This window comes from Lissotriton vulgaris, chromosome 1_1 (assembly GCF_964263255.1).
Source record: "Lissotriton vulgaris chromosome 1_1, aLisVul1.2, whole genome shotgun sequence".
Classification (NCBI taxonomy): Eukaryota; Metazoa; Chordata; class Amphibia; order Caudata; family Salamandridae; genus Lissotriton; species Lissotriton vulgaris.
In genome coordinates this window covers 1,790,702,946-1,790,775,034 of record NC_141685.1, presented here as the reverse complement: position 1 = coordinate 1,790,775,034, position 72,089 = coordinate 1,790,702,946, and positions in this window count along the sequence as shown.

Genomic DNA, 72,089 nt, shown 5'->3' with positions numbered 1-72,089 from the left:
GCCCAAAGTTTGTTGGCAGCAATGATGTTGTCTTCGTCCTCATGGGGATGTAATAGGTTGGTATTAAAATCGCCTGTAAGAATTATCTCCCAACTAGGCTGTTCAAGACGGAATCCTGATATTACATTGTTTATTTTTTTAAAGAGCTCTTGTTTTACCTTGATATTTGGGTGGGCATATACGTTGATCAAGATGATGGTTCTGGCTCCAGCCTGTGGTCCCATTTCGAGTTTAATTATTTGCATGTCTGAAGTAGATATGGATAGCTAGGAAGACTTGATATTTAGTGCTGTAGAGATGTAAACCGACAGACCACCCTTTGCTCGTCCGTAGTGCTGTGTTCGGGTGGCACTGACATGAAAACAAATTCTACCTGGGGCGTCGACTGGAGCTGTTAGCCATGTTTCCTGTAAAGCGATGATTTCATAGATATCCCAGGAATCTGTTTTTCTCTTGTCATTTAGGATATCTTTTGCTCCCGCGATGTTCCAGGATAGAATTTTTAAGGGGCTTTGCTCCTTTTTGCCACCCAGATAGTTATTTCAATTGTATCTTGTTTCACAACTTGATCTGTACTGATGTTCGGGTTTCGGATTTTCCACGCCCCTGGCGCCCTACAGTACTGAATATATGGGTCGTTTTATCAGCGAGCTGTTTTCTCTTTTGACATGCTTCATTAGGAGGGGGGACGGGTAACCTGGGGTTACCTCGGCTTTGAGAGTGATTCCCCACTCTTCAAATTTGATGGTTTTCGTGAAGTATCTCCTTAGCGATTTCTGCGTTCCTCCAGGTTTTTAGGGTGCCCTCCTTTACTAGATTGTTTCCAAGATTAACAAATTCTATTGTTAATAAATCGTCAGATGTTATGTGGTTGAGACTCAGGATTGCCGATGTCAGGAATAAGATGTTACCTCTGTTTAAGTAATCTTGTGGGCCTTGCGTTTTGTAATTTGGAATGAAGAAAATCCTTCCTTCTGAGTTCGATTTGATATGTTTCATTCGCTCGGGGATGGACGATACCTGGTCATGTGTCCAGTGCTTTGTTGTTTTATTTTTCTCTTTATCCTTTGCATCGTTTGGTGGACGTTCCACGTTGTGCTTGTTGTCATCCCTCCCTGTGAGCTCTTGTGTTTTTGCAATTGCCTTTAAGTTTCCTGTTTTGGGACCGTGCAAACCAGGGTTTGGAGAGTGATCGTCAATAGTTGTCACATGGGGTAAACCTGACCTGTTTTCTGTTGCTGGTACACCGATTGGTTGTAGGCCATCTTGTTCAGTAATTATCTTGACTTGTAGTTGCTCTTTCTGACTCTTGTATGCTTTTGCTGTAACTTGTCTATGGTTTTTGGTGACCCTTCTATTAAGCGATGCAATGGGGCTCAGTGTTCTACACAGATTAGGGGATACTTTTTGTTTATTATTGTCAGCTTTGACAGGTATCTCCCTTAGGTATCCCAGCTTCCTCGTTACACTTACGCTGTGCTCCTTGTCCCTTGTGGCCTCTTTACAGTCTGGCTGAGAAATCTGGACTATTTGTGGTGATTTATTCTCATTTTTTTGTATTGGCCCTTTGGGCTCCCTAGTGATCTGTTTGATTGTATAAATTTGTGATCGATACTTTCAAAGCTCCAATTTGCACTGATCTTTTCTATGGAATGGGACCTGATATCGTTGTTACTACATGCTGATGCATTTGAGCTTTGCCTGTGAGCTACCTCAATAAAAAATGCTTTTGTAGTGGATGGCTGGCGCTCTTCCTCATTAGTGGTGAGGATCTTAGAGTTTCTTAGACTCCTGGTTGCCGTGGATAGCTGATGTACTCCTTGTTCTGGTCGGGTTTCAGCTTTCGTTGAGGTTTTGGGAAAATTAAAGATTGGCTAGTTAGCCAGAGCCTGATTATTGGCAGGTCTACTGTTTTATTGTTGGTTTCTGATTTTTCTTGCACGTTTTTTCTGACGTTTGGTTAAAACTTGTTGTTGATTATTAGTAAGTTTTGTCTGCTCCTGCTTGGGTTGTTCATTTACCGTCGGCCCATGGCTGTGAGTAACATGGTCCGGGGGTTTGGCCCCTGGTGGTGTATGATCTTCTGTGGGCTCACTGGTTTTTATTTTTTTGGGCGGTTTATCTTGTTTGGCTATGTCTTCATCAAACATGACTTTGTGATGGTCGGGAGGTATGGGGTCTCTTTCATCAGTTGTGCCATTAGTGCCATGATTTACCCGTTTGCATTTGTGTAAGATGTTTTTCAATATGGTTGGTAGATCCCTTAGCTTTTCAAGTATGGGGCTACATGTAGAGTTTGTGGGCTGTGCCAAGGGTTATTCTGGTCTCATAGGGTTTGAAATGTGTGAGCCATGGCATCCAGTTTTTTGTTTATGTCAGAAATATGCTCAGCGATTATGCTCATGAGGTTAATTTGGACATCAAGTTTGTCGTACTGCATGTTCAACGTGCTGATTGAGGTTTCTAATATTTTCCCTAATGCGCCATGTAGTTTAAATATGGCATCCAGGTTTTGGTTGGGATCATACTTGTGTGTTGACTGGCACCGATCGACTTTATCATTAAGTGAATTTGCTGTGAGGTTTGAATGTTTCCTGGTCTTCTCCACTGCCGTATCAACACCAACATCCACAATTGGCTTGGTCAGATGACCTGTTTTTCCAATCACTTTTGTGGGTACTGAGTCAGATGATTCCAGCACACTTGATATTTCTATTATTGTTGTTTCCTGACGACCTTCGTCGCTTTTTATTTTGACTGTATCCATAGGTGTATGTAGTTCCTGATCTTCCTGTTCCGAGCCACTTGATATTTCAATTGGGTTTTCATTTGCTGGCTCATCATTGGATGTGATTGGGGGCTTGATGGATAATTTTGTCTGCTTGGGGTCGTATTCGCTTTCTCTTGTATTCGTGATATGTTTGATGTCAATAGATGAGGTTATGCTTTGGATTTGTTTGATATCCTTGTTTTCAATAGAAATTAGGGAATCCAGCCAGGTGCTGCTCTCCTCGCCCTTTTTTTGGGTTAAATTTTACTTGAGGTGGTTGTTGTGACTCTTGTCTGGGTGTCGAGTGTTTATTTGGTTGATCTTGGTAGACTGCATCTAGATTGCTAGTATTAGTGCATCCCTGCATATTGCCTATGCCTGTGTCTGGAGGGCTCCTGGCTCCTTTGTGGTCCAGGTTTGTTCCACTTATTGTGCGTGTGAGGGGTGTGATTGACCTTGTCGCTTTGGTTAGGCTTATGTGCCCTGTACTATTGTCTAATAGGTCTTCCGTGAAACTAACCATGATCCTATCAATGGAGCGCTCCAATGTATTGTCTGATGCTTGATCGTGCACCTGGTCAAGGCCTCCAGTTTTCATGTGGACTTGTGCTTGTGTCTGGAGCATATGCTTGTTGTTCCCCTGGCTCGTTGGCCTGTAAACCCCATTGGCTGTTGTCGTACACCCAGCTAGTTCTTCTGTTCCGATGTTAATGTTTGGATGAGGGGGTGAGACTAATGCCACTACCCAGTGTGTGGATTGCAGCGACAGGGTCTTTCAAAAAAGAAAACTTGCCAGTAAGATTCATGGTACCAGATATCGAATAGATTGGTGGTATTAGCGGAGTTGTGGGCAGGTTAGCTGCATTACTCCCGGAGTTACTGATAAGTGATTCATTTTTAGATTTCCGTTTCAGAGGTTGTGGGGGGTTCCTTCGTGTCCTTCCAGACCTCATTATTCCTAAGAGGATTAGTATTGGCGTTGCCGACGCCTTGAGGCTCGGTAGGCTGATGGAAGTGTAGTATGGTTGTTCGGGCTACGTGACCCTTTTTATTTCCCACAGGACCAACCGATCTCAGCCCTGGGCGGAGTGTCTTCTGTTTTGTGCAGTGATTTATGCAGTGTATAATGCTCAACTAACCGATTGATAGGGTCAAGCAGCTTTGCGTTGGTAGTTATTCACAGGGATCTCAGTGGTCTCAGGGGTCTGCTCTAATTGACTTAGTCTCTTCAACCAAAGATGTAATTGTGATATCCATACCTTCCAGACGACGGTTGACCCCAGAAATTTCGTGCAATTTACGTTGCATGGTGTCCGTTAATGCCTGTTCACTATGAGAAGGCGAAGCTGGAGGCAAATTCATTGAAGAGGACGTATTCCCTTTCGTTGGCATAGCAGTAAGTTGTTTCAAAACTTCTGTGAAGAGTGGTTGTTTAGGGATTTTACTGCCGTTCTTATTATTAGACTTTTGAATGTTGAGCTTCATAGATGTTTAGCAGTAACAAATAGATGTTGTAGCGTGATGTGAAGCAATTGTAAAATAGCCGCACAGTTGACAATTAGGCGGAGATTAGCAAAACAGCATGTAGATTAGCAGTGCAAACTAAGCTTGTCATATGTAAATACAGTAGAAAGAGTCATTTATGCAAAATGTTAAAAAGGGTTAACCTTTCTTGTTGCGTTAATTTGGTGGTACAAAAGATTATGACATTGAGGAGACGTTATCCATTTAAGAATAAGGCACAAATGCGTAGAATGATCACAGAGCATTTAGGAACAGCTGCAACATTGGTGAGGAGAATCAGCTGACTGGGCACGCATATAGCAACGAAAACAGAACCTCAATTATAGTTGAGCTTATGCAATAGTGACTTCAGCATGTGAGAGATTTACTGTGCAAGCGAGGGCATAAGACACATTTCCTGACAGACAAAAAGGTGTCAAAGGCGCTATGACAACATTAAAGGGAGAACTGGCCCTGTCAGAAATAGCTCAGATTTGGTCGAGAATGTCTGCCACTACGCTCACGGTTGTAGATCTCTTGATGTCCGGAGCCCCAGGGCCTACTCTTCTTTCCTTTCTGTAGGGTGACACACTACTCACAGTGGCCCTCTCGGTGCCCTGCCCCACTCCCACGAATTCCCCTACCCACCACTCCTAATGAAGACCCCGCAGTAAGGTGCAAGTGATCCTACACCAACTGGGGTCGAAACGTCGACATATTATTTGTTTGTCCTACCCAAATGCAATAGATAATTTTTTGGCTGTGTTGAAACAATTGGGATAGGAGTACATACATATGTTTAGAAGTACTTGATGGTGATATTAGTATGCCCATGTAATGTCAACGTATAAATGTATTCATGTGACCACATGTGATCTCTTTTAAACTTTCTCTATACCAACACAACCCTCACCAATACTATACCCCTTTCGCCCCTTTCCCTCTCACCCACGCCTTCACTGTGGGCAATTATGTGTTTTATGATTCAAAAAATGTATGCGTAATTGGTCTACAACCGAGGATGTGAATAAAAACATCGCTCTTGGAATAATTTGTTATTAGTTTGATTTTGATTATATTTTTGGCTTGTCTTTGTGCTAAAGAGATTCTGCAACTGGGACCCCTTTATATGTAACATTGAATTACCCAGGTCCCAGCGGCGTTGGGTTAACCCTTATTTTGTAACGCTGTCAGAAATAAAGGCACACTCCCATCAATGCTAATCAGTCTGCACGATTTGAAACCTTAAACATAATTTCCCTCAAGCAAGATGCCTGTAGAGGGTCCGGCTATAGGCGAGTAAAGAAGGCACAGCTAAAACAAGAACATGCACATGTTCTCTGTCAGCAGAGGAGGCGCGGCTTCCTGAGGAGCGTGAGGCGGCCTGGGGAGACGCGTCAGGCAAGGCGCGCTGATATTGTATTAACAGTTGTAGAGTAAGTCTCAGTTTAGAATGGTATTATAGTTCTGCTGTTTTTTGGCTATGCGGTTATGTAAAAATAAACTTGTGTTTTGACCGTTATTTTAGCGATGAAACATATTCAGTTATTCTGTACATCCGCTGTTTTGAAATATTTATTTTGCTTGGAAAAATGTGTTGGCAGTTGCTCTATTTGTAGATTGTGTACTGAGGCAGTCAGTCAAGGCGGTTGTAATAGGTAAACAAAACACTGTCTTTAAAGGATTGTAGTCAGTATGTTGTCAATGCAGTTCATGAAAGATGAGAACACCCGGTGATAACATGAATATTATTGGTAGTGCAACGTCGTGAATGCTTCATTTATTTATAAAGAATTGAAGGAATGTGACTGAAGAAAAGCACAAGATATTGTCAGTCTCAGCTCTCCAAGAGGAAATGATACACGTGAAGGTGCACCTCCAGAACAATATGCACGTAAATCAGTATTTCATTAAAGCGCTGGTTATAAGTAGTGTTTTTTTCTTTTTTTTTTGGAGCTGTGGTACACAAAAACATCATAGGGTAAACTTGGCTCTTCAAGAGTTAAATAAACATGTAAAAGTGCACCTCCTTAACAAGACGCTCACAAACTCATAACTCAATGAAGCGTTGATTATGAGGATGATTATTTATCTGTAGGGACGCGGTAATGCGGGCGGACCGACACGTCCCCGCAGGGACACACATAAGAGGGCGGCCCCCTGAGTGCCACAAGATGGCACACGGGGCAGCCCAGTGTTCCATGACCCTAAAGGGTCCTAGACGTCACTTCCGAGGAGGTGGGGAGAGGTATATAGTCCTCCCCCGCCCACCTGGCGGCCTCTTTGTTCCCTCACCCTGAAGCCGTTTGGTATGCTTTCTGGTAGCTCTGCCAGAGGCATGGTCTGGCATCGGATTGCTGTTTCCTCCGGTGGTTTGTCTGGCGGTGAGTCGCCCCTCCTCTGGGAAGGGTGTTTGTCTGATTGTCCGCTTTCGTGAGTGTGGGGGCCCTTATGTTCTTGTCGCCCCAGAGGGGCCGCGAACGGAGGGGGGTTTGGCATGCTTTTTTCGGTCTCTGTCAAAGCACCTTTGATAGTGCATTCGGTAAAGCATGAGGACCTTTGTTTTAAGATGGTGTGTTCGAGCACCATGTTGTGCGCAGCAGTCTGCTTTGCGTATTCACTTTTCCCGGTGGCCACGGACGCTTGGCGCTCGAGCTGGGATGTGACTATGTGAAACCGGAGGCCTGACTTTGCCCCACATGTCCCAGGCCTTGTTTTAACGTTTGAAGGGTGGGTAAGCGACCTTGGTGTGGTGTCGTCATATTAAAAGTGTGGCAAACTTTTGGTAGTGCTCTTTCAGGCTCAGATGTAGGGCCCACTCAGTGCAGAAGAGGGCCAGGCACAATAGGTTTTAGGTGCGGTTACAGTGGGGTTTGCGAGTTAATCAGCAACAGTTTGACTGCCCTACAGCGTTGCAGGGTGGGGTCGACTGGTTCGCCCGGATGAGGTCGGTTTTGGGGCCCGGTGAGTGTGTGGTAATTTTCGCCCCCCAGGTCCTCCCCCGGCGGTTGGTGGCTCCATCTTGTGTAGGAGCTGGTTCGCATGGGGCTTGATGGGCGGTCATTCCGGGCCCGGGATGTCCCTAACCTGTTTTAACTGATGGTGTGTGCTGTGCTGGGGATACAGTGTGTACCAAGGGCCTGTGGCATGGCAGGGCAAGGCCTACTGGCATGGCGCATGGTGGCGGTTGCGGGCAGTGTGTGGTATTGGGTGGCGGGGGCGCCCCCACCCCTCCATAGTTACGGGGTTCCTATATCAATGCGGCTCTTTGATTGCAGCAGCAGTCCTCGATTCGAAGGGGGGACCCAGGGAGAGCCAGGCGCGAGCTGGTCTTTCCCTGGGTGCGTTCGCGCGAGAATCAGGGAAGCAGGTGGGGTTGATTAGGGGACTAGATAAGGGGAAGTCAGGCGGGCGGTTGGGAACTGCGTAGCGGGGGCAAGGGAAGGGAGGTTTTGTTTTGCGTCACGCTGTTTACCTTTCGAGCGTTGGTCCATGGAGGAGGCGGCGGAGGTGCGGAGGGCCGTGCAGACTCTCTGCGAGGCCGGGCGAGAGGACCTGCTTCGGCCCGGAGTGCCGGCGGGAGCGTGGGTCGGGCTGGCCCGCCCCCCTCGCAAGGCTGCGGAGGGTGTGTCCAGGGCGGTGTCGGCGTGCATGTCCCCAGGCTCGGCGGAGGAGGAAGACGGCGATGCGGCCATGCCGGCGGCTGTGCCCCTGCCGGTCCCGATTCCCACAGCAGTGGAGCCCCCGCCGAGTGTCCCGGGCGCCCTCCAGCAGGTATGCTTTTTACCGTTTCAGAGAGCTGGTTTGCGTGGGGCGCCCGGGGGGAGGCAGGGGCGCTCGGTGGGCCGGCAGGCTCAGCGTGTGGGAGGTCTTGCTGCAGGAAAGTCTAGGAAGCCCCCTGCGGGTCCTAGAGCGAAGCGGGGGCGGAGCCTGGATATTAAGGGACACGCCCGGGCTACTTTCCCTGCAGCTGTTTCCGTGGACACCTCCCCTTCAGTGCCTGCTTTGACGGATGGGGTTCCCCCTTATTTATGGGCCAATGGGCAGTGCTACCTCCTCTCCCCTGCCACACAGGTGCCTGGCTCAGCCCCCCCCTTCTCCAAGGTGATTTGGAACAGGGAGGTGCCGACTTTGGGCCCCCCACCACTGCGATGCCTGTGTTTTCCCCCACTGGGGCTCCCACCCCGGCCACTGGCTTGGACACCGCTGGTGCTGTGACCCACACTCCGCCCCCCAGGCCAACAGGTCCATGGCCCCCAGTACGGTTGGCCCCCACTCTGCTCCCCTGCAACCCCCGGCTCCTGGTGGGATGGGTCTGGCCCAATGGGGGGCGCCTTCTGTTCCTAGCCAGACACTGTTCCCGGTTTCGCGGGGGCAGCCCGGTGCCCGTCGGGGTGGGTCTGCGACCGGGTCGGGTGGTGGCTCTGGTTTGGCGTCTGTCGCTCGGTCCTCGAGGGGTGCATCGATTGCCGCTGTGGGGGAGGATGGTTTTGCTGATTCTTCATTGTCTGGCTTGAGCGGCCGCAGTTTTCAGGCTGTGCTTCCGGCTGGACGGCTGTTGGCTGGTTCTACGGGCCCCGGAACTGTCCATATGGCTGTTTCCAGTGGTGGGCTCACGGGGGAGTTATCTGGAGCAGATCTCTCTTCTGCAGTTTTGTGCGAGCGCAGCTTTCAAGAAATTGACTGGCAGTTTTATGATGGGGGAATTGGTGATGGGGCTCTGCCAAGTGGCAGTACACAAGGGTCATTTTCTGAAGAAGCTTTCTATGCGAATTTCAATGATGATGAGTTGGAAGAAGGGGAATTGAGAGATAAAGATGTTGGGCTTTTGGCAGCACGGGCCCAGAGGGGTGGGCTGGGGCAACCCCCTGTTTCTCGTATTTTGCAGGAGTCACGTGCGGACCATGCAGCGGTACGAGAGGCAGTGAGGACTAGACCTTCTCAAGGGGATCGTGTTGATTTTCAACAGCAGTCGGCGCAGTTGCCAAGAGGTAAGGATGGGTGGTGGGCCATGTGGAAACCAAGGGAGAGTCTCCCTGTTAAGAGTACAAGATCGATTGGTAAGGGTGATGGGGTTGTTGGTGAGCGAGTCGCTCTGGCACCGAGGCTTGAGCGGCCGGTGATTTCGAATGTTTCTAGTGTACAATCTTCAAGGGAAATTTCTACAGTGGGGGATGGGGTGGCTGCTACCACACATGTTGCGGAGGATAGTATCCTGCCTAAAAAATTGCCTTATTCTGGGGTGGGGATGCCTTTGGGGTCCCATTTGTCTGAGAAAACAAAAAATCACATCTGGTCTGGTGAATTTGTGGATGTTTTTCGGCTCCTCCATAGAGATGTCCAAGCTAAGGAGGGGTCAAAGGAGGAGGAATTAGAATTGGCTCGGAGGCCTCGAGTCCCGAAGTCAATTGAGAACTGGACTTCGGCCTTTCTAATTAATGCCAGTGTTTATTGCCAACGTCATCCGGGTAAGGCAGTGGACATGTTTAAATATGCTGATGTCATACGTAAAGCCCACAGTTATTTTGGAGGCTTTGCCTGGTTGTCGTACGACGAGGAGTTCCGGGCCCGTATGAGTGTTTTTCCTGAGCGTTCATGGGGTGAGGTTGATGCGGAATTGTGGCTACAGTGGATGGCATCGGCTCACCCGCCCGCTACGACCCACACGGCTAGCGGGCAACCGGTGCACTATTGGCCCTTTCCATTTCGCCCCGCTCTTGCTGGGGCGGGGGTGTGGGGCAGAGGACAGTCATCCTACTCTGGCACGTGCTGGCATTTTAACAGGGGTTCATGTAACCGACCAGCTTGCAGATATAAGCATGAGTGTACGCAGTGTGGGGGGCGACATGCGCTCACCCAGTGTTTTCCCGGACAGCGCTTTGGAGATCAGGGGAGGGGTTCAGGGGGCAGGGGACAACCTCAGCACTTTGTGCATAAGGGCTCCTGCTCCTATTAAGCAGGATGTTCTGGATTTATGGTTGGTGGATTATCCCGATTTTGAGGCTGCTAAGATTTTGTCTTGGGGTTTCAGAGTTGGGTTCCGGATTGGGTATCAGGGTCCCAGGGTGGGTCGGTGGTCTGACAATCTGAAGTCTGCGAAGGAGAGCCCTCAGGTTGTGCGGAAGAAGCTGGATGCCGTACTTGCGGCGGGTCGGATTGCTGGTCCTTTTCTGAGTTGCCCTCTCCCTGACTTGATCATCTCTCCGCTGGGTGTGGTACCAAAAAAGGCGGTGGGGGAGTTTCACCTTATCCATCATCTGTCTTGGCCCGAGGGTGCATCCATTAACGATTTTATTGACCCAGCTGACTCAACTGTCACTTATGCTTCCGTGGATGATGCCTTGCGGCTCGTTCGCACGGCAGGTGTTGGGGCTTTGCTGGCGAAGAGTGACATTCAGTCGGCTTTCCGGCTCCTGCCCATCCATCCTTGGGATTTTGGTCTCTTGGGCATGCATTTTGATGGTTGTTTCTACGTTGATAAGGTATTGCCCATGGGCTGCTCAGTGTCATGTTCCCTCTTTGAGACCTTCAGTACATTTCTGCAGTGGCGCTTCACTTTTGTCAGCGGCCACGTCCTGGTCTGCCATTACCTTGATGACTTTCTTTTCATTGGTGAAGGTCACTCTGGGCAGTGTCAGTCGGCTTTGGCAATCTTTCAGGCTCTGACCGAGGAATTGGGCGTTCCTTTGGCGCCGGATAAGACCGAAGGTCCCTGTACATCACTGACTTTCTTGGGAATCGAAATTGATACCATGACTATGATGGCGAGATTGCCTGCGGCTAAAGTGCGAGAAATGTCTGATTTCATCCGACTGGTGTTGGGGGAGCGGAAAGTAGTTTTGCGGACCGTCCAGAAGCTTTTGGGGTACCTCAATTTTGCTTGCCGGGTTGTTCGGGCGGGTTGGACGTTTTGTAGACGTCTGGGCCTTTCAATGTCCGGCGCCAGCCTTCCTCATCATCGGGTGCGCATTACAACTGCTGTACGTGCCGATTTGACCGTCTGGCTCCGTTTCCTGCAAGATTTCAATGGCGTGTCCTTGTTTTTTGCGGACGAGGACATGGTGTGGCAAGTGCAGTTGTTCACGGATGCGGCGGGAGCTCACGGATTCGGTATATTTTGGGAAGGTCGTTGGTGCGCGGCTGGCTGGCCTGTGCACTGGAAGGAACAGGGTCGCAGCATTGTGTTTTTGGAGCTCTTCCCGCTGCTGGTTGCTTTGTGTATCTGGAGATAGGAATTTCAGAATCGTTCAGTCTTGTTCCATGTGGACAATATGGCAGTAGTTCACCTTGTTAACAACCAAAAGGCTCGTGACTTGCGTGTTTTGAGGCTCCTGCGCGCATTCATGTTGCGGTGTTTACAACTGAATATTGTCTTTAAAGCTTGGCATGTTCCTGGAACCTCTAATTGTATCGCTGATTCTTTGTCTCGCTTTCAGTGGTCCGAATTCCGCAAATTGGCTCCTGGGGCGGACTTGGAACCAACGGCGATCCCACAGTACGTATGGGACTTGGGGGATTGAGGGTCCATCATTTGGTCAAAAATTCAGTGGCTGACTCCACACGGCGGGGTTATGTGAAGGCCTGGCATGAGTTTCTGCAGTTTGGTGAGGAGATGGCGGGGCAGGTCAGGGCCGGGTGTATCTGATGAACAATTTTTATTACAGTTTGTTTTACATTTAGCGGACAAAGGCCTCTCTCACACAACCATTTCTGGCAAGTTGGCTGGGGTTTCTTTTTATGGGCAGCTCTGGTGGGGGAGGGATCCTGTTGGGGGGGTGTTGGTTCGTAGAGTCCTGAAAGGTTTGGGTAGGCTACGGGCTGGTGGTCAGCAGCTTCGGCAGCCTGTGACTTTTGATTTGCTGCAGTTGCTTTTACCACAATTGGAGGTGTGCTGCCATGATGCTTTTGAGTGTTACAAATTTCGTTTGTGCTTTGTCTGGTTATTCTTTGGGGCATTTCGGGCCTCTGAACTGCTGGGTTTGCGGGGTAGAGTGGGTATGAACAGCAATGAGGTGGTGGTGGAACATGACAGGATACGGCTGTGGCTGGGGATGTCCAAAACTGATCAGATGGGGAGGGGTAAGTGGGTGTTTCTGGGTAGGAGTGGTGTCTCTGCATGCTGCCCGGTGGGGGAATGGGAGGGTTTTGTGTCCTCTCCCCATTTTACCCCGGGGACAATTTTTTGTCATGCTGATGGTAGCCCCATAGTTGCACCTCAATTGTTGGCTGTGTTACGCAAGGTTTTGTTGGGCCTGGGGAGGGATCCTTCTCAATTTGGTACCCATTCATTCAGGATTGGGGCGGCGACGGAGGCCGCTAGGTTGGGGTGGGATTGGTCCCAAATTCGACGTATTGGGCGTTGGCGCTCTAAATGTTGTGAAAAATATGTGAGAAAATAGTCCGCCTTTGCTCTGCCTAACATTTCTTTTTCTCCTAGGTCCTTGGCCCTCAGTCGCTGGATTCAAAAGGAGGGTGTGGATACTGGGGCACTCTTTTGTTAAACGGGCTGCTGTAGCCGCTGCAAATCAGCTTTGTGGGAGACACTTGGTTTAAACAGCCTGACGCATGAAGTCTCCTGGCATGGCAAGGGGGGCATGCGCTGCGGTGGTCTTTTTCCCGCCTTGGCTTCTTTGGTTTCGAAGTGTTTGGGGGGCCCTCCGGATCTACTGGTGCTGCATCTTGGGGAAAATGACTTAGTTTCTCTCTCTGGTTTGACTTTGTTAAAATTAATGAAACAAGACCTTGAAGTCATCAAGACCACATGGGTGAGCACCATGCTGATATGGACTGAGTTCGTGCCTCGTTTGCAATGGCGTGGGGCGAGGAGTCATTCCGCCCTGGAAAAGGCACGACGCAAAGTGAAAGGAACAGTGCGACTTTTTTGTCAACATTTATGTATATACAGTTTGGCTCATTATCATTTAACAGTTTCAGAACCGCATTTATTCTGTGAGGACGGTGTCCATCTGTCTTCGTTGGGCACTTCCTTTTACCTTCTGGAGCTCAGGGATTTGATTGCTAAAGTTCTTCAGGTGCAGTTGTGGTGTGCTCCTTCTCTTCCGCTTTTAGGTGGGGCAGGACAACGCTAAAGGTTTTCCTGGGTGGCGGTTTTTGCTAGTGGGGTGGGCAGCCTGGAGCGGGTTGGCCATCCTGAAGGGTAGCTCGTTGGGTAATCCTAGGGGTAGTAGTCAAGAGTTAGTTTCGGGTTTCTGGTAGTTAGGTTGTTTAGGCTTACTGTAGAGTTGAATTTATGAAATAAATAAATAATGAATGTGGTCAAGAAATTTATGATGCACCTGTCTTAAAATAAAGTGGCCTTTCTTGCTCCTTAAAGAAGTGTGGACAGTGATTTCTTGCGCGAGGGGGGACCCAGGGAGAGCCAGGCGCGAGCTGGTCTTTCCCTGGGTGCGTTCGTGCGAGAATCAGGGAAGCAGGTGGGGTTGATTAGGGGACTAGATAAGGGGAAGTCAGGCGGGCGGTTGGGAACTGCGTAGCGGGGGCAAGGGAAGGGAGGTTTTGTTTTGCCCCACCCACCCTCCCTTTATTCCTTTAGTTTGGGTTTTTTATTTTTGCGGTGCTCTAGGTGCTGCTCGGGTATTAGGGCTTTGCCACTGTTAGGACAGGTGTCTGTGTTCTTTTAGGAGGCGGTTTTTGCTAGTGGGGTGGGCAGCCTGGAGCGGGTTGGCCATCCTGAAGGGTAGCTCGTTGGGTAATCCTAGGGGTAGTAGTCAAGAGTTCGTTTCGGGTTTCTGGTAGTTAGGATGTTTAGGCTTACTGTAGAGTTGAATTTATTAAATAAATAAATAATGAATGTGGTCAAGAAATTTATGATGCACCTGTCTTAAAATAAAGTGGCCTTTCTTGCTCCTTAAAGAAGTGTGGACAGTGATTTCTTGCGCGATATGTTACTTTTTAGACAAACTGGAAAGTTTTAGCTGATTTCTCATCAATGGGGGGCATTCTTTTAAGCTTTTCTATCTTGAAGTTTTTTCCCCAGGTAGTCCCTCGCAGAGGCCATTCCGCAGGGTGTGTGAGTTGGCAGACTTTTGGTTATATTGCGTGTGGTTGGCGCTTCGTCCCCTGGTGAGGCCTCGTGCTGGGGGGGATGTGGCGTACCGAGCATTTTAGGTCCACATCTGTTGAAAAGGATAGTGTGTTCAGATAATTTTGGGGACAGGGTTCTTGCGCTCTTTAGTATATAGTCTGTAATATCAATGCTTTTGACTTCCAATGAGAGGTTTCAAGGTTCGGAGCGCTGCTGCTGCAAAATCTGCAGAGTGGCCCGGCGAGGACGTGCGCAGACAAATGAGCTCCTTGTGGAAATATTGCTCAGCGCAGCTATGGATGTTGTGCGTTTTTGGTCCCTTTGTAGTCGGGCTATTTACACCTTACGCGGATTGTGTACAGAACTTTGTGTAGCCGCATCTCTCTTTGCAGCTTGTCTCCCGGGGGGGAGCAGGACTCTTGGATTGCGGCCGCCGCGTGCCAAGACTTTCGGGTCGTTCCCGTGCTTTCATTCTCTATTTTGGAAGCCAATTAGAGGCTTACTCCTTCAAAGAGCGTTAGACTTAGATCGAGAGATTCACGGTTTTATCCTGTTCGGCAGATGCCGTTGATGGTCTAAATATTCACCCCCACCACGCTTAGAAACATAGTAAATAAACATTTTACACTTTTCTCCGTGGCACAAAGCGTAGTTTTCATACCAGTTGGTGAATGGGAGCCGAGTGGCTCGATATACTTGTAGTTGCTTGGCCTCTCTGCGGAAACATTATGCGGATTCAGGAGGGCTTCTGCGGTGCCCGGTGAACTTTTTCGAGCAGTTGGGCGGTGCGTGGTAGTCCCTACAGCCAGGCCGCATATTAGACCGGGCCTGTGTAAGGGAGTTTGGATGTGGCCTAAGAGCTTGTTTCTATGAGGCTTTTCACCTTAGTCTTCTGGCCAAGGTTTGAGATTTGAAGTGCAGGAGGTTTCCACAGGACTGGAAATGCACTTAATTATGGCCTACGTGGAAAGGGCTCACCTAGGCTCCTGTATATACCGGTATGTATATTTGCCGCTGTGCAGCTCAGCTTTGTAGGATGTTACGAGGCACGGTCTTGTCAAGCTCGCCTCCCTCTGCATCGCCAATATAGTACCTAGGTCTCGGGACTATGATGTTGCTATCTTGTCAGGTTACCCCATCATCTTAACGGCAGAATGCTGGCTTGTGCGCGACCTTGTTCCATGAGATCTTAGCCGCGCACATTAGGTGAAGGAATTATGGCCCAACTTGAGGCCAGTGTATCAGTTACGGTGCCTTTTATGCACAAGGTGTTGGAAGGACAAGGCCGGTCTTCCGAACGAGGGATTGTTTACTTTGCGGGGGGTGATGCTGACCCGGTGCGGCATTTGATCGGCATTCTGTGAAGGTGTGCGTTTTAGGTTTGTTGCCCTGGCCAGTGAAAAGACTCAAGTATCGCAGGCAGTATGACAGGTACTGAGGAGGAACTTTGCTACTTCACTGCAGTAGCTCTAGGAGGTTATTGGGAATTATTTTAACTTCCGAAATTTACTTCATGCTGTTCTACCTTTCCCCAACTTAGAATGTGCTCTGGGGTAACCCACATTAAAGAATTTGTTAGCATGTCTCACCAATTAGGTCTATGGGTGACAGACTCTGGTCTTCTAGTTTGGTGCACAATAATGCTGAGCCAGCACGCATGTGGATGCCGTACGTTTACCGTTGCAAAAATCCAAACTATAGACCCATATCCCAGAGTATTATAAAGGTATATCATGAACTTATGTCACTGGCCTATGAAGTGGAGTAGCTTGTGAGGTACTAGGATGACTATGGCTTTAATTTATTTATGCTACACTAGAAGTAGCAATAGGTGCATTACAGGAAGAAAAGTGACATGAATGCAAGTTACAAAAGCTTACATTGTTCAAGTAGAGGTAAATTACTGGAATGCATGGCAGGCAGTCAAAGACATGTACAAAAGATTCCGTAGGTAATGGTGGCTCTTGTGCAAGTACCGGAAGCAAAGACTATGTTAAGAGGTAGCAATCAGTATGTTACAAGAGATAAGTGATGTGTGCATGTTACATAGGAGTACCAAATGCAGGTACAAGGATATTACTGCACTAAATGGCAGACACCCAAACACAAGAACACACTGGTAAGTTATTCCATAGCCAAGGGGAATTTATCTAGCTATAATGAATGGTTTCCCTTCATTTTTTTAGAGGGCATAAATTGTATTTGGGTGAGGTCACTTTGAAGGCCTCGGATTAGGTGTTCTGGGTAGAATGGTAAGGGGACGAGTTAAGATGTGAATATTTATCACACACACCAAAGTGCAACGGTCATTTCGACTGCGCATTTTATTATTGCAAGTCTGCATGTACTCTTCAATTCTCTATGCAAGGGGCAGCTTCTTAGGCATGCTCCTTCCTGTATTCAGCACGCAAATATCATGCATGTGTATGTAAGGTCATGGTATATCACTATAAGTGCATATTACACACGGACACCAGTACCTCCAAGATACAGGCATGCCCATTTCACACACTACGGAAGGGCTAGCACTTCCGGGGCCTACAATTGAACCAGGACATGGTTGGTTCAACACCAAGGGTCACTTTTGGACAGCAGGTAGGGTTACCTGGGTTAGGACTACAGCAAGTAAGCTTGAGGGGATTTGTAGGGGTCACCCCACATGGGAGACAGTGTCTGCCTCTGTCTTTTGCAACTTTGATTGTAACATGATTTTGCATTTGACAGGGGGAGACTTAAACCTACTTTTCCACTTCGTTATCAAGACCAAGCAAAACACCTTTGGTTACTTGGAACATGCTTTGAGTAACTGCCTCCTGGATAGCAAAATATGGTATTACCTTGGCCGGGCTGCACCAGGGAGCCTCACAACAATGGCAGGATATAGCTTAGCGCACTATAGTTTGATGGGGCATGTTCCCTTTGACATGTACTGAGAGTAGTTACATGTATACAAGTGGCAAATTATCTCAAGCACATGTACTGGCAGGCACCGCTTTTGCATCCACTCGATAGGGCTCGTAGGAGTACTTACGTTAATAAGTACAGCTAGTAGATTTTTGTTAGAAGCGATTGGATTTGTTCAATTCAGCGATTGTTGAACTCCTCAACTTGCTGTCCAGTTCGGTGCATTTTCAGGATACTTCTTTACCAAAGCCATATTGGGGCTGTTCGCCTGGTTGGTGTCCTGTGCGCGAGAGGAGCAGTCTCGGGCCTCCCGTCCCCAGGTTGGGGAGGGCAGTGCTCTCTCTAGGTACAGCGGTGGCTTGGGGGGCCTTTGGGGTGCAACTTGTCATTGGCACCTTCCTTGACTCCCAAATCATTGTATTTAGGTCTGTCTCTCACATGCACACTTCAAGATCGGGAATATCTCTTTAAAGCAGCCTTAATCCAGGTTCCTCTTAGAGTCTTGCTGGTCAAATGGGCATAATCAGTGATATCGGGTCTCCCTCATCTTCATGGTTTTATTGCTAGCAAGAAAGTGTCATTCATAGTCTTTTAAATATCACTCATAGTGCACCGAAAGGACGATATGTCACACGTGGCAGTTTGAAGTTGGCAGGCATAGATGGGGCGGCTAGCTCCAGGTGGGCTACGCAAGAAAGCGATTTGGTAGCTTCTTTTATCTGATGCAACGAAGAAGCATGGACTATGCCAGCAGAGGGGCTGGCAGTAGAAGTAGTGCTCCGTTTGTGGTAATTATAGTGAGGCAATGGTATAGTTAGGAATTACCAGGCAATCTTCTGACAATTACCTGAGAATGCTGGTTAGCCCTGTTGATGAGTTGTGCTCGCATAAACCACACTTTTACCTCCTATAAACTGGCCCACGCTGAGACATTCACTTAAGTTGTATCTCAGAGTCACCAGTTTCTCACACAGGCCCATTCTCACTAAGGTGATGCGTGAGCAATTTCCACAGAATTTGGGCCTGCTATAGCCACACATACCCCCTACAGTCTGACCCCACTAGACCATTCAAGTCTGGCTCTGCGCCGGGTCTGGCTGATACAACATACCTCTATCTAGCCCATGTAGGGGTTTGGTTTGGCTGAATTGACTTGTAGTGTCCCAGGTTGGCAGGCACATTTTTTACAGGCAATATTCGTCAACTAGGGTTGACACGCAGTGGAGGGCCCTTGGCCAAGTACACGGGTAAGCTTTTACCTAGACGGTATTTTAATTTTGACGGTTATTCAGGTACTAAAGTAGGGTTTCCTTTGGCAGTTTCCACATACCAGGAAGTAAGAGTGAGGAAGTAATAGTTCCCCTAGTTGCACAATGTATATACAGTTGTATAGGCTGCTGTCAAATGCTTCATAGGGTCCAACAAAGGCCAGGCAAAGGAGGACGACTTGTACAAGTGACAAACATGAGGAGATTCTCTTCACAGGTTAATAGGGATGTTGCCTATGCAAAACTCAAATCTGGCCTTATACGCATGATGTAGTAGCTTGCGGCCAGGCAGTGTGCTGTCCAACTATTGGAATATGTTATGGGGGCAAGCATGCACCAAGAGATGGATCCTCAAGATCATCCAAGACAGTCATAAAGACCCGCCCTATAGCCAGGCTTTTGTGGGTTGCGGGGCAATAGGTGAGGGTAACACGGTGTCTGAGCATAGGTTGCTGCAACGATTGATGAAGGATTGTGGTGGCGTTCCCACTGCTCAAGAAGGGACAAGTATTTGTTCTTGTAGTTCCTCCCTACTACACGACAAGTACACAGGGATACCCATGCATATGTCACATTCCCTTGACAAGATAGTCACCATTAGGTGGGAACGGCCTTTGACATGCCTTGACAGGACAGGGCTAGCCACGCACAATAACTGGTAACTCTAAGGAAGATATATGTTACAAACACTGACTGGGTGTTCTGGGCCCAAGGCCAGGCACCAAAGCTGTGATGGGGCATCAGGCTGTCAGATGTCTTTGAGGGACAAGGAAGGGCATTTAAGGCCTAGTGCGTGACACAGTTTTGCAGGTATACAGAAGGGTCCCAGCGGAGCCTCCAAAGGGATTACTGCGAAGCAGGTGGCACAGAACCTGGTAGTCCGACACCATCCTGGTGGAAGATCAATGACACACAGGTGGTTAACAGGAGCCGGGCATCGGTGTCCGGTCGAAGGTTCAGCAAGCAGGTTAGGCTGCGTATGTTGGCCTTCGCGATAGTTTCAGTTTCTATATCAGGCTCACACACTCTTTCCCTCATTCATGGGGGACGCCATGCTATGTTCGCCATGGAGCAACAGAAAAGCACTGTGAACTTGTTTGGGCAAGGGGGCAAGCTGCACCCTAGAAGAAGACCACAAAAGGCAATTGGCCACTCGTTGGGGACATGTGAGCGTAGCGGTCTGAGTTCACACCCTTGGCTCCTGTGGCATATAGCTCTGCTGGGGACAAGTGTGGCAGCTGGCACACAGGAGGTTCATCTGGGCCATGCGTAAATTCATTGAGCAGAGATTTGGCTTTATTAGACATGTGTGCTACACGCCATTTTCTCAGGGCGTTTTAGGATAATTGGGTACTGTGGTCCACTCACGCATGGACCTGTTTTGCTGGACAGGGAGGAGGCCCTAGTAATAGCAAGTAAGGAATAGCGAGCAGGAAGGCCGGCCTTGGTGGGGATGCCCTGGCTGCGACGGTCGCAACACCCAGGGCTGTGGCGGAGTTACAGGGCGATCCAGAGGAGGAAAGGTACTCAGGGGTACTCTCTTCAGGAGCACAAATGGTGCAGAGGCCTAATATCCCCAGGAAGCCTGTGCGGTGGACCCTGGGGTGCAACGGCGCCCTGTCTGTCCTACGGGCGGTTGGAAACCTGTACAACTGGGGGTCGCTTGAACGCTCCGCCCCCCGTAGGGGGGAGCGTGAGCAAGAGGGTGGACCGTTGGTCACCGGAAGTGGGAGCGGCTATCCAATCACCACAACCGCTAAGCACCGATTGGCTAAGGCCACGATGCAAGATGGCCCATCAGGTGGGAGGCCGCGAGGGGCGGCTTGCCTTTAGATCGTCTGTAAGATAACCCACCATGTTGGCATATGTTTATGCTAATAAACCTGCAGCGACTTTATCCCAACAAAAAGTTGTCTTGTCTGCTTATTTACGATACATGCATGTTGCTGCGGGAGGGCTGGTGAGTGGGCCGATATTGGCACTATGCGGGCCGACCGACACGTCCCCGCAGGGGACACACATAAGAGGGCGGCCCCCTTAGTGCCACAAGATGGCACACGGGGCAGCCCAGTGTTCCACGACCCTAAAGGGTCCTAGACGTCACTTCCGGACATGTTGGGAGGCGGGGAGAGGTATATAGTCCTCCCCTGCCCACCTGGCGGCCTCTTTGTTCCCTCACCCTGACGCCGTTTCCCTCCCTACCGCTTACCCGGCGCTTCAGGGTGGGGGGATATATGTGCTAATCCTTTTTATTTGTGTTGTAGGCGGAGTTACAGGCCGATCCAGAGGCGGAAAGGTATTCAGAAGTACCCTCTTCAGGAGCACAAAGGGTGTAGAGGCCTAATATCCACAGGAAGTCTGTGCGATGGACCCTGGGGTGCAACGGCGCCCCGTCTGTCCTATGGGCGGTTGGAAACCTGTACAACTGGGGGTCGCTTGAACCCTCCGCCCCTCGTAGGGGGGGGCGTGAGCAAGAGGGTGGACCGTTGGTTCACCAGAAGTGGGAGTGGCTATCCACTCACCACAACCGCTTAGCACCGATTGGCTAAGGCCACGATGCAAGTTGGCCCATCAGGTGGTAGGCCACGAGGGTTGGCTTGCCTTTGGATTGTCTGTAAGATAACCCACCATGTTGGCATATGTTTATGCTAATAAACCTGCAGCGACTTTATCCCAACAAAAGTTGTCATGTCTGCTTATTTACGATACATGCATGTTGCTGCGGGAGGGCTGATGAGTGGGCCGATATTGGCACTAATAGATACACAACATAGGCACAGAGGCAATCGGTTTAATAAAAACTGTGGTCTCTGATGTGTCATCAGCCCTGCATACACTGGTTACCTCAGTGTTTTTCCAGACTCAAAACAACCGGAAGTATGAAGAAGTGAGGAAAGCTTGCCTTACTTTATGTCGGTGTTATACATGGATTCCTCCCTGTTCCGGCGCACGTACAAGGAGTCCGCCGTACAGTAGCTTTGACGATCCCTCACTGGGCGGCAGTTATGCGTGAGGTCCGAGGAGCAAGACCACTGACTCATTGTTAGTGAAATTGCTCTCCCACCCTTGCAGCTCCACCATTAAGTGAGGTGCCCCTGCCCCTGCACTCTTGAGTGTTGGTGATCGAGGCCCTTCTCCACCCGCAGGTTTCCCTGCGCCTCATCCCTGGTGGTCCAGTGGACCTCTGTCTCCTTTCTTTCTTTCTGCTCCTTCACTCGTTTTTCTCCCCTTTCTATCTTTCACCTTTCTGCACCTCTGCTCTTTTGTGCCTTATTTCTGCCCATTTTCCCTTTCTCTCCCTCTGCTCCTTCACTCGTTTTTACTCGTTTTTCTCCCCTTTCTATCTTTCACCTTTCTGCACCTCTGCTCTTTTGTGCCTTATTTCTGCCCATTTTCCCTTTCTCTCCCTCTGCTCCTTCACTCGTTTTCACTCGTTTTTCTACCCTTTCTATCTTTCACCTTTCTGCTCTTTTCTGCATCTCTGCTCTTTTGTGGCTTATTTCTGCTTATTTTCCCTTTTTTCTTTATCCCTTTTTTCCTCCCTTTACCTTTCCCCGCCGCTGCTGTCCCCGTGGCCCCTCCCCCCAGCGCAACCGTCCCTATCCAGCTCCCCTCCCCGCTCCCGCCTCCCAGCTGTTCAGCCCTCCCCGACCCCTACTTATTGGCGGCCACTGCGGGGACAGGCGAGCAAGACCACTGACTCATTGTCAGTGAAATTGCTCTCCCACCCTCGCAGCTCCACCATTAAGTGAGGTGCCCCTGCCCCTGCACTCTTGAGTGTTGGTGATCGAGGCCCTCCTCCACCCGCAGGTTTCCCTGCGCCTCATCCCCAGTGGTCCAGTGGATCTCTGTCTCCTTTCTTTCTTTCTGCTCCTTCACTCGTTTTTCTCCCCTTTCTATCTTTCACCTTTCTGCACCTCTGCTCTTTTGTGCCTTATTTCTGCCCATTTTCCCTTTCTCTCCCTCTGCTCCTTCACTCGTTTTCACTCGTTTTTCTACCCTTTCTATCTTTCTCCTTTCTGCTCTATTCTGCATCTCTGCTCTTTTGTGGCTTATTTCTGCTTATTTTCTCTTTTTTCCTTATCCCTTCCCTGTACCATTCCCCGCCGCTGCTGCCACCGCGGCCCCTCCCCCCCAGCACGACCGGCCCAATCCAGCTCCCCTCCCCGCTCCCGCCTTCCAGCTGTCCAGCCCTCCCCGACCCCTACTTAATGGCGGCCGCGGGCTGCGGGCGCGCCGCTTGTGCACCGAAGGCACATCAAAGGCAAGCACGTCTGCGCCCGTCTGCGACCCGTCCGTGACCAGAACCAGGAACCCTGGACCTCCGCCCGCCAACGCTATGGCCCAGCAGCACTCCACGCACTCAACCCAGGCTGCAACAACAACTGCAAGCTAGCATCACCAGCCGACACCCATAGACCCTTCAGCTGTCACCGCTGCTGGCACACCTGCAGCATCGCCAAGAACACGGATCCAGCACAACCGGCCCACAAGAACACAACCGAACCGAAGACCCTGCAATGCATCCTCCTCAACGTCCGATCCCTCCACAAACACACCACAGAAATCTGGGACCTCCTCGACAGCACCACCCCTGACGTAGCATTCTTCACCGAAACCTGGACCAACACCACCTCGGGACCGGACATCGCCATCGCCATCCCCCAGGGATACAAGATCTCCAGGAAGGAACGCCCCACCCACCCAGGAGGAGGAATCGCCATTGTCACCAAAATCCAGCCTCCGCCTGAGCACACTCCCTGACGAGTCAACAAAACTGATGGAACACCTTCGCTTCAAGATACTGGCCAGGCCCACCGCCGCCCTCTGAGGAACCCTCATCTACCGACCCCCTGGACCCCGCAGACCCTTCGCCAACTCCATCATGGACATGATCTCCCCGCAGGCCATCGCATCCACCAACTACACCCTGCTGGGAGACCTCAACTTCCACCTGGACAATCAACTGGACCCCAACACCACATGCCTCCTGGACAACCTCCACAACATTGGACTCCGCCAGATCGTGACCGAGCCCACGCACTCAGCAGGACACACGCTCAACCCCCTCTTCACTACAGGAAACTCCATCACTTTCAGCCACACCACCGAACTCCCGTGGACCGACCATCGTTGCGTCCACTTCACCTTTAGAACACCCACCATCCACAGACACCAGCACCTGCTTCCACAAAGAAACTGGACCAAAATCACTGATGACCAGCTCACCTCCTCACTCAACAACTCCACCCCAACCATCGTGGAAAACGACGACCCCAACACCGCAGCCCGAACCCTGCATAGATGGATCTCGGACAGCACCAACACCATAGCCCCCCTCAAGAAAAACAACAATACCCGTGCCAAGAAAGCCAGATGGTTTACCACCGAACTTTGAGAGTCCAGGCGCACATGCCGCCGCCTCAAAAAGGCCTGGAGAAACACCAAATCCACAGAAGCCCACAACAACTTCAGAGCCGCCACCAACGCCCACCTTCAACTCATCAGAGAAACGAGGAAAAAAGCGATTGAAGACAGAATCTCCACCCACGCACACAACAGCAAGGAACTCTTCAGCATCATCAAGGAGTTCACCCAACCCACCAGCGAGTCTACCGACATCCCTCCCTCACAATACCTCAGCGAAAGTCATCGAGAAAGCCATCAACAGCCAACTCGCCACATTCATTGAAGAACACAACATCCTCAACTCCTCCCAATCCGGCTTCAGAAAAAAACACAGTACAGAAACCGCCCTCCTCGCCGCAACAGACGACATCCGCACCTTTACTGGACAAAGGAGAAACAGTGGCCCTCATCCTCCTCGACCTATCAGCGGCGTTCAACACAGTCTCCCACCGCACCCTAATACGCAGACTCTACGATGCAGGAATCCAGGACAAGGCCCTCGACTGGATCTGCTCCTTCCTCTCCGGCAGGACGCAGCGGGTCAGACTCCCCCCTTTCCTCTTGGACCCCACACCTACCACCTGCGGAGTCCCCCAGGGCTCCTCCCTCTGCCCGACACTCTTCAATGTCTACATGGCTCCACTTGCCCCCATCGTCAGAACCTACGGACTCAACATTGTGTCATACGCAGCGGATACCCAGCTCATCCTCTCCCTATCCAACGAGCCCAACACCGCCAGACGCAACTTTCGAGAAGGCATGGAAGCTGTCGCCAAATGGATGAAAAACAGCTGCCTACAACTAAACACCAACAAAACAGAAGTACTCATCATGGGCCCAAACCCCGACACCTGGAGCGACACCTGGTGGCCCACCGCCCTCGGAAACCCACCAACCCCCACTGACCACGCACGCAACCTGGGAATCATCCTGGACTCCGAGCTCAAAATGGACAGCCAGATCAACTCTGTCTCATCTTCCTGCTTCCACACCCTCCGCCTCCTTCGTAAGACTTTCAAATGGATCCCCCTCGTACACCGAAAGACAGTCACTCACGCCCTGGTCACCAGCAGACTCGACTACGGCAACGCACTCTACGCCGGAATAAACAAAAACCTCATCCGCAAGCTACAGAACATCCAGAACGCCGCCGCAAGACTGGTCCTCAACCTGCCAAAACACTGCCACATCTCCAAGCACCTGCGCACACTCCACTGGCTCCCCGTCGAGGCGAGAATCACCTTTAAGATGCTCACCCACGCACACAAGGCCCTCCACGGCACCGGACCAGCATACCTGAACAGCCGACTCAAATTCCACGCACCCCAAAGGACCCTACGATCAGCCCAGCTTTCCTACGCCGTGGTCCCCCGCACCAGAAAGACCAGATCGGGAGGCCGCTCCTTCTCTTTCCTTGCGGCCAAAGCATGGAACGCCCTTCCGCTCCACCTCAGACAGACAACATCGCTCCCTATCTTCGCAAGAAACCTCAAAACCTGGCTCTTCGACAGACCCCCTCCTTGATGGAATGGAACCTGCACCCCCTCCACCCCCCACCCCACCCCTAGCGCCTTGAGACCCTTACGGTTGAGTAGTCGCGCTTTAGCAAACTCCTGATTGATTGTTTGAGGCTTCCAGTATGTCTCAGGGCCTGTGAAGTGCGCATATCCTCACAACTTAGTTTCTTCAGAAATAGCACACAAGTGGCTCACTTTTAATCGAAACTTGAGCCAGCTGCACCTCTAAAGTATGCCGTCTTGAAAAATGTCAATGTTGCATTCCTGGTCACACTGAAGGGAGCGCCACCTCCATTCAAGGTCCGTCCTGAGGCGGAGCTTTGTCTTCAGGCGGCCATTTTCCTTCGTGGCCAGACACCCCCTCCCCCCCCCCCCCCTCTATTTCTCTTTACATGAAATTACTTGAAGTTGTGGTTTTAGCATGGCCACTCTCAGAATCAAAACCTTCTGGGCAATATTACACATCTGGTGGAGATCCATTGTTAAAAATATAGTCCTGCCTGCTTAGGGGGTTTATTACCCACACAGGCAAACTAGATCTGCCAACAGTCATGCTAGATCCAGCGTGCAGGCTTCTGAACACTTTCACATGGTAGGAAATTATGTCAAGTGTAGCTATCATCGGGTTTGTGAAAGTGCTACGGTCGACTGCTCTATTAATTCTCTTTAAATACTCACTAACGTGACCTCTGCGCCCCCTCCCCACCCTCGCATTTTGTTTATCATATTTTTAAATGTAATTTTTAACTTGCCTTATACCTTCATGTTTTTTTTGTTTTTTTAATTTTGTTAGCGTCATTGTTGTATAAAACACCTCATGCACATTTGCCCCTGATTTTTTTGAGTCCTACATGGGCAGTGAGAGGAGCCCGGCCCAAGACACAAACACACGCACACACACACACACACACACACACACACATTCTCTCTCTCACTAACTCTCTCTCTCTCTCTCCTTGCCTGATAGCTGGTTAGTAGTAGATTTTCTATAATGGATTCCATCTTTTATCTGTGCAGTGTTTGTCCACTCCACTACAGATTTCGTCGTCAAGCTCCCCTTAAGCAGCGAAATGCTTCACTTGTTCGAAGTGCTGGTGCTTCAGTAAGGCCTCACTAAAAAGCTAGTTCATGACACTAGCACAAATTGTGACATATTACCACAGGTGAAGTCTAAACACGTTTTTTTGCTGCAGTAAACGTATAATCATTACCCGGATGGAAAATGCTATTTTACCTGTACTAGGAAAATCATTGCAACAGAGCTTCGTTCAAAACACGAAAGTCGTCAGCCTCCTGAAATGGCGATAACAGGACATCTGAGTTTTAGAAGAGCCATTGAGATACACGGGTTAGCAATTGTGATATGAAAGACATTCCAGAACTATAACACCAGTTATTGTACCAAGGGGATGCCTCATACACTGTAGTACATACATTCAAAATATTCAAAGTGTGGGGAATTGCTCGTCTATCAACTGCCATGTGTAAGTAATTTTCAGCAACATCTCCTGGCACAGCACCATGTAATTAAGAAAAGTTGTCTGCTCACAGGTAATTTAGAATGACTTCTAAAAGCAATTAGCAGGCCTCCCTCCAATCTAAGGATAGCTTTTCATCACCCCTTTAGTCACCATTAATTGATGCTGAGATCTAAATTAAAACAAGTTGTCATTAATACTGGCTCCAGTCACTGTAACTAAGAGGTGCCCCGCGTGTGGCTAGCTGCGAGCGACCCCCATTTCTTGGAGCACTTCAGCAGGAATGGCATCTCACCTCAGAAGTGCCGCGTGCAGAAAATCGACACATCTGGAGGCAGCTATGACGTTCTCACACTTCAACAGGCAACCAAACGAATCACTCCTGCTGTCTACAGGACATACTAGCTTTTATACTCTACACCTGCTGCAAATCAAAATATAAGCACAGACCCTTTACTGCACTGCCTTCGACTTTTACATAAACATATGATAAAATAAATATTAAAGCAAGGAAGTAATTGGGTCAGATTGTTTTAGGGGTCGGGCCTATTTATAAGAAAACACAAAATCCTATATGCGAGGTTGCTTTAAACGAAGCATGTTGAAGCGGTTGGTCGATGCATGTCGGACCGAGCAAAATACGCATCACACCTTTTATTTGACCCGAAAAGCATTGGTTGCTCCTCTCCTGTGGAGTACTCCTTGTCCTTCCTTGATGGACGAAGTTTACTGACACTTTTTGGCAGTATATAGTACACTCCAGTGGCTCACCCCAGTGGATCACTCCAGTGCTTAATTTGTAAAAAGTAAGTTCCAGGGCTATGTTCGGGAAGCTACAGCAGCCTGCACCACTCATTGCCTCTGCCAGCACTGCCATTGACAGAACCAGCACAAGTAGTAACCATCGCACTGCTACAAGTGTGACAAATCAATCTAGCCCAGGCAACTCAAAGCTATAATAATGTGAGCGATAGATGTTATTTATTGTTAATGTATATTGACTGCAGTATGTGATGGACTTTCACTAGAGCCCGTGCTGACAATTAAGTGCCAACGCTATGCACCGGAAACCATCAGCTCAAATTAAGCTCTGGAACACTCACCAGCCTCTTCAGACAGATCTCAAAGCGCATCTGCCATTCATGCCTGTATTTAGTGCACCCTAATGGCTGCTCCTCTGTGCTACTGGACGGGTTCTTCAGATATATGCTCAATCAGGCACAACAATAAATGAATTTAAAGTGCATGCACTTTATCTCTCCCACATTCACATGCCTTGGCACAGCAGCCTGAGATGGGATAAGAACATCACTCTGGCCACTCACGCCCAACTCTACATCCCTTTGCAGGAAGGCCATGCTGCAACTCAGCACTTTCAAATAAGCACTTTCCCAAGGTGTACGATGTACCTCATCTCCTAAAGCACTTTGCTGCTTTGTGAGGGTTAAGAAAGAAGCACCATATAAACGTAATGACAAATCAATAAACTTGCATGCATATGAGTGGCAGGAAGACTAGAAGAAAAAAAACGTTTGTAAAGATGAACTGTTGTATTCTGCTGCACTGTGTGCTGTGGTGTGAATGCACACCTGTTTAAGGTAATATAATTCCCTACTTTAATAGCACGCACACGTCACTGTTCAGTAATCCATGAAATAAAACTCTTTTTGCACATTCAGTGATTTAAAGAACATACGGGCATATTACCAACAGTTAGCGATATTTATCGCTAACTGAGTTTAGCGTTAGTTTTTTAAACGCCGCGCTTCGCCCAATATTATCGCTGAGATAACGTCATATTACCAACATTTATCTCAAAAGCGATAATATTGCATGCGTTAGCGTGAATATCGCTGGGAACCCAGCGGTGTTCACCCATTAGCGTGCAAATGCTGTTGTAGTATATTTGTAAATGTAGTATACTTGTTAGCCATGTTATCCACCTCCCATTGGATAACATGGCTAAGAACTGGTATTTGCAGGCGTTAGCGTTTGGCGATATTCGCGCTTAGCGCGAATATTTCCATTGCTTCGCCTTTCTTGGTAATAGGCGATAGCGATGTTAGCGACTGCTGTCAGTCGCTAACGGGTTGGGTACGCCCAGTTTGCATGTCATTAGCGATAAATATCGCTGACATGCAAAGCGGGCCCCAAACCACTCGCTATCGCCTACAAGCTGTTGCTAACTGCTGTTAGCGACAGCATGGTAATAGGGCGATGGAATTATCGTCGCTAAAGCGGCGATAATTCAATATCGCCACCCTTGGTAATATGCCCCATATTTCTAGCCACAAGGGGACAAAAACCAACACAACAGAAATTGATGTTTGTCCACCGGAGTATATCACTGGGATTTCCTGGTGTTACCATGGCTACTGTTCTAACAAGGAAAACTATTTGCTTTAAGAACAAGCTATAGGTGAAAATCAAGAGGTTTGGGGTTGTTCATAACCATGAGGAAGCTCCTCACATCAGCAGGGATCACTGCTTTTCCAATTAGATCGAATTTCCAATGATGACGGATGCTTCGTGCTAAACAGTGACTGCCCGAATCTCGCACCACAGTGAAGCTTCAGTACCAACTGCTCCTCTCAGTGACAAAAATGTCCTCACAGCCTCCACGAATGTGAAACTCCAATTGAGGATCCCCATGTGGATTTGTACTTTGAGAAATTAAAATCTTGACCAGGACAAACCAGGCCCCTGTATCTGACCTGCGTTCCATCGCGGTCCGTCTGAACTTGTGACTTTGAACTGGTCCAGATCGAGCGACCAAATATCCATTAGTGGCGATTTGTGCTTTTTCGTGATAATATTGCTTAAAACGTTAAAAACTCATAACTGAAGTTTGGCTTGTTGGATTTTTGTCATTTATGTGTCCAAATTGGTTTCGGGTTTGTATTGTGTGGGGTTTTCACTGTTTACTCTTTGAGTGCTTTATAAATATGTTACACATTGTCTCTAAGTTAAGCCTGACTTCTTTCGTGCCAAGCAACCAGCGGGTTAAGCACAGGTTTATTAAGGACTTTTGTGGTTCATTGTGACAGTTATTGTGTTCATTACTTGAGTTGGGCTCTCAGTCTTCTCAACTAATAAGCCAGTTTCTTACAATACATAAGACCACAAGTCTTTTAAAAAAATCTGTAACCAATTCACAGACGTATAGTAGCCTGAACATTAATAAAATATTCAGCCAGTAGGTACTCAAAAAGTCAGCAAATTTTTGTTCAAAAAATCCTGACACCTGTGTTTGCTGGCTAACATAGTTATATATGCAAATAAATAAACAACCATACCTAATTCAGCATCGTAGGAAAAGAACTGGAAACCAACAGCATCTAGACCAAGAAGAAGACCACCTAGGGACCACTATCCCCAATTTGCTCAATAAATCTTCTACCCTAAACAACAATTCAACATCGAACATATTAAAATCATCTACCTAAAGTTTTACACCATGGAAGGTAGCATCTGTTGGTTTTGTCAATGCATGTTACCATTATTAACCTGCTTCTATCCTCGAAGAATTATCTGGGCATACTAATGGCATGTCTGATTCAAATGTTTTGGAGCCTCTTAGAATAAGGAGAACAGCAAATGCAAGCATGTTGATGCTATGTGGCTACTCCTGTTTTTTATTAGGTTAGTTAAATATCATACGTCGACATAAGACTAAATGAACCATGTTTATGCTTGGAGGGAATAGCTTGACTGTTGAGAAACTTATCTGTTTATCGTTTAGCTTAAATTGTTTTCACTTCATGATAAGCTGAGACGCTATCAATCCAGTTTTCTTATTCAAAATAGAGGTGAGCAGAATGCAATTATGCATGCATAGTTAAGCGAAAACCGAAAATTCCGGCTTCTGTGTAGTTGCCTGAATTACCCTGATTTCACACGATTCTCAAGGATTAGCAAAACAACTACAGGCCCATCTCCCTTTTGAAAATTTCCTGCACCAGGATCTACTGCTAGTCTGCAAAGGCAGATAGTTCATTATCTCATTTTATATTTTCAGGTAATTACCTTAGATAAACAAAGTGTTCTCTTACTATCTTGTAGATTACACACGAATGTGTTCATTTTGCAAATTGAATTGTATTTGCTATTCTATTTATAATTTATTTGTTATGAATTCTGATTTCCGTAGATCGAGATGATTGCATGACTGCGTGCAGCCACTAGTGACCAGTGCTCCTCCCCCATACCTCCAGACCACTCACGGCAAATGGATGCCACAGCAGGAGAAGCAGTGGCAGGGGCGGCAGGGTCTGGCGGTCCTCTATAGGTGATTTGGGGTGAGACGCACTAGCCGGGAGCTGGAAGTTTCATCTGTGGGCGGCTTTGAATCACGTAAAGAACGTTTTTTTAGCTACTTGGTCTTGCGAGTGCACAGGGGGCAGAAGGCGGCTACTGGCTGACGCTGAAGCCTGAATATAAAAGAAATGGAAATGAAACGCTCAGCGGCTTCGAGACTAAATAAGAAGATGATCTTGGCCAAACCGCGTTTGCAGCGAGAGCAGGAGAGGCACTGGTAACAGTGAGGGACGGCTGCTTAGTGACTGTGTGGGGCGCTGTTCGCCGGGAGACCTGGCTCCTTTCCTTTTGGTTTTTTTGAGCATTTTATTGGGAGTTTTTTATTGTTGGCTCTGGTCCTTGATGCATTTTTTAGCCATATCAACAATTTAAGGGCCAAAGGGAGAGAACCCAGTCTTTCCCCTGTAATATAAGATAAGATCTGAGTAGGGCGGAGGCAATTGAGTATAATTCTGGGCTTCGGAGACCACCTGGTGAGCTCAGATCTAAGTACTCTCGCTGGAAGAGACTCCCAGATTTAATGACAAAAATGGGAAAGTTAATGGCTAAAGTTGACTCTCTAGCAGGTCTTAAAGCTGAAACGCGATAAGCTCAATCAAAGGCGGTGTCAACCGCGAATAGAGTTGAGTACAATTTAAAAAAGTGACCTGGCATAAACTCTAGCTTTGAGAGCTCGGAAGAAGAGCCGCCAGAATTCCATCAGGAATTGGGAGCAAGAGACCCTGGCACAGAGAAGGAAATGGGAGGAGCATCAGGAGAGGGAATAGCACCGGAGGGAGAACAGGCATCCAATTTAACTGCCAGGGCAAGCAAGGAGGGTATGAAAAACTTTAAAGACTTCCCGCTTATTTCCAAAGGAAAGGCATCTTAGGCTACTCAGACTGCACCAGCAAAATTAGTGGGAAAACCACAAAGACCTTTGGATGGGTCTTTTGAGGAGATATCAACTAGCCCTTCTCAAAATGTGCAATTACTCTCACGACAAGTAGCTACCTCAGAAGAAAAAGCGTTAAAATATTCCCTTCATAAGGTCAATAATACCTCAACGAATTTCCAGCCTTAGGGACAGGCATTACCATCATTTCCACAGACTCAGGCTCAGCTACGGCGCCTCCACAGGATTCAATATTATAGCCGAGCCAACTCAACATGTTATGTTATGTTATGTTATGTTGAATTTATAAAGTGCACAGCTACTTAAAGTGTCCCGGTGCTAGCTCCTGAAGAAAGAAATGTCCGATTGTCTGATTAAAACAACAAGTCTTGAGATTCTTTTTGAAGATCAATGGGTCTTGAATAGTCCGCAGAGCTAAGGGCAGAAAATTCCAGGCCAGGCCAGCCCTGCGCACAAAGGAATTGCCACTGAGACGCTGAAGCTTAAACTTAGGGGTCTGCATCAGCCATTGGGCGGAAGACCGAAGCAGTCACCCTGGCACATAGAAGGCGAATCTCTTTTGTAGGTATAAGGGGCCGGTACCATACAGGGCCCGATGAGCAATAGTAAGCATTTTGAATTTCAGGCGTGGTTCAACTGGCAGCCAGTGCAGGGCATGCAGATGTGACAGTACACTGTCTCTGGGAGTTAGACCCATAAGAAGTCTGGCCGCAAAGTTCTGCAATTTTTTGACCTGGGACTCCAAGCAGCCGACCAGGAGGGCATTGGCGTAGTCCAAGCGGGACAAGATTAGCGCACAAACCACTGTTTCTCTGGCAGAACTCAGCAAGAGGGGAAGAAACTTCCTAAAGCTCTTAAGAATGCCGAAACAACTGCCTGCCAATTTCTTCGCATGCGTCACAAAGTTCAGGTTTTGATCAAACCAGACGGCGATATTTTTCACTGCGCCATTTCTTTCAGAGGGCCGAGGAAAACCCGGAGGCCAAAGCCTCTCTCTGAAATCCGAGGGAAAAGGAGCCATACAACAGCACCTCAGACTTCCCTTCATACATTTCAGTTGAGCATTGGCCAGCCAGTGAAAAACAGAGGATAAGCAGTGATGGGCCATCCCAACAGAGTTATCCACCTTGTGCCATATCAGTTTCACCACCAGTCCTAGTCACCTAGCAAAGGTGGATCGGAAGCTTCACAACAGCAAGTCGGGAACCAGAAGGAGCATGAAGAATCCCAACACCAGAACAAACCCAAGAAAAAGAAACCATTAAACAAATGGACATAAAGGCCATGCTGAATCCTATTTTAGAGGAGATAAGAGAAATGAAGATATCCTAAACGAACAAAATAGCCTCCCTTCACCAACGCCTCAGAAAAATTGAGGAGTCAGTGGCTAGTTTTCCAGCTAGAATACAAGAAGCAGAATCAAGGATTGCACATCTGGAAGATCAAATAAACACTATGTGCCAGAAAGTGAATGAAGCAACAAATGAAAAAGTTGAACCAGAGAGTAAACTTGAGGGACTCGAGAATCATTCTCAGCAGGCAAACTTGCATATAGTTGGGGTTGCTGATGGAAGTGAGGAGTCTCAAACACTTGAATGGGTTAAGACTTTTATTTTGAAGAACGTCTTGCCTGAATTTACTGGAGACCTCACTATAATAAGGGCACATCAGGTCCCCTCCGACCCGTTGCCAAATGTAACATTTTCATGTACAATTTTGATTAACTTTAACGACTACCGTAATAAAGAAAAGATTTTAACTAAGGCAATCCAGGAGAGGCAATTTGCGATCAATGAGGTCTCTATCTGTCAGATTTTCGCTAATATGTTGGCAGCAGCTGTGCTTTGGCATTAAGAGTTCGTTAAATTGTTATATCTTTTTAAGGCTCAAGGCCCCCAGGCTTCAAAAGATCAGCAATCAGTGGCTTTTTAGAGGCAAGTTTTATATATTCACAAATGTAGAGGAAGCGCAGGTTCTGCTGAGAGAAATGTCATCTATAAAATAAAATAGAATTTCAGATTGTCATGAAGGGTCACCAAGGTAGGGAGGGAGGGGTCACCCATTGTGCAGCACCAGGGCACCCCACAGAGTAGTAGGGGAGGACAAGATGTGGCTCCCGGGTTCTTGCACATCTCTCGGGTAGGGAAGGGATGGGGATAAGGGAGGGAGTAGGTGGGTTTATGGCACTAAAAGAGCAGAAGCATAGTGGAGAGGTGGAAGGAAAACAGGGTCTTGAACCAAGTAATATAATTTTTGGGTATAAATCATAGAGGTGGATAATAAATGTTGAAATATTTTGGTTAGTGTCAATGGAGTTTTAAACAAACAAAAGTATGGAGGGCTAATAAGATGGTTGGCTTCCTTTGCACCTCAACTCCTTTTTCTCCCAAAAACCTATTTGAAAACAAATTCACCAAAACTCTTCATCCCAAGTGCATTTTCGAAAGTTTGTTTTGCTTCAGCAGGGCAGGCAATGAGAGGAATAGCTATATATTTTTTGAAGTGGTCTGGATTGGGAGTTTGATCAAGTGCAGATGGATTCTCATGGACAATGGCTATAGGTAACAGTGAATTTAAATGGGATCACTTTACATTTTGTTAACTATTATGGTCTAATTATTGATGATACTCACATCCGTGATGAGGATTAACAATTTACTTAGAGGAGCTTCAGGGTAGATTATTTTTGGGGGGATTTTAATTACATTAAAGACTTGATAAAGGATAATTCAAATAAAAATAAAAAACAACTAAAGACAAAGACTAAACATTTTTTAGATGCAATAACACAAGATCATCAGTTAAATGACCCAAGTCGCAAAGCTCACCGGGAAACTCTCGAATATACTTGCTATTCCCGTCAATTCGAAACTGCATCCTGTATTGATTTTTTGTAGTATCTTGTTACCTGAAAATAGGGGAAATAGGGGCCAACTCATTCTCAGACCGTTCTTTGGTCAAATTAGATCTATAAATTAAGGAGGGAAGGAGGACAAGAACCAGGTGGCAGATTGATCGACTCCTTCTTTCAAATAAATAATGGGTAGCAGGCATAGGGAATGGATACAAGAGTTTTTTAGGGTAAATGAGGGAACAGAAGAACTTTTTTCAGTATGGGGGTGCGTTTAAGGTGGCAGTGTGTGGACAAATGATTGCTTTTATGGATGCTCAGTCCGAAAATTGAAGCTTTCGTATAGCCAAACTCCAGCAGGCAGTCGATATTGCTTTGATGCAGAACAATGCCTCTTTACAGGGTGATTGGTTAGCTGGAAGTCAGCTTGAAAAAGCAAAACACCCTTTTTGACAAAGCTTTTTAATTATGTAAAGGTGGGTGTTTTTGTTCCCCCAACTTTCAAAGAATCCATCATTGTTAGTTTTGTGAAAAGGGGGAAAAAGCCTGTCGATATTATTGACTATAGACCATTTAGTCTACTTAACTTGGACTATAAAAGTGTAATGAAAATCTGGGCACAGCGTTTTACCCCTTTGGCACAAGAAGTGATCCATAGAGACCAGACAGGGTTTGTCGCAGGGAGGTAAATGTCTGCAAATATAGTTTTTTTAGTACAGGCACTCAACTTTTTTTAATAGTAATCGAACTCCAGCACTTGTCATGATGGTAAACGAAAAAAAAGACATTCGACTTGGTCAATTGGGATACTCTTTTTTATTGTCTGGGCAGGTATGGGGTCCCCCCAGGTTACTAAAATGTTTTGGAATATTTACCAGGGGGCACCTGCTTAGGTCTTTCTTAATGCAAATTTAGCTGGGATACTTAATGCGAATCGGGGGACTAGACAAGGGTGTACTCTTTCACCCGTCCGATTTACCTTTTTTATCGAGCCCTTTGCCACTAAAATTCGTAATATTATGACAATTAGAGCTCCAATATTTGGTATGGCAAAATCAAAGTTGTTTGCGGATGACATCATTCTTTATCCTAGTCCAGAGAGCCAAAATATAGAGCTTGTATTAGCAGAATTTGCTCAATTTGAATTCAATGGGGGATATAAAATCAACTATAAAAAGACTGAGATTTTAACCATCAATACTGAGAGGGATTTTCTTCCCCAAAGCCTTAAGCAACAAGCCCTTAATGCCAATCCAAATCCATATCTAGGGAAATATGTCAATAATCAATATAGGGATATTTATAAATTAAAATATGAAGCCATGCAGAATAAAATAAAAAAACTGCTAAATGACTCTTCATTACTACCCCTCAAAATGATAGGCTGTCTGACCCTTATAAAAATTCCATTTTACCGTTTACTTGTTTTTCTCTTCACAAATATCCCTATAAAATGAATATTATCTAGTTTAAGGAGCTTGAAACAATGTTTAGAACGTTTGTCTGGAGTAAGAAGGCACCCAGTGTCAACCTCTCGGTGCTCCAATTGGATATTAACCCCTTCCATGCTGATGACGGCCGGGTGCCATCATGGCACACAGTGCTTGTGTGCTGATGACGGCTCCCGGCCGTCATGACCGCACCCGCGATCGGAATGTGCCGCACAGGCGCAGAATCGCGGCCGCCCCTAAGGGGTTAACCAGGGGGCTTGCACTTCCTCAAATTCGTACATATTATGAAGCTGCTATTCTAGAGCTGACATCTCACTTAGTGGACTCAAATGGATTAGTAGATCATTTTTATCTGGATAAAATGTTGGAGGAGGCTGGTTCACAGTTTCCGATATTTTAAAAAACACGAAAAACTCCAAAAATAAAACTAGGTACAAGACTTTGCAGGAATATTCTTATAGACTGCAGACTTTTTTTTAAGCAAGCAGGTACTACAGGGGTTTACTACTTAAAATTAGGTGAATGTAAAAGTCTGGGTCTTCAAATACAGACTAGCCATTTAAGATGGTGGAATAAATGTGGTTTGAAAGAGCTGGGGCATGTACTAGTGGAAAATCGATGGTTACTGGCAAGAGGTCCAAAACAGATGTGGCAACCAGAGTAAGTCTCACTCCTTTGAATATATACAGATTGTATATTTTTTAAATAGATACAATCTCCCTACAAGTGCCGGTCCAACTAAGCTTGTGACTGTCCTATTGGGAGCAAAGTTAAGAGGGGTGGGAAACTGGTATGGTCTTTTATGCTCTCAAGGGGAATCAATGCTGGTCAAGAAATTCCTAGAAATAGTCACCCAGGAGACACAATGTACACACTCGAATCGGGATTGGCAGGCCATATCACAGTTAGGTAGTAAGGCCCTAAGACCTGCCAACTTTAAAAGAATGGCCTTTCTGTCTCAATGATTGGCAGATTATACACCTAAAGCACTCCATAAAATATGTCCGGAATTTGAGAATAGATGCTTTTGTTGCCAGGCAGAAGGAAAGGGAGATTGGCTCCATACATTTTTTACATGTCCAAGGCTAGGGCAATTTTGGGAAAGGATCTTCTCGGCCTTAAGCCGGGGATCCAGAATAAAATAGATCCTGAGGCAGAGGTAGCTCTCTTCGGTATTACTAGACAAGGAGTAAACCAGGCAATGACAAGAGGTGAGTAGACCTTTATAGTAATTGACTCCCTTGTAGCATGCCCCTAATGCTTCAGAATTAGAGCTCTCTGAAAATAGCTACTTAAGTGGGATGGCTAAATAAGATAAAATGAACAAGGACATTTGAAGAAGCATATACAAACAGAGTGGGTGCTACTACAAAGTTTACTGCAGTTTGGAAATATATGGTGAAGTTAGAGACCACACTGGAAGAAGAAGTCCATTTGCATCACAAAGTCATGTTTAGAATGAAAGGGGGGTTGCTAAAAATAAAGAAAAATGCATTTTAATACTGCACCTTAGGATGAGTAGCTTATGAAGATAAAGGCACGTTTGCCCTGGATGCAACTTTGCACTTTAGCACTGCACTTTAGTATTAAGTGAGGATATTAACCACTGTATTTTATAAAATCTGGCTGACCAGCTCCACCACCTTAAACTAAACTCAAAAACGGAATGAATCTTAATTGCTCCTTCCAAACAGTCACCCGATATTGTGGAATGGATGAAGAAACTAACAGCTCTAAAATGCTTGCCACATTATAGCTTCCATAAGATCACAGGGAATAATTCTAGACAAGAATCTGCACATGCAGAAAAACATCAGTGCTGCTACCAAAAGCGCAAACTATCAAATGAACATCTTAAGAAAAATAAAACCCTTCCTCCCCTCAATGACTTCAAATCATCACTGTGAAATCGACCTTACACCTGGTAGCTGTTGAGCAGGACTCCCAGAGAAGCAGGGAAGTGGCAAGCGAGACCGCCAACACAGGAGCTCTCCTGGCGGAGGAGGGGGATTACAGCTCCCATCACTACTAGCGCGCAGGTTGCCCTGAAAATCGAAGCGCTGACCCGCGGCGCACTGTGCCTTGCTGTGAAATCGACATCACACCTGGTAGAGGATGAGCAGGGCTCCCGGAGAAGTGGGGAAGCGGCAAGCAAGACTGCCAACACAGGAGCTCTCCCGGCGGAGGAGGGGCACTACAGCTCCCATCACCACTACCGCGCAGGTCGCACTGAAAAGCTAAGAGCTGACCCACGGCGCTGACCCGCGCGCAAATGAACCTGGCAAAGCCCGGCCAAGGGCGGGTCTGTCTATGCCCATCGGAGCCCGGAAGAGGTTGGGATGGGCCCCCTCTCTGATGCCCAGATAATACTTAAGGTAAAGTGCTTCACCTTGAACTTGAGTCTGTGTTTACCCGATACTAATAGCATCAATTATTTCAACACGGGGTCTACGTTACTGACATTATACATACTGGCATAATACATCGGCATTACTGACTGTACTGAAACCCAAAAACAGGATGAGTAAACGAGAGGGCCAGAACACCCAACTGGGCGCAAGTATAGTGGGGACACTTGACTCTTTCTTAACTAGGGCAACATCAGTTTTGGTGCACAAGATCGAACTAACGGAATGCCGCCTATCGCTGGAGCCCTTTAATCATAAAAGATCCTCATTAGGGGGATCTCGTCTGACAACATCTCAGACAATCCCACGTTAACAGAAATGGCCATGAAAGAAGTCACAACTATGGGACCCACAGCCCATGTTTCAGAATTGACTGGTACCTCACAAAGAGCTTCCACAAGGATGGCAGCTATGAAAAGACTTCCGAGAAATAGTACTGACGCGGCGGTAAAGAGAAAGAGGGGTGGGTGACCGCATAGACTGAAACCAGCAAAAGCCCTCAGACCAATTTAAAATGAGGGAGAGGTAGTATTAGAAACAGCTCAGAAAGAACTAATTGGTACCGAAACAGATGACTGAAAATATGTGGCAGAGATTAGAAATACTGGTTAACATTGGCCTAAACCTCATCTCACTAAGACTAAGTCAGATAGAGGAGAAATTAATCGGTCTAGAATCCCATGGTAAAACAACACTTGCGCAATATAGGCACTATTAACAAAGTCAGGCCCAATGATGGCCAGAGAGCCCCCAGCATCCCAGGAGAGACTGAGAACTGATTCTAGCACAATGACTTTAAATATGTTTCTTGTTACAACAGATAGGATCCAACATCTAAGGGATAATCGGGTGGGAATAATCCCCAATGTAGCATCAAGTACACTTAGTCACTCTCCCTGTAGTAACATAAGGTCTCTTAGTTCCAAAAACTCGAAAGAAACGGTGATAAAACAAATCAGCAAGTGCTGAATTCTAATACAGCACCTAGACCTCAAAATAGGGCACTGATAGGACGGGGCAGCCAGAATGGTTCTCAGAAAGAAGTAAGCCCGGCCATGTGTAATCAGATGAATGAAGCACATACCTTACACCTACGCCCAGCAGCTGCCCCCCTGGTTCTAGTGTTGGGAAACGTGCCATCACTATGGGAGGGACAAATAGAATCAACTTCTCAATTAATGTCCAAAGCTGTCCATTGGTAAACCCAAAGTTTTAACACGGTGGGGGCTACAGATAGAAACATTGCAAATCAGATGAACATGGCAAGAAGAGTATCATGGGTGGGCCCAGCTAGGAAACAATTGCCCGGAGATTGTGTGGTTCTAAATTTTAAAAGTGAATTTGTTGTTGGTTTCCTCCTTGAGCAACTGGGTAACTCTCAGATTAGAAACTCAAATATCACTGTTCTATCATTGGGTTTCTTCTACAGACCCCCTGTACCATCAAGATCTGTTGGCTATTTACAGTATAAGGAATGACAGATAGGGAGTCCATATTGGGGATATAGTGGGCAACTGGATTGGAGGCTTGAGAATAGATATGCGCCCCTGTCCGACCTTGATGCTTTTGTTGACTACAGCCAGTACATACAAGTCCACAGATGAGTTGTGAAAGGTAAGCCCCTCTAATCAGGGTTAACAGTGAGAGTTTACAGCCATCTTCTATACAGCAGGAAAGACAAAGAAGGGTATTGAAAATAGCCTCATGGAATGTGGCTGGTATTGGCCACAAATTAAGTGACACTAACTGGCTAAAGATATGGCAGGACCAGAAAATAGTATGTTTCCAGGAAACATGGGCCACGGAGCAAGTATTCATTAGCGGTTACCGATTCTTTCAGATCCAAGCAAATTCATCTATTTCAAGGAGAGCGAAGGGGGGCATCTCGACCTTTAATCCGGAACAATTTATTAGTAAAGTAAAGATGAATTCACAATCAAATCAAAAATTTCACATCAGGAAGGGACCAATACATTTCTACATCAACAGATTTCATCCAAAGATGCATACAATTGCGGGGGAAGTCGACAAAGCTATCTCTGATATTGTATGTAACATTAAGACCTCGAACATAAATGTCATATGGTTAGGTGATTTCAATACACACTCCTGTAATTACAATACATTGCCTGTTTGTGGGATAGAGGACATGGGGGAAATCCTATACATCACTTTACAGAATGGTAACAGCCTTAAATAGTTATTAGCCTCCCTAAACATGGAAATCATTTGTGACCCAGACCTCATAACAGACACTTTGCCGTAAACCTTTCAACCAAATGGGGCGGAGTCAACGATTGAGTACATACTTTTGACCGCTCCTTTTAATGCAACTTCACGAATTTTAGTGACCACGCCATAGTTTCAATGGAGCTGAAGATATCAGTACTTGAGAGACAACAGTGCAGTAATGCCGAAACACCAACTGTGGCTAGAAAAAATGGGGTCAAGCTAAAATGGCCACACACTGACAAAACTAAGTTGGTTCTAGAAATCATATCAAACACACAAGATAATATACAAGTATGCTTAGACCCAGAAGCTGAAGCAGGGGAAGTTGTGCCAGCTTTTGGTAATATCTTAGAAAATATAAAATAGACCCTAACAAGAACAAAAACAGTGGAAAAGGCAGGGGCTGGTTCGTTTCTCCAAGCACAAAAACTAGGAAGGCTTTGCTATGTGCTTTAAAAGCTAAGCAGAGAAATTATGAACAAATAAGAACATTGCGGGCCTCATACAAATTTGCAAGTAAAACCAGAGAAAAGGAAATCAGAGAAGACCTATGGGCCAACCTGGGTAAGGCAGCCAGCTCTGGAAATAGTTGTGATTTCTGGACGGTAGTAAACACACCATATTTTAAAAGCCTTAGTGACACAACACTGGACACGAATGTCGATGAGGAGGCATGGGTCTCCCATTTTGAGAACATCTTTGCTCTAAACCCTGATATTATACCCCACTATGTGGCAATGCAGGAAATGCGTAATGTGCCTATATTATTTTCTTTCATTGAAGTTTAAGCCGGGCTGGATTTATGGACACCATTTCTAACTAATGTCCTACATAGTATAGCTTTGAAGGGCCCCCGCCCCATGGTCTTCGGGGGTTATTGTACGCATCTACAAAAAAGGAGACAGGGCCAACCCAAAGAACTACCGACCAATTTCCCTGCTTGACACAACATCAAAGCTTATGGGCCGCCTTCTCCTCTCTAGGTTAGAGGGATGGGCTAGAAAAAATAAGATCTTGATCCAGGCCCAGTATGGCTTCCAGCGGGGAAGGGGTACTGTGGATCAATGCTTAAACTTAGTATTGACCATAAAAAAATATACTAAAATAAAGGTCGGAAAAACATACATGGCATACATGGACCTGAGCGCAGCTTTCGACTGCGTGGTCCATGATAAGCTATGGACTATAATGGAGATGATGGGGTCAAACCTGCTATATTAAATTTTATCAGGCAATCATACTCAAACGCGACGGCATCAGTGTGTTATACCAAAACTGGAGATCGTACACACTCTTTTAAAATCTCCAGGAGAGTAAGGCAGGGCTGTGTTTGGACCCATTTCTTTTCTCTCTATACACAAATGGAGTTGAAAATGCACTCACAGTGACTACTAGGGATGTACCCCTCTTTGAAAACCTAATACTACCAATATTGGTTTACGCGAACAACGGGGTTTTAATCGACAGAGCGGGGATAGGGTTACAAAGGCTGATAACCGCGTATGTCTCTTTTATGGATTTTATGAAAGTGAACCAGACTAATTCCTTTGTAATAATAGCTGGGGCTACAAAAAAAGAAAAAGTGCTGCACTTCATCGCGGATGCAGAAAAAATTGAGGTAGGGGACTATTTTCCCTACTTGGGCATCCTGTTTGATAACGATCTGTCATGGGCAAAACTGATGGAAGGAAGAAAGATGGCGATGGAGAGGGTATTATTGCAACAAAATCCTTTGCTAGAAAATTAGGTGCTAAACCCTTATTACTGATAAAAAAATATTTACCAGGCTAGAGTAAAAGCAGCAGTGTCCTATTGAGCTGGGGTCGGGGGTACTGTTGCACCGACACCGCTACAAATTACTGAGAATGCATTTTTTAAATCTGTAGTGGGCCTCCCTCCCTCTTTTTCAAACGGCATCTTACATACAGAATTTGGCCTACCCCATATCTCAGATTATACACAACTAGCCCCACTTCTCTGGCACTCAGTCTGGAGGAGAGACACAGTACCACTGACTCAATCAATAATAGGGAGCTGCCTAGCTATGGATAAGTGGAAGAGGTCTAGGTGGCTCAGTTATGTAGAGCCAGCATTAAGGAAGATTAGTTTCCATGAACTTTTCAAAGATCCTCTGGTCTCTATGAAGGTCTCCAAACAGAGGGTTAGTGACATGTTTATGCTGATGTCTGAGTACAAGTGTAAGGATCACTACAGAGAGAAACACGCAGCCTGGGCATATTGCTTCAACCCACCACTAATTGAGGGAGGTTTCTCTTACCTAGTAAATGTAAATAGGATGCAAAACAGATTTATATTACTGAGGTTTCGCACTAACCTGATTCCCCTCATGTTATGCTACTCTGAAAAAACACATCATCATTCTGATATAAGTGCGTGCCCCTGTGATAATTTATCACTTCAAACTGAATTGAACCTAGTTTTATTTTGCAGGCTATATGAGAATGAAAGGAATGTCCACCTCAAAACAATTTTAAAGAAAATGAATTTTAAGAAGTGCTGGGTAGCACTATACTATCTAAAAACACTACCTGAACCTTTTGTTTGTTATTCAGTCGCTCATTCCTATGGACCTGCAAGAAGAAGAGGGAGGGGACGGCGTGTAGAGTAATGAGTTCGCTAAACAACAACACAAGACTTAGCCTATGAAATTATCTTTTATCTATCTTTATCTTTATTCTATAATTGTGGTGAAATATTTGTAATTTTACAGATAGAATTTTGTAATAATTTTATGATGATGTATTTATATGTGCTTTTATGATTATTTTTAACTTGATCGAATAAAGAGGAATTGATTGATTGAATCTGCTGTGCAAGCCCTAGTTATTCAAAGGTTGGACTATGCAAGTTTAGCCCTATACAGCCTACAAAGATCAAAATTGCTCCTTTAAGGGCCTCTAATAACTATGCTGCAAGACTCATCACATGATCCAAAAGAAAGAACCACATCACTCCCGAGCTGAATTCTTTAAACTGGATTCTTATGAAGCAAGAAAACAGTTAAAACTCGCAAGCATAACCCATAAATCGCTTCACTCCAACACCCCAAAATACCTCGCACAGAAACTGGAGTTTTCGGGTGGCTACAGATCTTATAGAAGTTATAGGACCTTGCTTTTAAAACCACAGACATTCTTGAAAAGGAAAACATACAACTGAGCCTTCTCTGTTATCGCCCTGAGAAATATTTGGAACTCCTTGCCCCTGAAATCATACAGAATCTCTCAACTGCATATTTCAAGAAGGAAGTAAAAATACTATCAATGAACACATTCCTGCCCTAGAACTCAGGAACTATATTCTCTGGGCCTAACATGGCACGATAACTGCACCAAAGTTTATTAATCACCTGTTTTGATCGTGTTTTTAATTTGTCGGCCTTTGTCATTTGAGGTTGTCTCTTCCTCATCAGGGGAGCTACCAAATCCTATACTGGCCTCGAATAAGCGGTTGTTTGCTCTATATGTCTTGTCTCACTGATCATTTGTAAAGTGCTCTGATACCCTCATGGGTCTTGTTCATGGTATAAAATAAATAAAAAAATACTCAGAAGTGTGAGTTACCTTTGTGAATAGTCCTGGTCGTGGCTATCTGTACTTCTCATGGCTGATAATGTATTGACTTTCTTATCTCCTATGTTGACACAAAGGGCCATAAGTATGAAAATAGAGTTTTGCAATTCTCAAATTGGGATTTTCTGCAAATTGCAATTTGAGAATCGCAAAATGCAATGTATGTGGGATTTGCTAATAATTTTGCGAATCCCACATAGTCCTTATTCGCGAATCGCAAATTGAGATTTGCAAATAAGGAATACCTTCTCATACATTCCTATGGGCTAAAAGACCCATAGGAATGAATGGGAAAGGATTATTTATCTTATAGTTAAATGTACATTATGTTATGATGATGCTTGTTATTTTATATATTGCATGGGGCAATTTATTATGTAATACTCTTTGAAAATAACTGTAGTTGATAATGTTTGTTGAATTTTTTTCTGCACAGTATAATACACTAATGTCTTTGTTTCTATTCTTTTATGCACATTTTTTCTTTAAGGTAAAATTGAAATAATGGTTTGAAGAAGAAAGAGTACTATTGCATTTTGTTAAAAGGATCATGTAGTAAGATTCCATATTTTGCATGATTGGCACACTATTGCACGCAGAAAAGATAGCAGCAGAGTTGTACGGCATTTTCTGAACACTCATACATTTGTTGCAAGGACTGAGGTATTCTCTGTGCTCTTGCTCCAACCTTTGTCGCGAGAATGATGTATCCAAATTGAATTGCCTTGTATATTTCCTGAATTTATAGCAGGGTGCTAAACTACTCTGACCTTTGCAGTAGTCTATAATTTCTGACAAGCCGGCCGTTCGTCTCCTCTCGTGTTCCTCACTTCAGATCCTTGGGGCCTTTCCCTGCTGGGAGTTGTGGCACAGGTCAGGAAACTAGATTTTCATTTCAGAACACGGTGAAAATAGCTCGGTCATCTAATTTAAGCAAAATTGTATTCATCTTACCCCCAGTCTCCGGGTGAGCTTTGCAATGCTCCTGCATCACTCGAAGTGATGGGAAAATGCAATGTAAAAGATGGAAAAATGATGCATTGAAAGGTGAGCATTATCTGAACTTGGTACCATTATTTCTTTTCGATGTAGCTTTGCTGGTGTCAGAGCACTATACGAATTGAAAGGGCACAAACAAAGAACACATGCAACTACTTGCAGCTTACCGGGCCCTTTATGTGACTACCATTAATTTTGTAGCAGCCTAAATATTTTCTGTAAATGTGTGGTAATGTGTCATGACCCGTGAGGGATATTGGAAGCTGGTTGAGTATGACCCCGAAGCAAATCCACACAGGTAAGGGGAGATCACACATGCAATTCTCTACCAGTACCTGTGGCCAGGTTGCTGGATTGTCATCCATGCCAATCAGCAAAGGACACAGCAATAACTTCTTTTCTTACTGATTTCTATCCAATCAAAATACTACAAAAAATCAAGTGAAAAAACACCAATAACACAGTTTAAAATTGAAAGCAAGAATGACCTTTGACATCGCATATTCGCAAGAAGAGATGTCAGATTATATTAACCCTGATTTAACCACATAATAAGACCGTGCAGAAGTTCCACTATATCTGCATGATTAATATAAGAGAATAACATAGACAAATATGTATTTTAGGTTTCAGCCATTTTAGAGTGCTCCCCTGATATGCCACAGGAACATTATTTCTTTCTCTCCGTATTACACAAACAAGTATATGTTCATCTGTAGAACATATAGGGCCACACAACACAGAAAAGTACTGGGAGCTTAAATTTTCTATACTGCCAACTGTTGTGTTCTAATATTTAATATTAATACGTCAAAGCACACCAAGTTACTGGTTTCAAATTTCTAGGCAGGACAAAACAATTAGTTTCTTATGGTACAAATAATATAAGTGTTGGCAAGTATCATTGTAGCAAATCTGTTGGAAGGAGGGGACAGCATGGATATAGAGGAGGTAAGCTGGGGCCAAATATGGAGAATGAGAGGGACATGGGCACACATTAACAGAGTGGAAATGTGATTACAATGTATTAGTGATCGATGGCTGGATTACTATTTAATTTGTAGAACATTGGCATTCCAGTGGGGTCATGTGGTAGAGTTCTCATAGCCTTGAAGGCGTATGAAAGAACGCAGGAGTACTAGTTAGAGTTACCTGTTTTTCTTAAGTAACATTGATGGATAATTACTGTTTTGAGAGTAGCAGTTGTTTATGGAGTTTCAGAAGGATAAGTAGTCATTCAATAACCTGATTTCTAATGGAAGGATGTTTCAGTGATTTCCTTCAGCCACTTTCGATGTTTTATCTCTAAATCTTCTTAATCACTATTTTGACCTGATCAGTTTGCGCTCAGAGGTGAAGCGTAGCACCATTGGTGTGTGATGGTATTTGAAGAGGTCTGATGGTTTCCCACATAAGACAGAGGGCTTAGTGCTGTACTTGGTATTCAATGGTTATCCGAGATAGCTGTGATATCAAGGAGGAAATAAGGTCATTTTTCAAAAAATGATGCTTAATGCTTGGTTTTAAAAATGCTGAAGTTTTACGATGTCTTTGGTTACAACACTTAGATATATTGAAATTCAATACTATAGTCTTAGAAGGAAAACATCATGGACCAGTCATTTTTTTGTGTGGCTGGATAGGAGATGTCTAATTTTCGATATGGCATCCAAGTGTTGGTTTGTTGATTTCATGGTCATTTGAATTTGAGTGTTGATTGCTGTGCTTGGAAGAGGATTCCAATATTGGCTAGCATGTCTACTGGGATAGTGGTTTGGTCAAGTGAAGAAGGTCAAGAGATAATTGGAAGAGGCGCTTTGTTATTATTTAATATATTTAATATATTAAGATTTCTGCCACTGTTTAGGCAAAGGCCATTGAAGTACATCCAGGGTTTGAAACACTCACTGACTGCTTTCTTTTCTTTATTGTTGGAGTTGTGCGTAGGTCTACTTACTATAGTCTTTGTGCCATCGGCATATCACTGGCATTTAAAGCTCTTTATAGTTATCAAGTGGGTTAGAGGGAACATGTAAGAGTTGAAAAGATGGTGGGAGAGTGTTGGTCCTTAGAGGACACCACACATCAGTTCACTTTTATGAGTTTGGCAGGCCATGCATCTAGCACGGACCTAGACTCTCTCGTTTTTGATACTCTGTCAGTGAGGACTTTGTCTTAGATTAGTCAAAAGGAATTGAAATTGAAGTGCAAGTGGCTAGAGGAGCTATTTTCTCACAAGTGTAGTTGAGGAAATATTTGGGATTCTTATACTAATATATTTAGTCTACAGAGGAAAGTTTGAGGCAAATTTTTCCACATTAATCGACAGTTCAATTATTTCAGGTTCTTGTTGAGGGATGATGTCTCTTTGTAGATTGGCAGGGGTTTGTATGAGAATGTTCAGATGAAGAGATCTAATCATTGTGAAAGGATTTCTTAGTGGCACAGACTTATCTCTTCTATTTGGTGAGGTGTGATTTACAAACGTGTTTGTCTGATTCTTTGCATGTTTTTAGCTAGCATAGCTCTAGCGTTCTGTCTTCTCGTTTCAGGTGATGAAATGTTGACTAAACCAGGCTCTTGATGTGTTGTTTTTCATAGAAACTTTTTTTTAGACTTTAATGGTCCCAGGTGATCAAGAATTATCTAGCATTTTATATAAATATCGGTTTGTGGTGTGGTCAAGATTAATAGAGATATCTAGTTAATAAGGAGCGTGTAATACATTGACAATAGAACATTTGGAAGATTGTTCTTTCTAGTTCCTTGTAGAAATGGAATGGGTTTGTGTGAGGATGTGTGGCGCGTCACCTGGAATGTCGGTGTGGGAAAAGCGAATCTCATTAGTTTGTGGTTGGACCAAGGTAGTGGAGTGATAGAGAGGCTTTTAGGTAGCAGATTGTGTTTCTGGAAGGAGGTTGATTAGGTGAAAAGCTTGGTGGATTTCACTTTTGGGAATTCTGTTGAAGTGCACCCTTATTGTAATTATGTCAGCACTATCTTGCAGATGTTCACATATTCTGTAACATTCCGACGGGAAAGTAGAACAATATTTTGGGGGAGAGTAGAGAACTGTCACGATAGTTGTGAAGTTTAATGTTGTGGTGCAGTTCGCTGACAGGTACTCAAATCAGGAAAAAGGGGGCCCTGGGGTTTATGTCGACCTGACATGGTGTGATTCATAGCTACTTCTCCTACTTTACCCGGCTGTCTCCTGCAGTGTAGAGCACCAGAGTAGGTGGCATGGGTGCATTTAAGGTAATTGTGATAGCTAGAATGTGAATATATGCAGATCTATACGGTCTGAGATATGGAGTGTGTGTGCTGAACGTGCATTTTTAAAGGCACAGTTGGTGGTGTCCATAGTTTTGATAGATGATGAGCAAGATCATTATATCTTGAGGTGTGAGAACAGTGGTGTGTTTGTGTGAGGGTGGGCAAGGGAGAAGAACAGGTGGGTGTGAAAACGGAAGGTGTACGTAGAAGAGAGGAGAGAAAAAGAGTATTCATTGTTACGAATCATACATTGACTATGGAAGCTGTTATTGCCTTTAACATTTTTTATTGTTAATACATTTTGAAACATTATTTTTCTTTCATTCCCTAAAACAACATGGCACACATTTGTTTAAAAGTGTGTATGCTTTTTCGTTCATTTTTTAATTTAAATACAAGAGAGTACATTGCACTGATGAATGTATTTATTTTACAAAATCTAAAGCTATGTGTCCAAATCCCAGTGCAAGCTTCAGAAAAGAACCAGTGCTCATCAAGACAATGTTTAGTTTCTGTTCTTGCAGTGTTGGCTAGTTATCCTTGAAAGTTGTGGGGCATAATACGTATGCTGAATAATACCTGAGAAAGACTTGATTTGTGAAAACTTCCTATACACTGAGGGGACACTAATTCAATATTTAAGTCTGTTCATGGCATGTAAAGCCAATTAAATCAGCTGCCTCCCAGAGGTTGACCCTATTTTTAAAAAAATGTGCTATGGTTGCCACCATATGTCAAGAATTACCTCAATAGTGCCAGGGCCTGAATTTGGTCACTTGTGCCTCCCACAAGCCATGGGTGCCATCATAGGTCAAACATTACATAAATCTGCCAGGGCCGGAATTCTTGTCTTTAGTGTCGGTCATATACCATGGGTTACCTTTATGTCAAAAGTTACTGCCAGGCTTTAAATTTTGTCAGGGTGGCCCCCACCCATATGCCATGATTGTGCTCCCTTACACCAAGGATAACCTCTATTGCACCAGTGCCAGCACTTCTGCCACTGTTGCCCCAATGTGAACAATTTTCTTTAGTATGTCAACTCCAGCATTTGTTCAGGTTTGTCCCTATGCCAAGGTTTACCGCTAGTATGCCAACACCAGCATTTTTCCATGTTTGTCCCTATGCCAAGAATCCTCTCCAGTATGCCAGCATTTTGTCATGTATTACCTTTAACTTTCCAGTACCAAGTATTACATTTAGTGTGCCTGTTTTGTTAGGATTTTCTTTGGTGTCTCAAAAAGCCTAGAATTTTATTGAGCATATAGGGCCCAATTAATTTTCACTGACATGCACTCACTTATTCTTTCTCACTCTCACTCTGGCGTACTCATACTTTCTCACTCATTCACTCACCATTAGTGCTGCCAAGATTGCCAGGTCTGTGTGTAATGTGACCTCCAGTCCAGGTTTTTTCTGTCACGTGTGGAATTGTGTCACTTTGCAGCTGGGCAGTTACTTGCGCTCATTCTTAGTCTTAGTTACTTATAAACCCTCAGTCCCTTTCCTTCCCACTCACTTGAATCACCGATTCTCCCTCATTCCAACTCACCCACAGCTGACTGCACTCAATCTCACTTATTCTCATTCATACTCAATTTTACTCACAATCTCACTCTCTCATTCATTCTTACCCATTCATACTCATTCTCACTTACTTGCAGTCACTATGTTCACTCACACACATGCTCACACATGCAGACACATGCTTATACATGCTCACCTATACATGCCCGCTCTTGTACAGTCTCACCGACTTAAAAACAATTTTTTTACTTCCCCATCCCAGCTCCTAGTGCTCCATTTTTTACTAATTGTAAAATAGACTTTTATTCATTATTAGGAAGATACAAATACATTGGTAGAGATTGGAGGCCTGATACCTATAAGGGCAAGCAGCTACTATGTTATTGGAACTATTTCTGCCACCTCTTTGGCCATGGGTTGAAAAGGCAGGTCCAGAAGTTGCGAGGAGTAAGCCATGATTTGTAGCTGCTAACCCTTACTAAGGACCACAGCAACTTCTTCCCCCAACTACCAGATGCCGGTCTTTACTACTCAGACTTCACATTCTAGCCCCAATTGTTTTGGAATCTATTTGTCTTTTTTGCCATCTGGTCAAAGCATTAAGGGTTCCATCTCCATTCCCTTCCTCCAGGTACTTGGCTGTTGCTGTTCTGGTAGAAATTCAAAAGAGCCTACGAAATATTTTGCTTTCCTTCAAATTATTTGTACATTGATTTTTTTGCTTTTTAAAAAAAAAAATCAAAAATACTTTTCCCATTTTATCATTCATTCTTTAAGACTATGAAAAATTATGGGTGTAAGATATTGGGTTATTGGTTGAGGGAGGTGGGTGAAACCTTATACAAACAGCAACCACAATCCTTGTAATAATGAAGTCCCAAGCAAACCCCAAATTAACCTTTGCTTCACTCTCGGTACCGCGGCACAAAAGCATTGAGGCTTAAGTTAGAGGCAATCTGTGAAGACCTCATGCAGCACTTCAAACAGTAATAAAATGAAACACAATACAACACAAATCCCATACCAATTCCTTAAACACCAAACCTGACCTCTCTACCTACTCTTAATTGAAAGTTCTCACCTTCTAAGTGTAATAAGGAAACCTAATGTTATCCTATGGGAGATGTAAGCTTTGCATTAGTGAGAAACAAATTAAAGAGATTTTCACTACCAGGATATGGAAAACTTAAAAGACTACTTGTGCCAACAATTGGGGTTATTTGCCTCAATGACTGTTATCACCCCCATCAGCCAAAGGGAGTTCATCCCTTAACAGTAGTGTACAAGGAGGCACATTTGCAGAGTGCTTGGGTAATGGGGGGACCTCAGGTGATGTCTCAACAATCCCTCTGCGGGCGACTTACTTGTGGCAACAATAGGGGTTCTTGGCCCCCAGCTACTCTCAGCATCTAAGGGGACTCTATTAGGGATGGCCAAGCAATAATCTGCCCACTTACAGAACTCTGTGAAACATAGCAGAGTTTTTTGTAACTCTGCAGAATTCCACTGAGTCAAACTCTGTGAGCTCCACCCAGATGTATTTAATTTACAGACCTTACTTACATGCAGTACCACTTACTAGGGATTTACAAGTAAATTAAATGTGCCTTTTGGAGTGCAAGCCAATTTTACCATGGTAACTGGAGAGAGCACATGCAGTGTAGCACTGGTTATCAGTGATTAGGTGCTTGAGGCAGCCAAAAACAAGATTAGCACAAATAGGAGGGTTGAAAGCAAAAGGTTTGGGGAAAGATCACCCTAAGGTCTGATCACTTGAGAAAAATGTAATGGCTGCAATCCAATATTGTATATTTGTACCAATTTCTAAAACAAAATCAGTTTTTTTTATTGTTTAGATTGGTCTAGATTGAACACCTATCATGAGAAAAATATTCTCCATATCAAAGGTTTTCCAAATGTTTGAAATGTGACTCACATGAAGCCGAACATTTGGCTTTATTACCGTGTGATTGAATGTACAAAGTTCTGTGGAAATGGAAATACAGGATTAAGAGATGAATCTGCCTAGAGAAAAAGCACGATCCCTTGCCCTGAAGAAATTATGAATTATTAAAAACGTTGGCTGTTCTATGTTTCTTGGTGAAGAATAAAGAGAAATATTAATTAGGCAGATAGTATGCAGGGCAGAAAAACAATACATGGATTTCAGACTCTACCCTGTAATTGCACTCTGGACAATCTTCCATGTTCTATGTGGCCCATTTGCTAGTGTGCAAACAGGTGATAGACCGATGGTGGATCAATGTCACACACTCAACCCAGTCCAAAGATCTGGGTCCAAATCCATGGTTTCTTTGCACCCCACACCACCCTGGGTTAGACAATGGCGATATGCAAATCAGCTCTGACCCTGTGCCCCATGGGAACAGTCCAGTCCAAACTACAAAAGCCATGTCCTTCCCAGAACGGAATCAAGCATCCGAGGACCGGACCGGACCGGACTTTGCTAGTGTGGCTCATCAGTGGAAGGTTCCCAAGTCTAAATTGTATATACAATTTCCTGGTAAGTGGTGGATAGATCACATCCAGGAATTGTTCTTTAATGTATACATCCTTTACTTGTAGGAACTCTACTGTCATCCGAACGCCAGTGATGCTTTCCTGTAGGAACATTAAGTTGGATTGCCTATAGTGTTGCACTAGATCCAGCCGGTAAATCTATCGGCATGATATTAATCAGCAATTCTGACTTTTTGTCATTTCATTACATTATTGTCATACAGTCCTACCTCCAAATATATATATAGACTGTTTCTGCACATGTTTTCGCAGCAGCTGGGAGAAAGGCGTACCTGAGGACAACATTTATGTAAAAGACTAATCATGGGTGAGCTGGAACACTGTATTGGCCAAACTTGCTTGCATTGTGTATTTGCCCCTCCTGGATCTGACTACCCAGAACCTTAATCCATTATAAGACAAGTATGAATTTCCATGTTTGGTTCAGCCTTGTGCTCAACCATGAAGCCTAAGCACTGTAGCAAAACTGACCATCTCAGCACCTTAAATGCTCAACCTTTACTGCCGTCAAATACTTGAGTGGTTTGTGTTCTGTTTGAAACACAAATTTAGTACAAAGCAAATATGAGTGCAACCTTTGCAAAGCCTACACTATAGCAATACACTCTTTTTCAATGACTGCCCAGTTCTGCTCTCTAGGTAACAAACTCTGACCAATAAAGACCACTGGATGCTCTCTCCCTTTGTCATCGAGTTGAGCCAGTAATGCCCAAACTCCGGAATTGTAGACATTCATCTGCATTATAAATTGCTGACTGTAGTCATTATAGGTTTCTTGTTCAGTAATATTTTCAGTTCAACAAATACCTTCTGACATTTCTTAGTCCAGATCAACTTCCTTGCCTTCTTCTTGGATGTTAGTGCAGTTATCTGGACCAGAATGTTTCCACAGCTAGCTACAAAATATCTGTAGTAGCCAGCTGGTGCCTAAAAGTATTGAGCACTTACGACTCCAGTACGGACTGGGGCTTATTCACAAAGGTAAACTTACAGTTTTGTGTAAGTTTACTATTTTTGTGGTATTCACAAAGTACAAGTTTAATTTTACTAATAGTAATTTTACAACTGCAGAGACTCTACAGTCTAGGCAGATAGCTCTGCAGAAAATACAGAAATTGTGGTCTTCTCTTTGGCACTTGGTGCCAAAGCGATATGGCAGTAACCACTGATTAGACCAAACGTGCTCAAGTACCTTGCAGCACCCATCTGATCCACAAGCTTCTCAGCTATGGGCATCAGATTTGGATCTGTCTTGGTGACTTTATTGAAGGATGTCCTTGTCCACACAGAACCGCAAACCTGTCGAACCTTGCTTGGGCACCCGTACCTCTGGACTGGCCAAAGAGCTACGAGAGTGCTCAATCACCCCCAAGTTCAACATGTTGGCCATCTCTGCCTTGATACACTAGTAGACTTGTTCAGAAGTTAGATAATTCTTGCTTTTGACAAGCTGGCTATCTCCTGTGTCTGTCTCATTGAATCATCCAGGTGTTTACCCTACACAGTCAGTGAGAAGAGGTGGGGAAATATCCCCAACACCCCTTTAGACTCTGTCTAATGTTTAGACATTACTTTAGGGCTGGGTGTACCCCTTCCACAGCCCCATCCTCCCCCATTACTATACAGCAAGTAAAGAAGAGGTTCACTGTCTTCCTTGACTTCTTCTGACATAGCCATGATGTCATTTTAGTAATCTTTCTCGAGATAAGCTTTAAGCTGGCTCACATGGAACACCCTCCGGACTTCCCTTGCAACACTCGTGTCCACCAAGTACTTCACATAGCATACTTGCTGCACTACTTTGTAGGGCCCACATTATTTATCTTCAGATGGTTTGGGACAAATGGGTTCAGCACTAGTCACACCATTTCTTTACCAACACGTGGTTAGCATAAATGTTATCATTTGCCTGACCACTGAATTACACCATCAACTTCCAGACGCTAATCACATAGTTAATCACCTCCTTGTATGATGATTCCTGAGATCCATAAGATCAATATAGTGGCCTCACAACCCGATGTCCAGACAGAAGTTCGAAAATGCTAAATCTGATTCTCTTCTGTGGAATCTCACACTAGGCAAATAAGAAACATGGCAGGATAATATCACACTTCCTTCAGAGATTCTCTGATTGAGTTCCATTCATGCTCTTTAAGGTCTTGTTTAGCCACGCCACTTCATTTGTTCATGGTACGCTGTGGAGAAATAGTATGTTACAACAGCCTGCTCCCACATATTTCTCATGAATGAGGAGATGGAGTCATTCCCTAGTTGGATAGTACTGTCTGAAATCTGACCCTAGAAAATATGCACTGGAGAGCCCAAGCTATTTCCTTTGCAGTGTGCTTCTCAAAATTACGGCTCATGGGACTCTAGTGGCATCATCCACCATAACCAAGTTGTACTTGCTGCCTGATGCCAAAGGTGGTTCACATGGACCAACAATATCTTTTTTCACCTTAGGACGTTTATAACAGGTAGAGGCACTAACGATGCATCTTGCAAATGGTAATTAGAAAAACTTCTACAGAAGTTCTCTGTGTTTCTGCATCGCTACCAGCCAAGGGTTAACAGACACAAGAGCAGTGTGCTTAAAGTACTTCAGCAGCTAACAACACCTGCACTTCTGGCAGTTTCACAGACTCCAATACTTGGTCCACCTCGGGTACCTCACTCCTCTCTCTGACTATAGCAGGAGCAGTGGATCCCATGGCCAGTGTCTTTTCAGTGGGTGCCCTGATCTGCTACCTACCTTGTTCTGGTTTCTGCAAATCAGTAATTGTCCTAGACTCTTCCTGAGACTTATGTGCAGCCTGTACTCTGGACAACACAGCTGATGTTGTCCAAGCATAGAAGCTTTGAGCCCTGGTACAAAACCTGGGGCAATCAAATATTTACCCAAGAGACATCCAGTACCTTTGTTTTTCACACACCCCTTTGTCTAAATTGGCCAAGCTACCATTGAGCTATTACACAACCCGGGCAATAGGATAAGTCATGTTCATTCCATGGCTATTAAGACTCTGCCATTAGCATGTGAACATATTTCTTCAGGTGTAAGATGCATCCTCCCCATCAGAGTTCTGTGAGATAATGTATCCCTTATGGCAGGAACCTTCCTCCAACTGATACCTGCCTCCAGCACAAACACCATCATATTTGGGTGAAAGTACTTCAGTGCATGTGGGTCTTTCCCTCAAATGCCCATTGAATCTAGAAGCCTTCCCCCATTAGTTAGCATAACCGCAATGAGAGGCTTGGCTGGTACAGGGTGCAGTTGCACCTTAGGCTTTGGAGAACCTTCTTGTCCCCCTTCAGCCTTCTGTCCCCTTTTTTCCATCCCTTGTGATTGACCAGGAACCCAAATCGCTTTTTGCTTCAGTCTCTCTCTGAAAGAAATTGCTAGTGCAATTACCCTCCAATTTGGAAACTGTCTGCACAGAGTTTTTCTCCTCTTTTGAAGTAGAGCCAAGCTGCTCCCACTCTTTGGTAATCCTGTTGGCTAGCCACTTGTCAGTCACACTGCAAAACTGCAAGTTACTGTTGCTCAGATATGAATTTAGCTTAAAGAAATGAAAAGACAAGATGCGTTTGGCAAAACAGGAACAAGTTGGGTTAATTAAACGCTTTGGCTGGTAAAGTCTCAACAGAATTTGTCTGCAAAAAGTCTCTAATTGTACAAAGTTTTGGCTGAAAATATATACATATCATGAGGTACAATAAAACAATTCTGCATTCTTGGAAAAGCTGTACAAAGTGCTGGTTGACAATATATACATCTCATGAGGTACAATAAAACAATTCTGCATTCTTGGAAAAGCATCATAGTCATAAATTAATATTTTTGGGCATCTGATAAAGACATAAAATGCCTCTCAACCTCGGGGAGAGCTAGTGCGAGCCAGTGTGTATGTGTCCAGATGTATGTTGTTGGGAGCGCATGATCACTATGTGTGGTATGCATTTCGTGTTGATTGGCTGAATGTTTCTTCTATCTACATGTGGCATCTAGCTTTTTGGTGTTATAGGGGAACACATGCTTTTGGCCATGCATGTTTTATTGGGGCAAATTTCGTCAGACCTGATGTGGTCCAACTATCTATCTCTGGGATTGATCATAGTTACCACAGGGTGCACATTTGCTTTAGGCTAAGTGAGACCCCATCTGTGACTTGTCACTCGATTTTAGGGTCACGGGGCCTGCCAGACCACGTATCTCGGACTTGGGGTTGATAGGGAGTTCTCCTTGGGTAAAGTTGACAGCAATGATATGAGTTTATTAGAACTTCTGAAAATAATATGGCTGTCATTGATATCATTTTAGCTGACATTCTCAACATTGTGTGCAGAGTTGCCATAGTGGATATCAACATTGTCTTTACTGATATTGTCATAGTTATGCATGCCTAGATCAAGTTGTACATTGACATTGTTTCTACCGGTATCCACATTGTCATGCGTCCATGGATTATAGCATTCATTGACATTGTTTCTGCGGGTATCAACACTGTTGTACAGGCATAGATTATGACATATATTGACATTGCATTTATGGGCATTGGCATTATTATGCGGCCACAGGTTTATGGCATACATTGACATTGCATTTATTGATGTTGCCATTGTCGAGCACATATATTGGTAGTCACTGACATTGCATTCACCCATAACATTATTACCCTGGATTCTGCTCTGATAGATCTAAGAGGTATTCCCCGCTGTGAATCCAATTTTCAAATGGAACATCATCTGCTCACTTGCTGTCTTTAGACTTCTATAGGTACTGACCTTGCTTCAGCCAGATCCTACTAATTAGATTCAGATGTATTAATGTTTCAGCATGTAGCCATAAGATGACCAAACACATGTACAATAAATTAAAATATAAGCCAATCTAAATAGTAAAATCATTCACCTAGCAATACAAAATCCACATTACAATTCCTCCTAATATACAGAGGTACCTATAGAAGGAAGGGGAATATATACAAATACAAGTATTACATCCTCAAAAGAGGATGAAACAATATAACCTTTTTCTGAAAGATAAACATTATGGTTACATAGAAACAGACAAAGAAGGGTATAAGAATGTTGTGCAAGACAAGATCTGGGCAAGCTCGCTTTTGCGCTTTCGTAGTCCAAGACAGACAAGCAAGTATAAAAGGCGATGAAGCAGTAGATAGCACAAGCCGCTTAGAAATAGTTGTCACTTGAGCAGATAATATCATTAAGAAATACCAGCACTATACAGACAATTATGCTAACTATACTTTCAAATTAGGCCAAGCGCACCTTCTGTAAGAAGCTACAGTGCAAATAATGTCAGTATATGTCTTATAATAATGATAAGATCTTATTCCATTGTTCTTAAACAGGGGACAAAGCCAGTTCAGTCTTGGGCCAGATACCTTTGTTCAAAATTGCAGAAAGTGCATTTTATCTTTGCCCCAAATATATATGTGCAATCTTGGGGCAGATGTGCAACACAGTTGGAGCAATAAACTCTGATTGGAAAGATTCCAACCTAAATTGTATAATAAAATTATGCTTAATTTTTTATTTTATCAATTCTAAATTAGGCACTTGGCTATGAGTATAATGCTTGGAGTAGGTGGCAGCCAGGGGACTCATGTTGCTACTAGCAATGGTAGGTTTCATGTACCAGTATGTCTCCTTGACAGCTATAGTTCTCTCTGCATTGATTTGTCTATAGTCCTGCCAAATCTTGTCCGAGCCTAAATCTGTAAGTACTCTGCTTACATGCTACTTCCACCTAAAGTGTATTTACACACTTCAGCTCTAGTACGAGTGGCAGATCGTAGGTACACAGTTTCTAAATGATTACTCTTCAAGGAATCCAATATAATAAAGGTCTGAAAGCAGCTACATTTCACATGAGTCGTATACCCAACTCTGCATACAGGGAAGCTAATGGAGGCCTCGGACTTTTAAGAAGATGTGCAAGAAGCTATTTCTCTAGATGGTACTGCCAAATTAGCGAATGATGAAAGTGTACAGTAGGGTAATCAATCTGGTCAATGTTTTCTCATGGATCAGCATATATTTTGAAAGATTTGTCTACTGCCAGTTACTATCATCACCACAACCTTAGTTTTCATCATTGATAGACAAGCATTGTGCCCTGCAAAACCCAAGAATATGATAGATCATAGCACACATGAATTTTTCAGACAAAGATATCAACACCACATCATCTGAGTATAGCAGAAAAGAAACCTTCATACTAATAGAAAAGGGAGGACTACCTTCCCCCTTAAGGCCAAATTGGACTGTCACCATATTGAGGAAATGTAGAATGAACCCAAACTTTGGAGTGATACACCACTCGTTATTACAAGACGGTTGGTCGATAAGTCAATAAGTCATATGTTATAGTTGAAATTGTCTCGGTCAATCCTTTAGTTTTAAAAGTGTTCAAATACAAAAAAAGCCAGCCAACGCATTTCGTGCATATACAATGAACTTCTTCAGGACATAAAATGACGGTCCTGGGTGGGACAATGGAAAAGCTGTTTGGGCCTCCTTGATAAGGGCCGATAAAGGTGAGTCTGATAATTCTGTGGACAGTGACGGTCCGGACAGAGGGGTTTCTCACTTCATTATTTTTAACCCTCGGGTGGGCCAGGTCCCGGGGAATTTGAAAAATAAAAGCGGGGCCAGCGGGCTCTCCTGCAGCCGGGGACCGCCACCTCCCCGGGGCTCTGTTTATTAATTTTATTGTAAATGTAAATTGATACTTGTATAGCGCACTACTCACCCGCAAGGGCCTCAAGGCGCTTGTACGAATACCGCTGTGGAACCCATTCTGGCTTTCCCTGTGAGGCGTCCACTCCTGGGCACCCCCAAGGTGGAGACCAGGCATCCATAGCGTTGCGGGGGCCGTTGTGGAGATTAAGCAAGCTATTGCCCAGAGTTGCAGAGTGGGACTCCATGATTGGAATAGGCACTGAGGCAAGAATTATCAGGTCTGTGGAATTTTGAGTCCAAGACCCTCCGAGGCGGGGAATTGAACCCTGGTCTCGGGCAAGAACTCTGCATCAGGGTCTGCCACTATAATCATTGAGCCACACTTCTTGTGGTGGGGCAAGAGCCCCACCACATGACCCGGGGACCAACACCTCCACGGGGCACTAACTATTACAATTTGGAGGACCAGTTTGGACCCCCGAGCCCTGGGTACCACCACCCCCTGGGGCTTTTCAAAAATTGTGAGGGGGCCGCGGGCCCCCCTTGGAGCCTTGGATGGCCCTGGGTACCACCACCCCCCAGGGCCAGCTCCTGAAGTGTCCCACGGCTGTTTGCTATGGTAGCAGTACAAAAGGGGGTGGTAAGGACGGAGCATTTGAACCAATCAAACACTCACACCCAGTCAAAAGATCTGGGTTTAATCCATCACCGTTCTTTAGCCCACTCTGCCACCCCAGTTCAGACATGGCTATATGCAAATCAGTCTGACGCTGTGCCTCATAGGAACAGTCCAGCCCAAACTGCCGAGCCATGCCTTCCATGGACCGGAAACAAGCTTCCGAGGACCGGTTTCTGGCATTCCAGCGGTCTTCAGCCCGGCTTGCATGAATCCAGTGGCAAAGTGAGCAAGGGACTCACGTCTGAGCATACCCTGCCACACTTATGGCGGCCAAAAGCGGTACATAAGGGAGTGGTAGGATTCCGCCCTAGGCACTCGACCGAATCGGTCGTAGTCTCAGTCCTAGACAACCTCAGGAAGGGTATGGATGACAACCACCACCAGGCACTGGTCCTCCTTGATCTCTCCGCCGCCTTTGACACGGTGGACCATACCATCTTACTTTCCCGTGTCAAGGCGGCCGGCATCGGGGGATCAGCTCTGATCTGGCTCTCCTCCTTTCTGAGGGACCGCACCCAGGCGGTTCGACTAGGCGATTTCACTTCCACCCCTCTCCCTGTCACCTGCGGGGTCCCCCAGGGCTCTTCTCTCTCTCCTTTACTTTTCAATCTTTATATCTTCCCTCTTATCTTTGCACTCCAGCAGCTGGAGGTCACCGTCTACAATTACGCGGATGACCTCCAGCTCATCTTTGATCTATCCCCTTCTTCTCTCTCGGTCTCTAATTTCCAGTCAACTATGACATTTATCAGGGACTGGATGAACCACAACCATCTTAAACTGAACCCGGACAAAACCGAGCTGGTTCTCACTGGTGGTTCATCCAGCCCCTGGAACTCTCTTTTCTGGCCCCCCGCTCTTGGCCCGGCACCATCCCCCTCTACCACTGTCAAAACACTGGGTGTCAAAATCAATAATCAGCTCACTCTTCACTCACAAATCAGCTCTGTGGTTTCCTCCTGTTTCCTCACTCTCCGAACTATCCGCTCTGTCTCCCGTTTCTTCTCCCCCCAGGCACTAAAGATCATCATAGCCGCCCTGGTAATTTCGCGATTGGACTACGCCAACGCCCTCTATCATGGCATTCCAGCGTACAGCCTGCGCAGACTCCAAACCATCCAGAACCAGGCGGCTCGGTTGGTATACGGTCTTCCACGCTACCACCACTCCACTCCCCTTCTAAAGGAGCTCCATTGGCTCCCCGTGAAACAACGCTCCCTCTTTAAGATCGGATGCATGGTCTTTCAGGCCCGTCAGGGCACTGCCCCCGCCTTCATCTCCTCACTAGTCAAACCTTATGTCCCCGCAAGAGATCTCCGGTCTTCCTCCAAGTCTCTTCTCCAGATCCCCCGCTTCTCACGCAAAAAGTGGGGCGGGTCTAACTTCTCATTTCTGGCCCCCACTTTCTGGAACTCACTTCCAGACCATCTCCGCTCCGCATCCCACTACCTCTCCTTCCGTAGAGATCTGAAAACCTTCCTCTTCTGCCAGGCTTTCCCCGCCTAAACTTATCTCATTCTTTTCCTGGTCTTTCTCCCTCAGTTACTCAACCCCCAGCGCCAAGAAACCGCAAGGTGTACGCCGCGCTCTACAAATGTTTTAAATTAGAAATTAAATTAGAAATTAGGTAATGGACGGGGCATCTAAACCAATCAAACACTCACACCCAGTCAAAAGATCTGGGTTTAATCCATCACCGTTCTTTAGCCCACTCTGCCACCCCAGTTCAGACATGGCTATATGCAAATCAGTCTGACCCAGTGCCTCATGGGAACAGTCCAGCCCGAACTGCCAAGCCATGCCTTCCATGGACCGGAAACAAGCTTCCGAGGACCGGTTTCTGGCATTCCAGCGGTCTTCAGCCCGGCTTGCATGAATCCAGTGGCAAAGTGAGCAAGGGACTCACGTCTGAGCATACCCTGCCACACTTATGGCGGCCAAAAGCGGTACATAAGGGAGTGGTAATGGACGGGGCATCCAAACCAATGAAACACTCACACCCAGTCAAAAGATCTGGGTTTAATCCATCACCGTTCTTTAGTCCAGTCTGCCACCCCAGTTCAGACATGGCTATATGCAAATCAGTCTGACCCTGTGCCTCATGGGAACAGTCCAGCCCGAACTGCCAAGCCATGCCTTCCCTGGACCGGAAACAAGCTTCCGAGGACTGGTTTCTGGCATTCCAGCCGTCTTCAGCCCTGCTTGCTTGAATCCAGTGGCAAAGTGAGCAAGGGACTCACGTCTGAGCATACCCTGCCACACTTATGGCGGCCAAAAGCGGTACATAAGGGGGTGGTAATGGACGAAGCATCTGAACCAATCAAACACTCACACCCAGTCAAAAGATCTGGGTTTAATCCATCACCGTTCTTTAGCCCACTTTGCCACCCCAGTTCAGACATGGCTATATGCAAATCAGTCTGACCCTGTGCCTCATGGGAACAGTCCAGCCCGAACTACCAAGCCATGCCTTCCCTGGACTGGAAACAAGCTTCTGAGGACCGGTTTCTGGCATTCCAGCCGTCTTCAGCGCGGCCTGCTTGAATCCAGTGGCAAAGTGAGCAAGGGACTCACGTCTGAGCATACCCTGCCACACTTATGGCGGCCAAAAGCGGTACAAAGGGGGGTGGCAATGGACCGAGCATCTGAACCAATCAAACACTCACACCCAGTCAAAAGATCTGGGTTTAATCCATCACCGTTCTTTAGCCCACTCTGTCACCCCAGTTCAGACATGGCTATATGCAAATCAGTCTGACCCTGTGCCTCATGGGAACAGTCCAGCCCGACCTGCCAAGCCATGCCTTCCCTGGACCAGAAACAAGCTTCCTAAGACCAGTTTCTGGCATTCCAGCCGTCTTCAGCCCGGCTTGCTTGAATCCAGTGGCAAAGTGAGCAAGGGACTCACGTCTGAGCATACCCTGCCACACTTATGGCGGCTAAAAGCGGTACAAAAGGGGGTGGTAATGGATGGAGCATCTGAACCAATCAAACACTCACACCCAGTCAAAAGATCTGGGTTTAATCCATCACTGTTCTTTAGCCCACTCTGCCACCCCAGTTCAGACATGGCTATATGCAAATCAGTCTGACTCTGTGCCTCATGGGAACAGTCCAGCTCGAACTGTCAAGACATGCCTTCCCTGGACCAGAAACAAGCTTCTGAGGACCAGTTTCTGTCATTCCAGCCGTCTTCAGCCCGGCTTGCTTGAATCCAGTGGCCAAGTGAGCAAGGTACTCACGTCTGAGCATACCCTGCCACACTATGGAGGCCAAAAGCGGTACATAAGGGGGTGGTAATGAACGGAGCATCTGAACCAATAAAACACTCACACCCAGTCAATAGATCTGGGTTTAATCCATCACCATTCTTTAGCCCACTCTGCCACCCCAGTTCAGACATGGCTATATGCAAATCAGTCTGACCCTGTGCATCATCGGAACAGTCCAGCCCGAACTGCCAAGCCATGCCTTCCCTGGACCGGAATCAAGCTTCCGAGGACCACTTTCTGGCATTCCAGTCACTTCAGCCCGGCTTGCTTGAATCCAGTGGAAAAGTGAGCAAGGGACTCACATCTGAGCATACACTGCCACACTTAGGGCGGCCTAAAGCGGTACAAAAGGGGGTGGTAACGGACGGAGCATCTGAACCAATCAAACATTCACACCCAGTCAAAAGATCTGGGTTTAACCAATCACCGTTCTTTAGCCCACTCTGCCACCCCAGTTCAGACATGGCTATATGCAAATCAGTCTGACCCTGTGCCTCATGGGAACAGTCCAGCCCGAACGGCCAAGCCATGCCTTCCCTGGACCAGAAACAAGCTTCCGAGGACCGGTTTCTGGCATTCCAGCGGTCTTCAGCCCGGCTTCCTTGAATCCAGTGGCAAAGTGAGCAAGGGACTCACGTCTGAGCGTACCCTGCCACACTTATGGCGGCCAAAAGTGGTAAAAAAAGGGGGGGTAATGGACGGAGCATCTGAACCAATCAAACACTCACACCCAGTCAAAAGATCTGGGTTTAATCCATCACCGTTCTTTAGCCCACTCTGCCACCCTAGTTCAGACATGGCTATATGCAAATCAGTCTGACCCATTTCCACCCCCTTATGTACCCCTTTTGGCCTCCATAACTTTGGCAGGGTATGCTCAGATGTGAGTCTCTTGCTCACTTTGCCACTGGATTTTAGCAAGCCGGGCTGAAGACGGCTGGAATGCCAGAAACCGGTCCTCGGAAGCTTGTTTCCGGTCCAGGGAAGGCATGGCTTGGCAGTTCAGGCTGGACTGTTCCCATGAGGCACAGGGTCAGACTGATTTTCACATAGCCATGTCTGCACTGGGGTGGCAGAGTGGGCTAAAGAACGGTGATGGATTAAACCCAGATCTTTTGACTGGGTGTGAGTGTTTGATTTGGTTCAGATGCTCCATCCATTACCACCCCCTTTTGTACCGCGTTTGCTATGGTAGGGCGGTAGCACTTCTCCCGCCCTACCGTAGCAAACTCTGATTTGGAATTTGGAAGAAAGAGCAGAGAAACCTGCCCTTTCCTCCAAAATCCAAAGCAGAATTGCTTTTCCACACGGGGAGCTGCATGTTAGCAGCTCCCAATGAGGAAACGCATTGCCTGCTCTCGCAGGACCATGTGGGCATTGGGGCTTCCCCCATGGTCCCTGTCGAAGTGGATAGTTCCCGGGGATTTGGTCCCTTGGGCAAATAGAAATTAGTATTAGGAGACAGATTTCTGTTCCCCAAAAATTTGGAGTCGCAACACTAGCACGACGCTCAGCACTGCCCTCTGGTGTAAACGCACTGGGTAGGTGACTCCCAGCTCGAACCCTGGTGTTAATGTGGGGGGTGAGCGACTCCCAGCGCCTCCCCAGGTGTGAACGCCAGGGGTGCGCTGGCTGCGCGACTCCTGGCAAAAAAAGTGTAAGGTTTTTGTATTATAAATCTAGGTTATATGTTTGGATCTTGGGTGGCTTTAAAAAGTGCCCTTGTGTTTATTGGGAGATTTTGGTACCTATATGTAAGTGCCCATGCAGAGTCTAAAGTTGTTGAGAAAGACTCTGTTTCCTTCATCTGTGAAATTCACACCATCTTTCCTGTAGATGCAATCCATTTTAAAACGCAGATTTTTGTTGTATATGGACCCCATACTATAATCTCTAAGATAAGCAGAAACAGCTTTATTGATATTTTTCCTAGCTTTCTCAATCTGTGGACAAAATTGATTAGACCAGGTCCATTTCTATCTTTGGCATATGTTAGAGTAGACAAAGGCAGTTCAGGAGGGAAAATAACATCAATTGTGCAAAGGTGTCCTTCATTAGCATTTCCAGACATACCCCAGTCAAGGTGCCTAGATCATTGCCACCACAGTGCACAATTATGAGGGCAGGGTGTTGGAGAAGCAAAAAGTAGTGTGTTACGAAAAGAAAATGGTAAAATGTTTGTAATATACTTTCGAAGTCTCATCTGAATCCGCGGTTTCATCGCTTATGGTGCACAGACCAGTCGCGACTCAGAAGCAATATTGGTTCAGTTAGAAGTCAGATGGCAAGGGTTAATATGTGTAACCAATAGACATGTGTCTTAGAATTTGAATTAATCTAGGAAGCAATGTGATTTGATATTTACATGTATATGTGTGTAGAATGAGAGGGAAACTTTGCCATTTTTTTGTTTTGCTTAGAGCAGTACACTATATTCATTGTGTGCATAAGAAAATCTGGTGTGTGATTCAGATACTCCATAATCTACAAATCAATTTGAAAGGTGAGTTATACATTTGTGAGGTGTACTATGTGGTGCCTTTGCTTTTAAACATAAAATATAATTCATAACATATATTTTGTAATGAATAAAAATGTATTCTAGTTTTTAGTAATGTGTTAGTGCATCATTTTAGGTGTTTATTTCAAATTGGAAATGTACATGTCGAGTTAAGGTTTTAGAGATTAGAGTAGTTTTTATAAGTCTCTAAAGAGGTATAGTTAAAATATGCAACATCATTTTTGGTGTTTGGTTTCAATTTGAAGCTTGTATTGTGAATTTATGTGGAGTATAGAGTGTTCTGTAGAGAGATACTCATTTATGTTTTTGAGTGATATGTTGAGACTTATAGTAGAGAAATGTGAACGGTTTCTGCTTTGTATTTGGCTATGTGTAATATTAAAAGTAGTTGTAGAAAGGTAATGTAGCAGTAGAAATTCATGCATTGGTTTTATCCTATAAAGAGCTTGCTTGCTGAGCAGGTATTGCCCTGTTAGTACTGAGACACTACTCCAAACACCCATCGAGCACTATACAGTTATTCATTCAGTGAAGTAATACCTAATTACTTATAAATTCTCTATGCACTGTGTTTGGTGCACTGTAATTATTCCAGTTACTGCTCGTTTACTTATAGAATGCCTTTTCTAGTAATAGTACTACAGGTATGTTATTATGTGCACTATGCATGCACATGTCTAACCAGCTACATACTATTGATATACTCTTGTAAATACCCAATTAGTACTCATGAAGACTATTGATTCAGTTCTGCAAAAATCCAGGTAATAGTCATGCACGTCAGGAATCACACTGTGAGTCTGTGTCTAGACCTACAATTATCCTGACGGAAGCATGTCCTTATCTAATCACTCTGCTAAAACATAAGTACTTATAAACTCGTCTTGCTGTAAACTACTAGCACTCTAGGTACCCAGTTACTGTCTGTGCACTGTCACAATGACTCAGGCATTGACAGAAGCAGTGATACAGTCAAATGTGCATAATGTATGCAGTCCCATAACCCCCTACAGACTACTGATTCAGTCCTGCAAAATTCATGGTAATAGTCATGCTTGTCTGGAATCATACTGTGAGTCTCTGTCCAGTCCTACAATCATCCTGACAGAAGCATATACTTATCCCTTTGCTGAAGCATAAGTACTTATAAAGTCACCTTGCTGTCAACGACTAGCACTCTAGGTACACAGTCACTGTCTGTGCACTTGCACAATGACTCAGGCATTGAGAGAAGTAATGGAACAATCAAATGTGCATAATGTATGCAGTCCCCTGACCCCCTACAGACTACTGAGTCAGTGTTGCAAAAATCCAGGTAATAGTCAGGCTTGTCTGGAATCACACTGTGAGTCTGTGTCCACTCCTACAATCATCCCAACAGAAGCATGTCCTTGTCTAAGCACTCTGCTGAAACATAAGTGCTTATAAACCTATCCTGCTGTCAACTACTAGCACTCTAGGAACCCAGTCACATTCTATGCACTTGCAGAATGACTCAGGCATTGAGACAAGCAGTGGTACAGTCAAATGTACACAATGTATGCAGCCCCTTAACCCCTTGCAAACTACTGAGTCAGTCCTGCAAAAGTCCAGGTAATAGTCATGCCTGTCTGGAATCACACTGTGAGTCTGTATCCACCCCTACAATCATGCCAACAGAAGCATGTCCTTATCTAATCACTCTTCTGAAACATAAGTGCTTATAAACTTATTATGCTGTCAATTACTAGCACTCTAGGAACCCAGTCACTTAGGCATGAGCGAATTTTGCGGATCTCGCGTTCGCGAATTTTGCGGATTTGCGGATTCGCAATCCGCAAAATCCGCGAATTCCCGCGAATTTGCGGATTTTTTTTTTTGTGTTCGCCCGTGTTTCTGCCAGTTCGCGAGGGTTTTGTACACTTTCGCAAATTGCGAACTTACATGTCGGGTCGCAAGTTTCGAGAACTTGTTGTTTCTACGTGTCCAGCCTGTTTGGGACACTCTTCTTCATCACTGCCACTCTCTGTCACCACTGCCACTCTCTGACTACTCATGCCACCCTCTGGCCCACCCATGCCACCCTCTGTTTCATCACCACACCCTCTGGTTGTCCAGTGTACATTATTTTCGGCAAAGCAAAGCACACCTTCCCTGCCTCAAGTGACCTGAATTAATTTGGGGCTGATTAATGTGTCACAGAATATTTTTTTAGCTGGCACCTGCTTCCTTAGTGCGCCCTGATTAGTGATCTTTTGCACTTGCTAAGTGCTTTCATTGTTGCAAAATTAGTTACAACACCTGCCCTGCCCCAACTGACAATAATGAATTAGGGGCTGATTAATGGATTTTAACTTCCAGCCTGGCTCCTGCTTGTCTCCCTTAGCTGTAATTCAGGACCTTTGTGGCATATGTGTAACTATTCTGAGGTTCAGAGCAGGGTCACATAATAGTTTCAACTGGCAACTGAACTCTGGAGGGGCCCCTCAGGAAGCACTACAGGAAATGGCTACTAATGATGAGCCTGAACTTTTGAACCTGGTAAGTAGTTACTTTCAGTTTTGCTAAGATCGTATTTCTGCAATTTTGCACTTATTCGCGGGGCGCGAACTCACGCGAACTCACGCGAACAGTGCGAGCAGTGCGAGCAAAATCCGCTGCTCGCGGATTTGCGGATTTTGCGGGAGATTCGCAAATCTCGCGGATTGCGGATTTCCCGAAAATCCGCAAAATCCGCGAGCGGAACGGATTTTCCGCCCACCCCTACAGTCACTGTCTATGCACTTGCAGAATGCCTCAAGCATGGACAATACCTAAGCACTTATCAATTAACTGAGCACTCTGTTTGCAGCACTGTCATCATTCTAGTTACTAGTGATGTTCTTATAGAATGACATAGGCACCAACACAAGTACACATACAATGTTATGTGCACAATCTTACAAACCTCTAAGCAGATACATATTATTGGTACACTCCACTAAATACTGAAGTAGTACTCATGCAGCTTAGGATACCTCCTGTCAGTCTTATGCAGTTTGTCAATCAGCCATCCAGCACTATGTTCTTATTGTATCACTCTGCCAATACCTAAGCACTTATGGGGCAGATATACATGCCCCCTGTGCCACCAGTACGTCACTTTTTGTAACATAGTGATGGCGCTGGGTGCGCCTCCATATTTACAAGGAGAGGAAAAGCCACCCTGCATGGCTTTTTCTCTCCTTGAAAATACGACCCATTCAAACGCAGCACTTTGTATTGAAGGGGCGTTCCATGAGTGTTGCTGTGTCTGTTCCCACACAACACCCATGGAATAACACATTTCAAAACGTACGAGAACGTTTAAATCTGTAGATACGTGTGAATGGTGTGCCACACTAGAGGTGGTGTAGTGAGACACAACAAGGAGAAATGTTTTAATTTCTCCTTGTTTGTTCCTCTTTCAATGAATGCTGCATTCCACACCTCACATTGAAGGAGGAAAATGCCTTTAGTGATTGTTTTCTGTGCAGGAAGTAGTCCTTTCCTAAACAAAAACCGATCTCCCATGACACAGATATCCTTGCACCATGGTGCAAGATTGCCTGCGTCACTGCATGGCTGCAGTTTGTGTGCTAGTGCACAGGGAGCACCAAATTGCAACATATTCATGTAAATATGTCTCATCCCTATGCTTCAGAAGTGCTGCAGTGTGGTGCAGATAAAGGACTTGCAGTGTCACGCTGCAGCACTTCCTCATAGATCTGCCTATAAATTCACCATACAGTACTAATGCATTCTTGCAGTCAATAATGCTATACACATACATTCAGACACACTTTCAGATATTACCATGCAATTATAGTTCTTTGTTTAAACCAGATAAGGTAGTTCTGAACTTTTTTTTTCTTCTGTTTTTTGTTTTCTATTTTATTTTTATTTTTTAATCATTTTGTACTTTTTTGAGTGTTTTTTAAAAATTAAACAAAAAAGGAGCTTAGTAAACAGTTAGGTTTTGGAATTCAACATCATTACAAAAAAATAAATAAAATGTACCTTTGTGGTTCCGTTGAGCTGCACAAATAGCGTCCACTGACTGTTCACCATAACAGATGATGGTTTTGTACTTACTGCAGTGCTACTGCAGAAAAGCAAATTCTGAGCGAATGTCTACTGGTGGTGCTGAAGTGGACGCTCCGGAGGTGCTAGCAATGCCTGGTGGTGGATTTTTTGCTGCACACCTCATTTCTTCCCGTGCCAGATTCTTCAGGTGAATGGCCCTCAGATGTTTATACGTACTCGATGTTCCACAGCAGTATTTCTAGTCACTGCCTTTCGACAGGACCCTGTCACACTGCAAGCATGTAACTTTTCTTGCGTTGACCTTTTTTTCTCCGGCAGGAAAGGTGACAAATTTCCATACCACTGATTCAGGCTTCTGCTTGGGTGGACCTTCCTCCAGATATCTTCATCTGAAGAATGATGAGGAGCTTGCGAACCCGATGCCATTTCTGCAATGCAATATTTTAAAAACACCCAAAAAATTCCAAAACTAGCTCTGGAAGAAGAAGAAATGTCTCTCATCAAATGCTCCGAACAGAATAATTAAAATGGGTGGGGTCATTCAATAATTACAGTGGGTAAATGTTATGAACCAATCAAATCTTTTTTTTGAGGTCACATGGGATCCGCGCACTGTCCGCTCACAAAGCGAGCACCCGACGTGACTTCGCAAAAATATATTTAAAAATATTATAAGTTTATTACTAGTAGAAATATATTATTTTTATGACTACCTTAGATAATCTTTTGCCCCAATATGTACATTAAAGACACGTACATATAATTTTAGAACATGAAAAATTTCCCGGGAGTCGCGCACCCATAGTGCCCCAGCACGTATATGACATCACGTGGGGCCCACCACCGCACAAGCGTCGCGTACCATAATACACATGTGTTGCAAATGCCCAGGAGAAGGAGTTGCCACCGGTCGCATACCGATCGCGCACACCACGTAATATTGTACGTATATGACGTAACTGAAAAATAACATTCACTCATTCACTCATTGCTCACCATACGTGGATCCTTCACGACTTTTCCAGAATGGCAGCTAGAATACACGGACCCGCTGGGGTAGGTACGCTTTGGGTGCGCAACTCCCCAAAAAATGTTGAAAAGAAAATTATATAAATATATTAAAATACAAACAAAACAAAATAATTACAAATATTTCAGTTTTAAATTTATTTTATTTATTTGTTTGCAATTTTCAGAAAAATATATAATGTTTAATAAATAAAATATTTACAAATAAAAAAATTCAATATAAAAAAATAGGTATAATAACTATTGCACTTAAAAATTAGCATTTAAAAAAACATTTGAAATTCACCGAAAAAACCATAGGTTTCATGAGTGTTATAGTTAGCTGGACATTTCACCCGTACAAAACCATAGAAAATCCTCCATTATAGTAAGTTGTGCTAACTATAACTCGCGCGCCCGCAATGCACTGCTGAAGATGACACATATTACATCATTCATGACATGGTCAGTGACACCTGATCACACACTAATATAACCTTTGATCACTCACTGTAATATACAGATTACTATATTTGAAAGCATTGACACACACATACCAGTTACTACATACGTACTCACTGATTCCTATGTCTAAACACATAACTGTCCATTCACCCACAGAATCACTTATACATGTAGTCACTGATAAGTCACTGATCAATGGTAACACTATCAAATGTACTCATATACCTATATAGACATTGAAACTTCAGCAGTCATCCTAGTCGGTTATGAAGTGATGCTACACACTCATGAAAAGAATCAATCACATTTACAATTACTCACCTACACAGTAGTACATCATAGTTACTATGTTAAAAAGTCACTATTACAATTATACACTCATTCATGCAGTTACTCTCACAA